The sequence below is a fragment of the Poecilia mexicana genome, unplaced genomic scaffold (genome assembly GCF_051168715.1).
Source record: "Poecilia mexicana isolate PSO_F unplaced genomic scaffold, ASM5116871v1 scaffold_13, whole genome shotgun sequence".
Classification (NCBI taxonomy): domain Eukaryota; kingdom Metazoa; phylum Chordata; class Actinopteri; order Cyprinodontiformes; family Poeciliidae; genus Poecilia; species Poecilia mexicana.
In genome coordinates this window covers 29,749,973-29,822,061 of record NW_028263382.1, presented here as the reverse complement: position 1 = coordinate 29,822,061, position 72,089 = coordinate 29,749,973, and the positions used below count along the sequence as shown (strand labels likewise).

Genomic DNA, 72,089 nt, shown 5'->3' with positions numbered 1-72,089 from the left:
AGTCATGTATGCATGAGATTAACATCTTTATCATGGCGCTGTTGTCAGCCTGATGTTGATTGATAATGTACAGCCGCCTGGGGTGCAGACCAATCATCTATTTTCAGGCTTTTTTTGACACAAATCCTGGCGGTGCTCTGATTTCGCTTTCCCCTCTGACTGACCTTCCCGCTGTACCAAAACGCAAACTGACGAGCTGTCACGGCAACCCCGAGGAAGTCATCGCATTTCGGATGCGACGCGTGGTGATCAATATGTATTTTGCAGGTGACGCTCAATCATTAGGGGTCAGATTTTTATCTTTACGTCAGTGTAAAATGCGCGGCATGCATACCTACAGCGGGAAACCAGCCGGATGCACACATGTACACTCCTGATGAAGCAGGATAAAGCCCTGTGGCGGCCTCGTTCCACACCGTTCTTGTGGATCTTTGAGGTTTATCCCCACAACTGTGTCACCCAATTGTTTATTAAATGAAGAAAAATCTTCACTAATCCGGAGCACGCTCTCTCTCTCTCTCTTTCCAAATGTGAGGTGTGTGCGTGTGTTTGTGTGTGTGCAGAAACGGGAGTTAAAGATGCGGATATGGAATTAAAGTGAACTTAAATCCTTCAAAGGTAAAATTGATATAAAAAAATCCGGAGATGCTAATAGAGAGGATGATGATGTGATACTATGCAGCCTCGTTCAGCTCTGGCCTAATTATTCTTAGCTGCGGGATGCAATTTAGTCTAGCCACGCTTTACATGTGCTAATAGGATTCCTTTCTTCAGAATAAACACTTTTTTTTTCTTACTTTTGCTGCAGGAGATTTTGGACTGCAGAAGCATTTTGGTCAACAGGGACAAAACTTGAAAGAATAATCACAAGTCATGCGTGTTAGGCCTGTCAGTTCACAAACCCAATGTGGATTTGCTGCAGCACCCCGTGTTACCTGCAGGGGGAGGCAGATTACCATGACTAGCGCTTCATCTGGCTATGGAATAGAAAAAAAAAACATCAGCTGAAGAGTAAATGTCAGGAATTAAGAGTCACAAACGAATGGATGACATTTATGGGAGTTCTATAAAATAATAATAATAATAATAATAATAATAATAATAATAATAATAATAATAATAATAATTTCAAACACATTCTGTGAGAAAATTGTGTCTAGTTTCCAACAGAAATCCACACAATTCACATCCACGCTAAATGCTGCTGCACTGTTATGATCAAATGAATAATAATAAAAAAAGTCAGCCTGAAAGCACTCAGGGAGTCATGCAGGCCTCAGTGAAGATAAACTGATCCTCTTTAACCAGCCGCACTCTATCTCCCACAGTAATCTCTGCTTCCACCCATGTCTTTCCCTCATGTGAGTCGCTCTGTGAAGCTAAAGCTTTGGCTGAGGTTCAGACCGACTCTCTATTTACACCCGCACCGGTCCGTTCTCCCATTGACACAAACAGCTGTCTCTCTGGAAATGAACTGACAACACTAATTAACAACGGCAATAAGAGACGCTGATTACGCATCGGTTTTCATATATCTATAATGCTTTCCAGGAATAATCAACTTGCATGTGTAATTTTGATTTGGATGTTTTAGCAGCTTCCGTATTTGACTGCGGGTGAAGATATACAAAAAGCTAGAAATATGTGCTTTTTTTATAGCCATAGAATAATCACAAACTTGAAATTTGAGAAGGATCCACGCTATACTTTTAAGTAGAATTGGAGAGAAAAAAAATCCTTGACCAAACAGCAAGTCAATCTGGATCCAGGTTAAAGTGTTTGAATTTTTTTTATTTTATTTTATTTTTTATGTATGTCAAAATGACGGACAATGAAAAAGTCTTGTCCAAATGTAACTCACGTTAGAAAATCTCTCATAAAGGAATTAAAAGTGTTAAAAAAAAAACCATTCATTTCATAAGTGTGTGATAAAAACTAACGTTTAGAATTCATGAATCTATTTGTTAAAATCTGAAATTAATGGATTAAAAACATGTTGAAACCATATAAAAATTATGAGTATGTTTCTTACAGAGTTTAACATCCAATAGAATAAGTGGTTTTTGGTAACTTCAGCCAATCACATTGGTTGTCCCGCCCTCAATTTGCATTTTGCCTGCTAGCTGCTTTGCTATCAAGAGGGCAGCTTGCTAACTCATGGTAAGGTTTTGTGTCAGTTCTTGACGTTCTTGTATGCTTTAATAGTATATGATATTAGGGCTGAAACGATTCCTCGAATGATTCGAGTACCTCGATTACTAAAATTCCTTGAGGAAAATGTACCTGCCTCGAAGCTTCGTTAATTTATGTTTTATTAGTTAGCGCACCGTGTTCCGGCCGGGACTTCATTTGCGTTGCGCGGAGCTCTCACTTCCGCCTCTGAGTTGTTGACAAAAGCTAAGTCTCAGCGGCATAAAGTCCAATCTTCAAGATTGGCCCGTGGGGATTTTATTGATTGATGATAATGCCCGACTTTTTATCGTTTTTGGGGAACCAATAAGCATCCTTAAAATGACTGGGGGAATGCCTGGAGTATGGCAGCATTTCTCCTCCGGGGCTGCTGGTTGAAAGCGAACGGCGGGAAGAGCGCTGAGGTGAGCGGATAGCCTGAACAGGGCGGGCGGCTGAGTAGCTGATGCTTACCGTGTAAATGTAGCTTTACCGACGAACCGCACAATACATTTCATATCCCGGTCTGAAGAAACGGGTGGCGGAGCGCATCGTACATGGCTGGTAGATGAGTTTCTGAGTGTGACCAGTGAAGGTGTCGTAAATATCCCGTATTGCTTCCCCCGTGTTCGTCCCCCGGTCTAACGGTTCGTCAGTCCGCTGGTCTATTTCCTCCCCTCCACCCCATCTTACGTTCGTTCATTCGCCCTCTCCTCCCACTCCAGGCGGCATTTCCCGTATTTTCAAACCCAAAGCGTGACAGGTTAGGTGGCAAGGTGAGTTTAATTAATCTATTAAACTCACTGAAGATGAATACATAAACTAAAAGCTGGATTGTAGACATTTTTTATAAGCATATTTGTGAGCCTGCCTCTTTGTTATTAAATTCAATATAATTTCAGATTTTTCTATAACTTTTCTTCTGGTTAACTTAGAAAGTGAGCTATTATTGTTACAGGTTAGTTTTCTAAACTACAAAAAAGCAACTGTTAGGGATGCTCAAATATGAAAAATTGGACTGATATTGATATCTGATAGTAACACCGGTATTATGACAGATTTAGCAATATTTCATTTTAGAATTTTTTTTATCCGATTACTCGATTAATCGTAAGAATAATCGATAGATTACTCGATTACTAAAATATTCGTTTACAACAGCCCTATATGATATTAATTGGTGTTTTATGCTAAAAGCTTGGGGTAAACCTTGTGGGGAATATTGATGGAAAAGACAGCCGAGCAGAGGACTGACGATAGTTTCCTTGCCTAGACTGAGTGAGTTGCACTAGTAAGTTTACATCGAACTCGTGGGTCCGTTAGCCGCCATGCTAGTTTATACTATTGTAAACCCCATTGACTTATGCTACAACTGTTAGCATGTTAACTCCGTTAGTTACAAGGCCAAATAAAATAGGGAAAATTTATAATTACACAAGCTAGAATGGCTACATGGATAACAAACTACTTTTGCACTGTTCATATACATTTTTAAAAATTTTATTCTATCAGGATTAAAAAAAACAAACAGTGAGATCAAAAAGCTCTTTTTGGTCAAGAAATCCTGACCAGGAGGCAGCAAGAAATACAACATACACAAAAATTAAATGCCAAGCTATTAAAAAACAGGTAAATGTCATTGACTCGGGACTCAAGAACTTTTAGTTTGGATGGAGAAACACTGAGACAAATTAACTCAGTTTCTTGTTGCAAGTTCCAATATTTTTTTTTCTCTTATGTATCACGTTCTATTACCTTTAACTGTGTTTTCATGTGTTAACTGGATTAAACTAATTAATTTGGTTTCATTATTGATAAAACTGAATTTGAATGAATGAGTTGTACAACAGAACTGAAAGTGAAATGTGAGCAAAATCCCATTTCAGTTTTATTTCATGACAAGAAAATGACCTTTTCCTTAGGTCAGGTTTTTGTTTGGAATTACCAAGATGTGGAGGACCACAAGCCTGAAAAGCTTGGTGAGCCATTGCCCATTTGAGCCAAACCTACTCCGATTGCCAACAGGCTGTCAATTTTGCAGAAATTGAGTTTTAAAAAAAGAAAATGCATAAAACTTAAATTTCCTGTGTTTGCCTGATTGGCTTGGTAAGACAAGACATGCTTTTTATGTGAATGAAAGATTGCAGGTTTTTTTCTTTTGAAAATGTGCATGCAAACCAGCCTGTTATGAAAAGATCACCCAAAAGCTTTGTTGTATTTAGTTTGAAAACAGCACTGTTGTGCATCATGAATTGTGCATAAACTCTGTTATCTGCAGTCATGTTTTCTCAGCAGAACAAACAGCTGTTCTGTTCATGGTGGAAATAATTTTACTGTTCATTGTTTGTTACAGCTGTGACTTTTATTTTTTTGTTTTTTTAAGATTTTACAGAAATCTTTAATTAATGATTCACAAATGTCTAAGTGCCTGTACATTCCTCTCAGGATGGATTAAATCTCTGGTTGCCACCATTTTTGTAGCACACAAAATAGTTGGGGCTGTCTTGAATTAGCGTTTTTTTTTTTGTTTTTTTTTGTCCCTGATACCGATCGAAGTCATGCAGGGACGGGCATTTTCTGGTGCTGTTTCCCCATCTGATGCCTTAACTGACATTAATACAAAGTAACACTAACACCATCATAAACAGAATTAAAGATTTAATATTTTTTTAAACAATAAATTGTCTTGTTTTAGCTTATGTTATAGAAAATACTGCTAAGCAACTGGGACATTCAGATAAAACGGTAAACAACATAGAAAATTGTGTTGTCTAAGTCTAAAATGTATTACAGCTTTTAGAGTAAAATAATTGTTTTTCATGATACTATACTCCAAATGTACATTTTATCTAACAACTGAGGGAAAAAAAGAGATGTGACTAAAAAAGGTTCTAGAAAGATCCTGGAGGAAGACACACACAGATTCAGTACCTTACTTCTCAGAGACTCTGCACTGCATGTTCTTACCTTCTGCACATATTGTTTTGTATTCAGCGTGGTTGATGTTTTACACCAGCTTTATGTTGTCATTCCTTTATTTCGGAGTCTATTTTGTGTTGAGGTCGAGGACAAACAAATTCTCTGCAGAGCTCATGGATGGGAGCTTTGCATGCCATGTATACGTACCAAGCCGCTGCAGAGGACCCATAATTTGTCTTAGTCCTATTGTAGACTACAATTGATTGCTGACCTCCTTCTCTTCAGATTTCTTCTCAACAAGCTAATTCTTCCCAAGCCAAATCCCACACGCTCATGTTATGGAGTGCTGCCAAAACTGGTTCGCTCTTGTTCATGCTACAAGCATCTAAAAAACTTCACACAAACAACCGTAACATTTTCAGGTCCATATTTTTTATATGTTCAGTGACACTAGTGAAATATAAATATATGTCCATTTGTTATTGTTAATTATTCAATCAATAAACTAAATCAGTTAAAAATGATCCCTGCAAATGGTGTTACCTCCTTATGCAACTTTTTATTTTGGCTAATTGTACTCACAACCCATAAATGTTATATTTAAATGCACCCCGAACGACGCCGCTAGTCACCCCATCTCAAGCTGTGAGTCTGGATACCGAGAACAGGAAACTCATTCCAGTCACTTGTATTTACAATCGCAATCATGAAACATATCTTATGACCATAGTTGAGAGACAGTGTGGAAGAAATGGTGAAAGGAGAACTTCAGTTTCTGGCACAGCTTCTTCTTCATCTCAACAGACCAGAGCATTAAAGCAGACAAGGCCCAAACCATAACTCACAAAACAACACAACACTTCAACTCTTGAACTTGAAGGAAAGACAGATCTCCACAACCAGAAGGGAGCAGTCCACCTTCTTCAGTTGAGTCATGGCTTCGGAGAATAAAATGCCGACTCTCAAGCTTGTCTCTACACACTTGGCTGCAAACCTTTCCCCAGAATCCTGAAGGATTGTTCACGGAACCACATCCTCCACAAAAAACACAAAGATGGAATCCAGACTCCAAAATAAGATACATTTCTCTCCATGACAAGGCCTTCCAATCATGTCGACGAACACAACAAACAGGATCTAAACTAAATAAAGACCTAACAGAGTCCAAATTGCACTGGAAATGAGCTAAACTTTGGTATATGAGGACTGAATAGTTCTCACAAATGTAAGCCACATCCACAAAACATATATGGAATGAATAACCAAACACCAATAGCCCCATAAGCAACGCTACAAGCCTGAAGACCTGGTCAGCTGTTCCCACACTCCCTAAATTCAAAGTTCAGCAATCAGTCAAAGGCTCCTTTCCAACAACCATTGTTGTTGCAATACAACAAAAGACTGTGACTCTTCAATTTGAGGCAAAGAAACTCGGCTCGGCTGTAACAGGACATAATTTTGAAATATCAACACATCCGTTGAAAAATAAACATTTCATAAATTAACCCGTCTTCAAAATTATTCACTTTGCATTTAAAAGCCCTAAAGCAACCATAGACGTTTTAGTTAGTCACATTCAAGTGAAGCAAATACTTCACCCTGTATTGGTTATACTTCGATACATTTCTTTTCAAATCTAAGTGAGCGATGAACAAAAGTAGACAACAATACATTACTTTTCAGCAAATCCTGTAAATATTCTCCAGATTCATGTTTCTCAGTATAATCAACATCTTATCACTGTGCAGCTTACGGATTTATACGATCTGTTATCCCCCATCCCGATTCTGCATGACTAATTGGAAAGGAGATCATTTCTGGATGAAAGTGTTCGTTTGTGCTCCACTTTGCATGTTTTATGTAGACTGAGCTGGGATTTGTGTCAGAGTGGCGCTAACAAAGTCTTAAAATGACCCCATAAACGCCTCCGAAAGAAAGAAAGAACAACACAATCATGAAATATTTAAGCATAAAAATCCTTTGGCTCATTAAATACTCTCATTAGTCAAACTGGTCTGGATTTCAGGATGACCTTCAGTAGACTTCAAAAAGGAATTTAAGTTGGAAAGTCCTTTTTCCAGATGTTAAACGAGGGTAAACATAAACAAGCCAGAAAGAAAATGGGTTATTTGTTGAGTTTCAGACAGGGCAGACAGAAATGTAGGGCAACAAAATTGCCTTGTTGGTGTAGAACTGCACATTGGACTGACCCGGCAGCCTTTAAACAGATGGTGCTTGAATAATAAATATTTGGGGAAGGCGCCTTTAAATTGGATTACATTAGTGTAATCTCTCCAGCTATTTTAAATCATTTGTGGAGCGTTATCTCATTACAGTTTTTAATCCCTCTAAACTTTTGATTGCTCTCTTGATTATTTGCAAACTCTCAAACACCTTCTGGCTCTCACTGTAAAAAAATCACACATTTCACGTTGAGCTTTATTACAGTTGTACATTTATATTAAATACCAAATGTGAAATTATTTAAGATAACTACCGAGTAAAAGAAATGCCAAGGGCTCATTTATTTTTTTTTTTAACTAAAGCAGTTCCAGAGCTAGAACAGAGTGATACTGGAGTGGGTTCTTATCCTATTCTGTAAGAAAAAAAAAAAAAAGAAAGAAAAAGACAGGTCATTTGATTTCAGCAGCTAAACAGCATCTTTAGATACATTTAAATAAGTACTAAAATAATGTAAAAACAAATAGGTATAATAGTAACAGGGGCATAACAGAAAACCCTGTGGTAGGTATTGTAACATTCCCACAGAACGACATAAAAACTACCAAAGAACGGCATTTCTACATGTGAAAGTGAAGGGAATGGAGTTATATCATCATTTTTATAAAAGATGTGGCTCATATGGACACACCGAAACATGAAACTGGAGTTCAGAAATGTTTCCACTTTGGAATCCAGTTTCAAAAACGGTTGTTTCTGGTTTCCCAAAAGGTCCGATCAGGACGACCTTTGTGGATACACCTAGTTTTGTCTCTGTGTGGACGGGGCCTTAATGTTAACATCAACGCTTCATTTTTGGTGTCACGTCAGTGTATTTGCCCCTCAAGAATTTGTCTCTCCATTTAGAGCTGAGTAAGTTTTTAAACTGATTACTGGGAACAGTTCACCCACTGACACAGGAAGTGAATAACACTCCATAGAAGTTAGGATACATTTGGCAGAAGGTAAATCATTTGTCCTCAAAGTAAATATGGTACAAACAGAAAAAATGAGTTTTATGAGCTGAGCGAATTTGAAAAGAGGAAAACTGTGATGGTTACAATACCAGATCACAGTATTATCAAAACTACAGTTCTAGTGTGGTTTTCCTGGTCCTTACATGTCAGTAGACATAAAAAGTGAACATATTAATGGCCGATCAAGGTTTATTGACAGACTTGGTAAGTAAAGGCTTTCCTATGGAGTATCATGCAACAAAGTAGTGACATGTAAACGATGGTTCTGAAAGGTGTCAGAATACACAATGTGTTGCAATTTGTTGTGTTTGTGTTTTTTGCAGACCGTGTGTATTTCATCCTTTAACTGGGTTGATTAACACAACAGTTAGGTTAGGCTGTGGTGTTGACTTGTCCTCCACAGATCTCAGCTCAATCAAGCATCTGAACATACAAGTTTCATACCTTTTTGCACCTTTTCATACCACACCATACCCTCAGGAATCAAACAGTCCATACGTTGACGGATCAGGGCCTGGACAAGCAGGCAACACAGCACACACTATTAGGTTAGCCCTGATCGTAATGTTATGATTTGATCAGTGTGCCCAATCATTGAATATTTGTATAACTGCTGTCATAATCATTTTACATAACTGTCTTTATTCTGTGCTAAAACTATCTAGGTGAACATGTAAATCATACTTAGGGATGTTCCACCGTTTGATTGCGGTAACGCCACTTTGATTATATTACCTCACTCTCATGGCTGTTCAGTGGCCTCCAAATGGAAATGTACAGCGGCCACTTGTCTACCTTTGATTCTTTCAATTATGATACTCAACAGTCTGGAGCCTAATGCCTCGCATCAATTTAACATCCTCCAAATCATCCCAAAGAATTGCTTTGATGCTGAAACTTGACTGGCTAAAACCTTTTCTCCACATTTACAGTATGTCTGAGTATCATAGGCTTTGGAATTGGTTGCATGGTAACAAATGGGGTAACAGGCTGTAGTTTTTTCCAAGAAAATGTTAAAACATGCCTGAAGAGTCCACAGAGTGACCTTTTCAGATTTCTGAGCAGACTAATAAAGCTTCAGAACCATACTTACTTAAAAACAGAGCCATTTTGTTGTTTCTAGTTGAAAGCTGAGCTCAGCTAATCGCACATTTTTACCACCAACACACACAAACACACTGTAAACCCTTACCTTTCTGTAACCCTCTAGAAAAGCACTTGGTAAATTGACACTCCAGTCATTTTTTTTCCTGATTTGCCCATGAGTTACAGCCTTATTTTGCAAAGCAAGAAAGATTCATTTGATTTTAATTACTATGACAGGCTGGCACTTGTCACACTTGTTTTGTAAAGGGCAGGAAATGTGTGAATTAAATAAAATATTGTTCTTCTTAAGACAAGCACTTTGAAAAGCAAGGAAACCCTGGCTTCCCACTGATACTTCAGTTTCTGATAAAACTAGCTGTTTTCAGAGCAATAAGTCTGTATTGTTGATTCAGACTTTAATGCCTGAGGCAAACGATGCTCAATGTATCCTAACAAACAAACAAGCAAATACAATAAGTTATCTAATTGCTCCCAATCAGATCTGTTTATATCTCCAATTTCAAAAAGATTTAATCACAAGGACTAGACATCTTGGATCATGACCCCTGATCACGCTTTCCCTTTCTTTATAGCATGGGCTTACAAGGGTTCTCAAACCTTTAAGCCACTTGGTTGGTGCTCTGGACTCTCCTTACAGTGTTTATTGTAAAGCGTGATTAAGCACGTAAACATGAAGGGTTGGCTTATATGGCTTCCTGACATCTGGTACGTTCTAACACAATGATCTTTGAGCAAATGGAAATGCTCCAAAGACTTTAACAGAGCAGCTGAGAAAGGGGGATGCGATGGGATGAGGATTTGAGTCGATGCAGACAGACAAAAATAATTTGTCCTAATCTGTTGACTTCTAATTTGTATCTGTGTTGTGAGTTATTTCTCTGGTTTGTGTTATTTCGTGCCCACTTGTATTTTGTGATCGTCTGTTTTTCAACCTCCCTTCGTTGCCTCAGTTCATGTTCCCCACAGCAGCAGCAGCAGCAGCAGCAGCAGCAGCAGCACATTCAGGTAATTGCACTTACCTGTTCCTCACTCTAATTGTTGTCCTGGTATTGAAGCTCTCTATTTTTAACCACACATCTCTGGATTCTCCCTCTGTTATTGCCAGGCTCTTATGTTCTCGGTCCTCCTAATATGTCTTTCTCTTGTATGGACTCATTGTTTATGGAAACTCTTTTCATAAAACACAACACAATATTTTTATTTGCCATTATGGTACTAGAATATAGCAAAATTGCAATGGTGCCCTCAGTGATAAATAATTAATATAAATATTTGCTATGACTGCAATCCAGAACATCCACCTTGTTGCCTTCAAACCATTCTCGAGTTATTGTCTTGCTGTAAAGATCTGAAGTATTTATTTTAATTGTAATATTCAGTGTCTGCCTTTTTTGAAGACTGTCTTCCAATAACGCATAATTACCTAGTCATATTTAGTCTCCTGTCAACTTTTAACAGTTCTTAAGCACAAAAACAACACAGGCCGCTGGTGGACTGCCCAAGCTCCTCTACCACTTGGCTTAGCAAGTTTTCTGCACTCATGGTGATGAATTATTTATATAAGCAGAGGCAACATTACACAGCGTGTAAAACAGGAGGCACTTCCTAGTCTATCTTTAATATGCAATTTTAGCAATTTCACAACTTTCAGAGGTGCTAACCTTAACTCAAACAGACTGCCAACATTTCAGACAGAGCAGGTTCTGTGACAGAGGTTGGAAGTTACAGGATAAAACACAGCACCTTGCTGAACTCCGTTCAGACTTCCTGTCATCTGCTGAACATCGAACAGACATTGCAGCCTGAATTAACACCAGGCATGTCTAGACATTTCATATGAAATGTTTTTTTTTTCTTTAAAATTCCTTCTCCAGACATTTCCAAAATCACCTTATTGATGCTGAAAAAGAAAACATTAATTCACTCATTATCAACTTCCACACGAAACTCGGTTGTTGTCAGTGTGATGCATTAGGACTTACAGTACGTTCCCTGACTCGTTAGCGCTTTTGAGGCTGTTCCAGCTGAAATATCCGGATTTCTTGCTGCATCTCTACAAAATAGGCCATGATTTTAATAACCTGGCAATGGAAAAGGTCATCCCAGCACAGCCAACGCCAAGGGAGTGGGGACACAAAATGAGAGTAAGCCAACAACAGGGACTGGGAACTAAGGTATTTAGATCTAAAAATGTCATTGTAAGGAACTAGATCAGATTCTCTGGACTGAATAGGCATCTACAGAACAAATACTGATGCAGAAAATTATAAAAATTTTGTAATTTATAACAAAATTTACATCTAAAGAAAAAAGTTGCATTGTGCTGTAAAATCAAGTCGACAATATAAAAAAAGTAAGGCTCAAATTATGCAACGGCATGTCCAGGCACAGTTAGAAAGTGCCTGGACATGACTGCAGTCGTGATTTCTTCTGGTAGTTTGATAAGTTGGTCAGTCTGACTCAGACTAGTAAACCAGGAGCTGTCCATCACCGGTCCCATCGAGACGTTTCTATCCGCTCATCCAGCTGGCTCCTGGGTCGTAGCAGCTCAAACTGAAAAGCCAACACGTCTTAAATGGGTCTGCCATGCTATGCCACAACAGAGCCCAAAAGCACAGCGCATCCCCCCCATCATCCTGGCTCTTTGAAGGAGATATTTGTAAAGCGGGATGGGCACGGCTGCGTTATCTTCCGGATCTGTCTTGTGTTCCCAACACGAGGCAAGCTGCGCTGACGAGAGTGACGGAGTAAGAGGTCAGATCCCGTCCGCCGTCCGGACGCGGCCTTCTACCACAGTGCATTCTGGGATGCAGGGAGGGTTTAATGTAGAGACTGTAATTAAGAAGCGGTGTGATCTGATTTCAGACTTCCACTGAGCCATCACTGGAGAGGAATTACAGGTTGCAGCTAATGATCTGTAAACATCCACCAACGCCTTCCCAGTTAATCGCAAGAGTCGCAAGTTGAGAATATAATTTGAATTCAGATTTTGATTTAAAAAGAGTCGAAGACTAATTAGGCATCATTTTGCAACCCGATAGGCAGGCCCGTTTTTTTAATCATGTTAGTTTTATTGAATTTAGCTAATAATGTACTGCAAGAAAAAAAAATAGCTGAATTAACTGGTTTCCAAACAGATATTTTATTTGTATAGTTCATTAATTATGTCAAATGAAAATGCTGTAGGCATGATGGACTGATTTTAATAGCTTTGACAAAGTAACAGCATGTTTGTTTGTTTGTTTGTTTGTTTTTTAATTAAAGGATTTTTTTGAGAATTGCCATGATGCTATTACTTAATGGAGAAATGTATAACCAACACAGTTAAGCGCAATAATATACTTTAATTACAGTTACATTTGATAGCATGTATGTATGATATTCAAACAAAATGATAATGTTGTGCGAAAACTATTTAATAGTATTTTAAATATATATGTATATATAATATATGGGATGATTGAATTACTTAAATTTTAAACCAGAAAACAATCATTCACATTACTATAAAATGTTGTGTTATCTACAGCAATATTATTTGTAAAGTTTGAACCAGAAGCAAAATTAAAGCTCTAAATTTAATAGTAGGTTCAAAAATGGACCTTAACTATGTTCTTCTTTTTATAGAGCAATAACAGTATCGTGCTCATTAATGCATGTTCTATGTTCTTGCATGTCATATCTTTAATATCTGTAGTTTGCCTGATCCCTGTGGCTGATGGTTCAATAAAAATAACAGCGAGGTGCAGAGTGGGCCTCCAATCCTGGTGTCACTCTGAAGACAAAAACTATATGATGTATGGATATTTGACTTGATGCATGCTGTTGAGAAGCTCTATAATATTTTTAATCAGTTTGCAAAATATTTTCCAAAACCAAATTCATGCAAGGCTGCAAATTAGAATTTCCAGTTATTAACACCATCAAAAGCATCTCTGCATTTAGATACGGTATCGCAGGTTCAATGCTTTTGCTGTAAGAATATTAAACAATCAGAGTGAATTTGTGGATGAATGCCTCCCTTTTATAAAACCAGTTGTCTTCTTGCTTGTGCCCAAAAGCCTTCATTTGGCACCTTTTATTATTAACCATAATACTAAATACTATTAACATAGGTTAAAAGTATTTAGCATATATATGTGACACTCTCACATATTTTAATAATTTTCACTTTTCTCTCAGAATTGCTACCAGCAATTAATGTTATTTGTGCAGAAAAATAATGAGTAATACTCCAAAAATGTGTCAGTTTTGAAAAGAATCGAGCTTAAGAACTACAACATTTTAAAGAGCAGCAATAAAACAACTGAACAGTCATTCAATTGTTTTGAGAAAAACTGTAATCAGTGAGCACCAACATTTTTACTGTGTAAATAAATCCAAGATGTTGGTAGTCACCTTAGTTTAGACCTCAATGTTCATATTCACCTTAAGCAGAGAAATGAGATGATAAATTATTAAAATCTCCAGGTGCACAAGCCATTACAGAATCAATATTTTAGAAAAGGTCTAATAATAGCCGGCCACGTTTCCATGCATTCAGCGCATGGCAGACGGAAAACACTTCAAATGCACATAGAATAAGAATTGGAGGGAGCAAACTAGCAAAAAGAATAAAACTGTGATGTGTGTAGAGGAATAAATTACCTTTGAAAAGCTGGCTGAGCGTTTCACGGAGGCAAGTTCTGAAAAACCTGGCTGCATCCGAGCTGCTGGACGTGGCAGCCTCAGATGTGGGCTCAGATGATTAGTAGTGATGTTTCTGTTGGCCTTCATCCTACTATTCATTATATCCAGCTGTCTGACAGATACAGATGAACCCCGCTGACCCCCGGACCCACCCACCCACATGTCCACCTACAGCACAGCTGCGGGACTGAGCCAAAGATGAAACGGAGGCAGCTGAGAGCGCTGGCCGGCAACCTGAACACAGTCTGAGATCCTCAGTAAGGAAATACATATAGCAACAAATAATGTTACAGCAATTATTGTGCCCCCTTAAAAAAGGGCTTGGTTAAATAAGAGGAAACTATTTCTGAAAGAGAAGCTTCTTTACTTTAGCTTTTTTGACAGAGTATGAGGACCATAGTGAGAAAAATGAATAAATTACCAGAACAGTTATAAAAACGTTGTACGATAATAAAGTCAAAATAATACAAAGTCGTAAATATAAGAATCTTCAGCACTTGGAGATTAAAATGAAGTCGAGCCTGAAGAAAACGCAAACTAAAACTGTTCAATTATTGACATAGAATGTATAAAAAGGCCCACAGCCTCCTATAATTGTCTCCAACCTTCAAAATAATCCACTGCAGTGTGTAGGTGTCACACATAAAACCTCAGTCGAATGTGTTGTAGTGTGTGTATACTTTGTGACAAAATGTGAAAAAGTTCAGTGTTTTTGCCAAGCACTGTAAGATTTTAGCTTGGCTGCAGAAACACGTTAACAAGTGGCTGTGGCTGTCAGACACATCTTTAGAAACGGCTGATCCATCATGTTTCAGGTGACAGGCTTTCAGGACATTAAAGTAACTTTCTCAGGATATTTAACCCCGCGCTGGAGCAAACTCTGAGGCTGACCTGCAGACACTTATAGGGTAAAACCGCTGTCAAAAAAGACATAAAAAACTAATGAATGTTATTGTTATCTAGATACTAATGTAGATAAAGAAGCTTAACGCCATGCGTGTTATTTTACTGCATTCAGGCCTGTCAAAATAAACAATAAATCAATTAATTGCTTGATAAATTAAAAGAAACTCAATCATTATTATTTGCTTAATTTATCGTTTTTCTCTTTTCTCTAACAAAAACTGAATGACAAAAGTCTTCAGTCTGGTGCAACGGTCCCTTTTTTTGAGAGCTAATTTTGTTTACACACACTGGATAATTCATTTTATTTGTTGTTTCTGTTGTATTATTTATTTATTTTGGATATTTCAAATGTCTTCCAGTTCCAGTGTTTAAATGTTCACTAGAATTTAAGTTTATTGATCCTTGAAAATCCTTGCATTATGATGCCATTATTACTATTGTATCACTTGAAAATGGTCTCAAAACAATATTATCATTTATCGCAATAAGTTCTGGGATAATATATTGTCCAGCAAAATTTGTTATCGTGACAGACCTGACTGCATATAATCTACATTAATTCTAATGTAGAATAAGACTGGTTCTTATAATAATAATCAATCAATTGATGATTTCCATTCTGATGATGAATATTCTTAACTTTGTTTAGAGACTTCCTTTTTGGCATTTAGATATTTTATTTTGGGTATTTAGAATATCTCCCATTTTTAGTGTGGAGTCTTCTGTATAAAGTTAAAGTTTATTCATCTTTGAAGGTAAAACTTACGTTGCTGTGCCATTATCAATGTATTGCTTGAATGTGGTCTCAAAATAACAATTTTATCGTTTATTGTAATAATTACCGGGCCAATTTATCGTCAAGCAAAATTTATTGTGACGAGCCAAATCCTGCTACAGTCAGTCTTCTGAAGACATTCTTGATTTCGATTTGGCCCAAAATGATAAGTTTGACACTCGTGGTAAAAGAGAAGAAAATCCTGGGCATATCCTTGTCTAGAGTCTGCAACATTCAATCTACTTTTTAAGTTTTTATCAAACTCATAAAACTCCTCATTAACATGTTTGGGTTGCTGTTGGACTACATAGTTTGGCTCCACAGCGAGTTGCAGCTCCGTACATCAGCAGCTGCAGTCGGCAGCGCACACCGAGAAGACTCTGCGCGGCCGTTCGACACGCCCGCAAATCACAGCGTGACTGATGTGGCACGGTGATTTGTGTAGGTAATTTCTGTCTCGCTTCTCTCTCTCACCCGTGCATTACTGTGCTAATGTGACACTTTATTGATCCCTGTGGGGAAATTTTCTCTTCACAGTCAGGTGTAAGTGCAGGGTCAGTAATAGGAGAGCAGCCCTGCAGCTAGTAAAGGTTCAATGTCGTGTTGAAGGATGTGTTGCAGACATGAGGCGTTCAGGTTCCTGGCCTTGGAGTTGAAGGACGACCGGCCAACTCATTGTTTTGCCGGAAGACTGTGGTTGCCTCCCACTACATTTCCCAATTAGTAGAAACGGGGGGTCTTGTAATTAGGCTGCTTTGTAATGAGACTTTTTAACCTTTACATCTACTGGGAAAACTGGCAAAAATATGTAACGGTTTTTCTTTTTTTTCTTTTCTTTGTTACGACCTCGGGCATTTTTTCACAAGGTATACCTTTTTTATTGCTTTTACAAATTATGAACAAGAAAATGTGATTTTTTTAACAAAATAATTGACAAAGTAAAAAGCTATTTCTACAATATGACACATTTTTTAAAAAAGAAACAAATGTCATGTTTTTAAGGGTTTTTCTATTATTTTTCTTTACCTTATGCAGTGTGGTCTAAAAAAGAACCCATAATTGAACTGGATTCGTATTGGATATTTTGTATAGTTTGTTTTTAAGTTATTTACAGCACTTTCTAGTACTGTTAAAATCAGTTTATTTCTAGAGCATCAATTTACAACAAATGTAATCTCATCTCACCTGTCGGGTCCATCCATCCACCCATCATACATGCAGAAATACATCATTAATTAAAACCAATCATATTAAGGTTCAATGACGTGTTCCAATTCAGTCCTAGAAATAAATGCAGTGAAGTCCGGTTTTTTTTACATCAAGTGAGAAAAAGTTTTATAATCCAAGGAATCCCAGCCAGTTGCATTGACTCACTGGTTTTGCAACAATCACTCGTCCTGAAAGAGCATGCGGTTATAGGGGGAAGCTGACTGCATGGAGTCGGTGATTTTGCAGCAATCCATCATGCTGAGCACGCTTGTGGCAACAGTGGAGAGGGAAACTCCCCTTTTAACGGAAAAAAAAGCTCAGGCCGTCATTAGCCGTGACCGTCTGATTTTGTAGCACAGTTTTTCTCATGTCAGAATCAAAGCTGTTAGATATGTTTTTTTGTTTTGTTTTTTTTTACTTTTCAGCTGTATTGTAAAGAATCTGTTAATTTCCTAAAAGAAAAAGCCTACCTTTAATAGAAAAAAGAAAAGAAAGTAGTATAGTTTGTACAACTAACCATAAAACCCCCCCAATTTCTTGTGAAATATCACAAAAAAGTAACATATTAAAGTCCTAAATGTGTTTGCAACGTGGCAGCTTCCTCCTCCAGGCAGCTGAAACCGTTCAGTTCCTTTAAATTGACAACGGAGAGGAGCACCCCGCCACCCGCGGCCGCTGATCACTTGTGAGAGCGAGACGAGGACGGATCGGGTGATTAAGTGGAAAGTGATGAAAAATGCCTTTTCCCCACCATCGTAGGCTGACACGGAGTAACAAACAGATCCGAAAACCCAACAGAGAGAAATTACAACTCTCAACAAAGCGTGTAGCGCAGCTTCAAACTCTCCGTTTCCAATTTTCAACAAGTGTGAGCGATACAGGAACAAATGGATTACACAACATAAAGATAACATTTCTGTCCATGTTTTGACACATACGAGGTGAGAGGACCGTAATCAACATGGATTATATCGAAGTGTAAAAGGATTTGACGGCCCTCCAAACCCTGACAGGGCAGATTCAGGGTTGGGGAGAGGCTGGCTTGTAAGGCCTCTTGAGAGTCCACAAATTATGATCAAACTAAAATCTGTGATTTCTTTCTTTTCTTCTTATATCAGTTCTGGGATTAGATGGAGAACGGTTGCTCCCTCGAGATTGGCTGTGTAATGGTGAGAGGCATATGAAAGAGATTTATGTGTAATCCTCTTTAGCCACTCCACCATTTTCTAATGCAAAGCTAAATGATAAAAAGCTTCTTCGCTAATAGGTAGCAGATTTGCTAATTGCCTTTTGTCGTTTTGTCAAAGTCCGGAGGAAAGGGGCGGAGCATGTTTGAAGCGATTCAGATTGAACAATATGGTGCATATGTTAGTCTAGCACTTCATCAAAGTGAGTTTACTGAAGACTGTTGCAATATGTGTTAGGTCAGATATAAGTTTAGAGAGAAACAGTAAAGCTAGGCAGGTTTTAGGTAATATATTGTCAGAAAATAATCAAATTTTTTACACAATTGAAGATTTACTTAAATTAAAGAACCATATTGAGTCAATCCTACACAATCTAGACAATATGGGTGTTCCTGTCAAAAAATAAAATAAAATCAGAAACTCCAGGAAATTCCCCTCAATCAACTCTGTTCTTTAAATGCCTCTATTTTCTGTTCATATCTTTTATTTCGCCACAAGTTCAGTAATAAAAAGGTTCTAAACAAACTTTCCAGCATAGATGAGGAAATGTTGGATTCAAAACAACATTTCCTCATCGATGCTTGATTGGTGACTTAGTCAAGGCACTTGAAGCACTTTTTATCGTCAGTATTTATCATGTTAAATTAATTAAATGATTGAGTTCACAAGTGTTTTAGTCGCCAGAAAGAAAATTAGAAAAGCCAAAATTCTGCATTAAGGTCAACAGCAGTCGATACTGTCCAGATGAAGTCTGAACAGTGATGGTTAAGATTTCCTGAAAACCTTTGTACAGGTTATAGGTTACAAAAAGAACAGATGTATACCAGAACCCTGAAATTGACTCCTTTCCTTTAAAAATCACAACAATTCACCAAATGCGCGATTGACGCCGTAAATACCAAAATCCTGGTACAACAACAAATGTGCCTTATGCTTCACAATGAGTATTAAATCAGCTCCTGTAGATCTTTGTGGACATTTGGCAGCAGAGTTAAGCCTTTAATTCTGCCACAGCTCAGAGCATTGATTAGTTTAGATGAATGAGGCCGCTAATGGAGGCGAAAGCTGCAGTTGGTGTGATGAAGACGTAAACAAATCATTTGTCTTCACATGTAGTGAACCCGCTGTTTTTTTTTTTGTTTTTTTTCCCCGTGTCGTTTAGCTGCAAATGCTTGCGTGATGAGGCTTTGGTGAACTAATCCCACTCCCATTGTAGTTTTTAGCTCTTAGATCCACAAACTGATTTGTTTAGATGCATTTCATAGTGTGACTTGCGTGGCTTCTCCTGCCCTCCGACCCCGGCGGCCTCACACCCGCTCTCCGCTCTCAGACCTCCTAACCGGTCGTGTCAATCTGCAACAGCTTTGCAGATAAATGTTCACTGTTTCTTAGGCCAGGTCGCTAAGCTGCCTCTCCACGCTCCAAATCCTATTATCAGCCCAGGCTGGCTTTAGCAGGGAGGTAGAATAGGGGTGGACAAACGGCTTGCTTATGACGACATCATAATACGACCACTGTCATTCGAATCGAGAGACAATCGCATTACGGCGGCCAGACAGAGCGGGAGACGCTGAGAACCGAGACGACGTGTTTCCGATCTGCGGGGACCAATGTATTGATTATTATCAGGTTTGACATAAAGCACAACTAAATTCATGTTTATTAAAACAATACATAAAAAATGGCGACTTGGAGATCCAGTCTTCATGTAGGTGAAGGTCAATAAACGTTGAAATCTGAAACCATATCAATTCACTGAATACAGAGGTATATTGGAGCATTTATTTATGTAAACTTTAAAGATCATAACTTGGAGCTAGGGTTGAAGTGATTAATTGGCTCTATTGTGATTAATAAAATCTTGAAATAATCGTAGATGAATTTAGTAATCAATTCATCGATAACTGGAGTATGCGGACTGAAAACAAACATTCAGATCTGTGTTTAAATCAACCGATTTATCGGCGCCGGTTTTCTTAATTTTGGGAAATCAGCGATCAGCCGGTACGTACCTGGGAAGCCGATCTTATCCCTCGATCTTATCTACCTCAGCAAAAGTCTAAAAATAAACTGTGTTTTTTTGTTCTCCCGTGAAAGAGGTTTGACTGATGGACCGGCCCGCCAGGTTATTTCTGTACGTTTCCAGTTAACAGGCAAACCACTTTTACCAACTCAGTGACTTTCTTGCTGTTTATTGCAACATTTCAGACAAAAGAAATTGGTATCAGCCAAAATCAGAATCAGCAATCGGCCAGAAAACTTCAACTGGTGCAATCCTAGTTTTCACACACACACACACGCACACACACACATATGTATGTGTGTGTGTTTGTGTGTATATTTACCCAGAAATAAAGATTTTGTGCAACCAGAAATCATTTTATCTCGATTTTAAATCTATATTTCCTCTCTCTCCAAAATGTTAAGTAGTTTTTTTTTTAAAGAAATGCTAAAAATATCTGTGTAACCTTCTTTTTCTGCACCATACCAAGAAAACGCTTCTCGTTTTAGACTTGTACAAGCTCTCAAAGTCAAAACTGGCTGTTCTGACCCTCACCCTAAACCAATTAGGTTCCAGACAATGGCTGTAAAACTCTCGACTCTGAATAGTTGATGCAAAAGACGTAAAAATACACTTGGAGCAAGAATAGCAGCAACTTGACGTAGAAATCCCGCCAGATCTCAATCCAATCGAGCATCCGTGTTTACAGCTGAACAATCCTCTTCCCAACACTCAAATGATCCGTAAAGTCCATTGTCATTGTCCTTGTGCCAAACGCTGCAGGACACGAGAATCCCTGCGTCTATGACTCAACAGGTCATTGCGGATTTGGAAGCACAAAAAGACAAAACAACCATTGTCAACTTATCATCCCACCAAGATTTCTCTGTTGATATCTCATACTTTGCATCATCTATCAGTTTCAGATGGTTTTGAACTCAAATCTGCACTGTAATCAAGAGTTTTATATATATATATATATATATATATATATATATATATATATATATATATATATATATATATATATAAATAAAAAGAAACTAAATCTAAGACGGGGATTGCACAGTGTCTTGGCTCAGAAGAATTACAAGAAAACACTTATTTACAGAAATACGAAGCAGTTTTAGCTGTCTGAGACTTAAGGTTAAAAATAATTTAATTATTCCGGACAACGGCTTTATCTTGACTTACAGCCACGAGTCTCATGAAGAGCACTGCTGTGGCGTTGAGTGCTTTTCTCCTTGAGGCTTGATACAAATGAGTAAAACGTAGAACGTCTCTGGCTTCTTTATCTGCAACAAATTTGTTGAACTTTGTACAGATGTATCTGCTTTTACAACCACATTATGTTTTGTTTGGTTGTGTCTGATTTCATTAAAATTATACATACAGACTTAAATAAGCATAAAACCCATCTGGCCCTATGTGGAAAAGGGACATTTATACAAATATTAAATATTAAGTTCAGAGTGTAAGTTCACATTTGAACCTGTACGTGTCTGGAGTTCTCATCATTACAGATAAAACTGATAATCAATAAGCTATTAACTTAGTTACTATTAACTTAGCAACTTATTTTAAAAAAAGTTCCTCAGTTGGGTAATTAGTTTAAGTATGTATTAAAGCACATAAAGCATGAAACAATGCTTAAAATATCAGAAATCTAGAAAAGATTTTTAAAGGAAAAATTGATAAAACAGGCCTCACAGTGCTCTATGAATGGAAGATGTGTATTTGTAAGCTCCGAAAAGCTGTATTTGTTTTTGCGACACTGTTCTTTATTTGGTATTAATTACATTAATTGCTGTGACATATAGAGTTACAAGCTGTTAATTTCTTCGCTTTGTTGTAAGTCGACACCGTTGCGCCAAATGGAGACAAAGGCTGTTTACATTTGTAATTGCTGGAAGCAAAGGAGCTAAAAATAAATAAATAAAATAAAACACAAAATAATATACTTCTATCTTTAGTTAGCAAGCTAATTCTTATAAACCACAGGAAAAACAAAACCATGTCATCTATAAATACCAAGCAGCATTTTCAACTGAAAATAAATCAAAAACATTAAAACACAAATCTGTGTAATAAATGACACAAGTACTATGCTTTAAGAAGTAACATGTTATTTTTACCATTTTAAGACAAAAATATGCTTAATCTAATTTATAATTTAACATTTTTCTCATATTCCTGAAAGAGAAATCTCTCTCTTTTTTACTATTTATTAAATGTCTCATGCTGTTTTTATTTAGTTTTTTAATTATGTAAAGCACCTTGAAATGCCTTGCTGCTGAAATGTGCTATACAAATAAAATTTGATTCACTGATTTGATTGATTTGCAGTCCTCTATTTCTAAGATTATAGACAATTTTTTTAACCCGACTGTGAATCCTGCAGGATGTTGTTCTAATCCATTGGTTTAAACTAAAACATATTTATACTTTTTAAATGGAGTAGCACACGTTTCTGTATGCATTGTATTTGACTTAGATATATATTTTTATTCTGATACAGGCATGTATCTGATGCATATCTGGTCTATAGTCCTCCTGGTTTACCCTGAACAACGGTTAGGAGTCTCAGTCAGTGAGAGCCAATCTTTTGCTTTCTAAAGCTTTGCTAGCTTACAATGCTCTGTACACACATCAACAGCTGTTATTTTTCTATGTAATTTAGCATTATATTTATTTAGTATCCCAATAAATACAATAGAAGGAAGGGTTCCCAAAGCATTCCTGGGTCAGCTGACCCCTCCCACCTAGCAGTGACTATTTCCTTGTCGCAGGAGGCTGTATTCATTCTGAAGTGGGATACTGGTCTGATTAATGATGGCAGACACCGGTAACTGAGATAAATGAGAAGGAGGATACTCAGTTGTGTTAGCTTTGGAAAAGGCTGGTGACTAGCATGCCTGGGCTGGTCAACCACTGGATTGCCTTTTTCCTCTGTTGGCTATTAGCACAAATAGGCTAGCATTAGACTTGAATAGCGTAACCTTAGTCTTGGATAGGCTGGCAACTAGCATGCCAACTCGCCTGCCTTTTTCCTCCGTGGCCCATTAGCACTGATAGCCTAGCGTTAGCCTTAGTTAAGGTAACTATACTACATTGCTGGTCGCCCAACGATTTGTATTTTCTTCTCTAAAGGAAAACTTGTAAAGAAAAACAGTTGGCATACAATATTCATAAGTGTCATACATCAGTGTCATGTGTTCTTCAGGCACAGTTTACTGTAATCAAATCTGATGACAAGCATAAATACTCAGCATCAAACAGAGCTGAAGTCGGCTTCAGACTGAGGCTCCCAATTCAGCAGATGGCAAAAGGGCAATTCCACCTTTTCTTGCTGATTTGGTTTCCAGAGTGCCAATATTAAAATGATTTATTTATTTATTTAAATAAATAAATAAATAAATGTATTTATTTTTTATTCTGTTTGACATCATTAGAAAGCTCAGAGTCCACTATTGTAGAATCCGTAAATAACTCAGAACGCCCCCAGGGACACTTGTTTCTGGTTTTATCACGGCCGGTCACATAGACTCATCCACGGGTCTGCTGTCAAATCTGAACCACATGTTTTCTGTCGTTTCTTTTTTTTTTTTTTTTTTGTATTTCAAATGAAAACGAAGCATCATTTCCTACTTTCTGCTTTACTTATTTACATGGAAACATTCTGACTTCTGCTTTGATGACACGGGTGAGTCAACTCAGATGACTCTGTGCGCTGTTTGCCCAAAGTAAATAACTGGAAAAGCATGTCAACCTGTCAAAATGTCTAAGGCAACAGGGGGAGGTGGGCTCGCCACATTTTTTCTCCTGAAGAAATAGTCGACGCAGCAGGGGGGCGCAGAGTCACTCCGAGGAGAGCCAGACGTTTATTTACGGGGGGAAAAACAGATATTTAAGCCGAAGACGTTCCATTAGTTTTTTGACAGTTTTTTACTTGCAGGCATAAATCAGGTTGTTCTAAGCGATGTTGTTGTTTTGGGTCAAATTATCTAAGTGGGATGTGCAGCTTATAAGGAAACGAGTTTTCCCGTTTGCTCCAGCACAATAACGTGAGACGTGTCTAAAGGAACGACGCGTCAGGAAATTTAGATGTGAGTGAAATGTTGCCAAACATGTCGGTGACGGTCTCAATGCAGCCGGAGCCTCCGTCCACAGTGAAGTGCACTTCTCCAGGCTGAATCCTTTCTCCTGCGTGTCGGAATAATTTCGACATTTTCTTTTTTTTTTCGGGGTCAGATTTGCTACCTGAGGAAGTTGTGTGACTTCCCATGTGAAATGGAGCATATTTGATGTCTGAACCTCGCCGGCGAAGGTGCCGCAGCTTATCGGGTCTGAGCAGGTCTCTTAGAAGCTGCTGTGCTCACCAGATCAATTTAAGGGACCGACCAGCCCTCGGGCTTGAAATGGGAATGAGCAAATTCCCCCTAAAAAAAAAAAATAGAGGGGGAAAAGAAAATCATATAGGTGAGGTTCTATAGGTCGTAATATATGCAATTTCATGCTTGAATCCCTCTTGCTGCTTGGTGTCAGAGAGAGAACAGAACAGGTTATGTTCTTTTTAATTTCTTTTAGTAATATCAAAAACAAAGCATTCTGTGAGTATAAGGTGTTTTCAGCACTGTTATTGTGTATGAATTTTTTCAAGCCAAGAGTTAGAAAACCATTTTATATATTTGTTTTTTTTTTAAAAAAAGAAAAAAAGAAATAAGGTATAGTTTTAGGATACAGACCTTTGATGAAGACTGAGTTGTTTTTTTTATCTTAGAGATAAATAATGATTCTCAAACATCCAGAATGCAAAATCTTTATCCTTTTGAAGTAAAAAAATTTTTTTTAAAAAGTTAAATTAACTTAGTTTGTGTTAGCTTAGAATTCAAAACCACAATATTTGACCATTCGGAGTGTGTGTTAGGTAGACATGTCACAGAAAGAAAGAAATTAACATGATAAATTAAAACAAACTCAATAATTTCCATTGGCATGATTTATCATTTATCTCTTGTTTTCTCTGTTTCTTCTAAAAACTATTTGATAAAAGTCTATAGTTTGCTGCTTTGGTCTCAACCAGACCTTTTTGAAGGACACTTTGGTTTACAAAGACTTCATAAATGATTTTATTTGTTGTTTTGTTTATTTATTTGGATATTTAAAATGTCTTCCAGTTCCAGTGATAAATGTTCCTTAGAGTTTAAAGTTTACTTATCTTTATTATTATTTTTGCCATTACCGATAAATTCCTTGAAAATGGTCTCAAAACAACAATATTATCGTTTATCACAATAACTTCTGGAACAATTTATCATCTAGCAAAATTAGTTATCATGACAGGTTTAGTGTTAGTTCACAAAACACACAGCAAAAATCCAGCAGCCAGTATATCCAGTGTTTATGCCATTACTTTTTTAGAAGTTTTTTTTTTTTTTTTTTTAGTTTGATCCATTTATCGGACTTATTGCTGATCTGTCTTCATTTAATGTTTAGAATGGGGCATGTCTTGATTTTAACCAATCATTGAGCATTGGAGTAAAAGTCATGAGTGCTGCAGTTTTCTGTACACTGAGTGAACATGTAAAGGAAATTTAGCTTTTTGAGGAAAACTAAATTCTTTTATGAGACATTCACAGAGAACTTTGCTCATTTTGAAGGACCACAAAGTAAAGTTTAAACTTTTGAATCCAAACAAAAAGAGAAAGGAGAGGTTTAGTAAAAAAAACTGCTCTGCCTAAATTTAATTCAAATTTGCATCCCTGTCGTAGCTATATCTAAAGCAAAGCATAAAATATGCCTAACTTAAAAGTTTAAAGACCTACGAGCTATTAATATTAAACCTTACGCAGTTACTGGAAATAAAACTGTTTCTGCTGGCTCATATACATGATTGAAATGTGTGCTGATATACAAAAAAAACAAAAACCTAGCAGCATTCTCATTATAGTTTCTTACAGGAAACAATTTGTAAATAAGCCAAAAATGATGGTTGTCCCACGACATGCCTGAAAGATAATTAATATCCTCAACTGAACAACAGAAGATAACTGCCTTGGAAATTAATCCTGTGGCGCTCTGCGAAGCTGACATTTAAAAAATTGGTTCAGTTTAAAATATTCGTCGCCAGGGGAATGAACTCCATCTCCACCAGCATAAATCCAGACACCAGCGCCGGCTGCAAGCGAACAAATATTGAGGCACAGTAACGTTTCAGAGTCTGAGACAAGTTTTCTCATCATATGAAGCAAACCGAAGAAAATTCATCTGATGAAAATCTATTTTTATTCAGTCTGAATGCATCTTGTTTGAACTGCCATTTGCCACAATATGATTTGCATATTAATAATGTATGTTCGGAGGAAAATGGTAAAGAGGGTAAAAAAAGAAAAGAAATGTCACTCGGTTCTGCAAATAGTAGTTTTCTGAATTTGTTCATTTGCAGAGAAATTTCTTAACTTGTTGAAGTTAAGAGATTAAGGATGAAGCCTTTTAATTGTCAAAATGTTTATATTCTTTTGTACAGTTTTTGCTTAATTTTTCATTCTCGTTCTTTCAGCAACTGGCCTTTTTTCAGTTACAAATTAATCAATGAATAAATTACTTTATTTCAATAATCGATTATCACGATTAATCCGATTAATCGTTTCAGCCCTAATTTAATGAACAACAGATGTCGGCGAGAAGGCAGACGGCCTCAGTGTGTCGGCGATTGATCGCACAGTCGTTGACGCTCTTGAATGATACGTCGTCGTCAATATGTGGCTCTCACATCCTGCTTTTAAGAGAGGAGTAGTGCAAAGCACTTTAATGTTTAAAAATGGCTTAAAAACTTACTTTATTGGTTTTTTTTTTATTTTCACACTTGACTTTTCTTCATTCTAAACTAACAGCACAGGTCATCAGCCTCAGAGGTGACAATAAGGTAATTATTCTGGCTCAGTTCAATCCAAAGAGTCGGCCTTCAACGGCCCGCTGAGATTACAGTCAACATGCTTAACAATTTATTCTGCTTGGCATTGTTTCTATTTTCAGCCTCGCCAATACAAAGGGGTTATTTCCAATGGAAACGGAAACGGAAGAACCAATGAAAATTTGATCCGCAGACTAAGTTGATGCTACAGCTGCAGTGAACACCTGGGGGGACAGAAAGAGACCGACATCGAGGGGATTAAGGAAACGGCAAAGCTAGTTTCAGGAGGATTTGCTGTAATGGAGACAATAGAAAAATGAGGTAAAGCAAAGAGAACAGTTTCTACTCAGTTAAATTGGTCTTCTCTGAATGTTTTTGTTTGCATGAGTCCAGGCTGGATGGATTGTCCTTTGTAAAACATTTCAAGTCAGTTCAAATTCACCTTTCGCAATATAATGAAACATGAAATAATGTCCCGTCCAGTCGTGGCTGTGACTGTATGATACAGTGTTCATAGCACCACAAGCACAAATATTATTCTTGAAAATCATTCCCATTTGAAACAGCCTTCTTCATTTCTACTTTTAATCTTATTTTTGAATTTGTTGATATTTATTGTTGAACAAACTTGGAAAAACCTGAAAAAATAACTTTTCTGATATTGTCAGTTTTGTTTTTCCATTTACTATCAATGAGTGAATTGTGACAACAATAAATCACAATTCTTATAAGAAATCACAATAAATTATCAACAATATAATTGCCCCTAAAAATAAAGACAAAAAAAAAAGACACGGTTTTCCCCTTTTTACCTCCAAATCTCCGCAACAAGATTAAAACAATAAACTTAAGTCGTCGTGCCAATTCATTTCCAACTGGAGTCCAGCCAAGACAATCATGAAATGTTGCTGAAGAGTGAAATTACTGTCTTTTCAGGCTGGCTCAGCGTCTTCCTCTCTTAAGAGTGAAAAGTTCATTAATCAGTAAGAGGCTCTGAGTAAACCCCACTGCCTCTCCTCTGCGCTGAGAGGAGCAGGTTCAGGTGTTCTCCTGATAAGGATGCCTCCTGGAGCCACCCTTCAGAGGTTAAACCGCCTGACCAGCTGAGGCCCCGCGGTCAACCAAGGTTCTGTTTGAGGGATTACATCCTCCACCTGGCCTAGAAACGGCTCTCCATCCCCGGGAAGGAGCCGGTGGACGTCACCAAAGGAATCCGAGGAATGTTTGTGCAAAAGGTTCTCAGCAACTACGGTTTTAATGCAAAACGATGCTGCTGGTTGATGAGAGGCAATTGTTTTTTCATTGAGTTGTTCTATGGTTATAAGACTAAATCAGAAAATGTCAAAAGGAAAAGCAACACAGTTTATGTAGTTGCTGCATGGACAAACTACAGCGTACAACAAATCTATTCGTGATACTCTTTCTCTGAATTTTGGCCTTCAGATCTAAACTCTAGGAAACGTCCACTACATGCATCGAGTTCATTCGTGGCTGCCAACAGGCGACGTTTATGTTTTCTTTGTAAAAGTACAGAATCTGGCATGTTGTACGTGTAAAAAGAAATACATTTTGGCTCACACCACATGTACTTGCCAAGCAAAAACAGTAATGAAGTGGAAAAAAATATTAAATTAGAAATATTTATTTCACTAAAAAGCTATTTCATGCTTCAATCTGGAGACTCAAAGTAAAGTGAAATATAAAAAAACAAAGTTCACTAGTGCCTCAATTTAACTTTGCTTTTTAAATTTTAAAAGTTAAAGTGAAATGTTTCTTTTCCCATCTGTTCTCACACTTTAAAAAAGATTTGATAGACTTCAAACTTGAGACTAAAAGTGATGTTTGAATCATATTGCATCTTAAACAATAAAATGTTATTTTATTAAAAAAAAGCTACATTTGTTTTTAACTAGCATTATTTTCAATTAATCATCAGAATAATCCATAGAGTACTCAGTTACGACAAACACAGTAACAGTGATAAACTAAAGAAATTTTGATCACGAAAGTTGTCACTTTAGCACAGTTGTCTTAAAAATAAAAAGAGAGCCAGAAGTATAAATATATTATTTTATTTCTACTAGGTACATGAAAGCAAAACCAAGCAGCAGAAAACAGCTGAAGTTTATGAATTCTGTATTTTCATCAATCTTTTTCCAAATGCAAACTTCAAAGAGTCCATCAAATTGCATTAACGGAAACCCATTTTATTGGCTCCAGTTAAGTCGGTGGAAACGAATACTCAGTCTGCTGAACTAAAACGAAGCCAGTGACTTTCATTCAAAGGTGCGGCGAATTTCAACCCGCCTCGTTGGAATGACCCGTTAAGACGTGACACACTGAACCACAAACCGAAGTCGCCTAAAGCCTCTTTATGTTTTCCGTTCCCCGCAGTTTGAACCAGGCGAGATGCAGGGACTCGCAGCATAACGTAGTTTTAATCTAAGATTGAATGTCAGCGGTATTCGTGTCCAAGTTCCCAGTTCACTGTGGGATTGACCTGAGGCACCTTCTTTAGCCTCGCACAACAGCGCCTGAAGCCTGCAGGGTTACACCTCAGCCAGATGACAGCATTAATCTGGCTATAATAACCCTCCCCTCCATCTGGCGAGACATTCAACCATCAGGAGAAAGGAGCGGGGACGGCTCCGACTCCTCAATGAATACTAATCTCTCCCTACCGCGCGGACAACAATCGCCCTGCTTCCTAGATGCATCATTTCCGTCTTTGCTCCTCCAGTTTTCCAAAGCTGTCATTTAACTTTTTTTCTTTTTTTCTTTTCTTTTTTTTTTTTTTAAGAAAACCAACCTATCACAAATCCAGAAAGCCCATCCAACAAAACTGGGGGGAAAAAACCCCCAACAGAACTGTAATCTTCAAGCGTCTTAGTGGGAAAACTCATCTGCTGCCACCGAGCCACCAATTTCCTACCTGCACCACAATGTCGCAAGAATAAAACTATTTTTTCCCCCTCCTTTTCATGGGGGAGCAGTTTTGTATTTTTTATTTTTGCCTTTTCACTGCTGAAAACTAATCTTGCTCTTTGGATAAAAGCAAACATTTCAAAACGCTGATGAAACAACCGTAGGCAGTCGTCGAGAGAGAGAGATCTAATTACGGTTTTCTCCGTTTGAAGAATTTTGATGCACTGCAGAAACTGCGTGAAAGTTAATTTCGGTTATTCAGCTCCGATTTCCTTGAGCCACGAACCCCGGCATTAGTGGCCTTCTTTTGTCTGGAACCACCACAAACAGTAAAAGTCTGGAGGCAAATCAATTGTTTCAGTGGATGATAATTAGTGTGTGTGTGTGTGTGTGTGTGTGTGTGTGTGTGTGTATTTGTGTTTGTACACCTGGTTCAGAAACTGCTTCCATCCAGAGCAAAAAGGTCCTATTTAAAAAGATAGAATGCTCCTCATTAGAGCGCACCTGTTCTAAACCGCGGTGACCCTCACCCACGGCCGGCGTGTTAATGACACGCTCCTCTGAGACGAGCCATTTATTGGCTGCAATCAGCAGGACACCATCGACCGCTGTGCGCATACAGCCAACGTTAGGATTGTTTTATTTTCCCACCAGAGCAGTGCATTCTGCAGCGCTATCGCGTCCAAAGGAAGATGGAGGAGTAAAGATGTAATTGTTAAAATATGTCCAGAATGTGTAATGTCCCCCGATGGAGGAACCAGACTGTCCAGCAGCGGCCACATCATTAGTCAACTCGGACACCGAGGTGATGGTGAAGCGCCACCTGTTAGGCTTTCCCACATGCTCATCAGTCTGTGCTTCTTTATGACTCACTGCACTGAAAATCTACGTTTTTTTCAGTTCCACGTTTCAACAAACTCGGACCCAGAGAGTGCTTGATATTGATACGTGGCAGTGAGGTGTGGGAGTTAATGAGGTGAGATTCACTCACCGAGTAAAAGTAAAGTGTGGATATTGCTAGCCAAGCAAAGGGTCTCCTAATGAACCACGCAGAAAAGATCTCTTTTTTTTTTCTTTTTTTTTTTTTTTACCACTGATGTGTGGATGCCTTAATGATCTTTCAACATATATAGGGAGGAGATCAGCAATTAGGCAATGCACAGCATGAGATTCACACAACAAAAAGGAAACAGGAATTGGGTTAAGACTATGCAAAAGGACAATCAATTTTACTGTCAAAAATACTGTCAAATCATTAAATTTTAACATTTTGTATATTGAAATTATTGTCTGTATAAACAGAAAATTGTGGTTTACTCACTTGGACTTTTATAAAACATAACAAAACCAGAACCTCTTATGTTGCTGAATAAAACAATAAAAGGTGGAAAGAATAAACTGCATGAAAACCTTAATTTCCCATGAACAGAGATGCAGACAGTCTGTGGTTGAACTTTTCTTCATGAAGTGCGTTAAACCGTTGTTACTGCCATCATGTCTTTTTGCATCATGTTACAATTTTTCTGTCATCTCCTCTGCTTTCTATCAACACATCTTCACTATTCGTAGAACACCAATAATTTTTGAATGAGAAATTGAATGTTGAGTGTTTATATTTCTAAACAAAACTGCATAAAGACTTTGTTTGGACCATTTCTCTATCCCGTTCTCATACGGCCCTGCCATCTTTATTTCCGTGTCAACTGGCTCCACTTATGGGTCTTTGGTAAGGAGCACTATGGAAAAGTCATCAATCAAAATCAATTTAAAATATAAATATTACATTGGGTCAAAAGAAACATTTTGGTCAAATCAGAAGTTTACTTTAAACTCAAATCCAGCAGATGCGTGAATATTTTTTAAGCTTAAATGCTGTTTGTTGACCTATTTTGAGTTTGATAAAAATCTGATTAAGAATTGAGACTGAGGTTACATAATGCATAAAACCTTTTAACACATTGATACAGCAACAAAGACTGGAATGTACTGCAAAGTTATTTCAACAGGTTTTGATGAATAAGTGGAAATAACCTTCTTATTTTGGGGAATAAAAAGAATCTGCAGCAGATGTTTTTTTTCTCTCTCTTATGAGTTAAGTACATGGGGGAGAAAAAAGTCAGAATTTGCAGATCTGTCCTCAAAAATGAGCAGAAAGCAGCATTTACAAGAAAAAACCTGCTCTAACTCCAACTCCAAAAACATCCATTCCTACTTCTGCCAAAATGACTTAGCATACTGATTGCTACTTATTATTTTATCTATATAATTTATTTACATTTTCATTTCAGTCCATAAAAATGAAGAGGACAGCTACTTTAATCTCCAGGTCTGTTTTTGCAGCTAGAAATATTTTCTTTAGTAATGTTTTTATGTTTTTCTATTATAGACAGTTTTCATACCACCATCGTCTTAAACCCACGGAGGCGCACAAACATCAAACTAAAATCCTGCATTCATTTATTTATACTTTATTTATCGTCTGCCCTCTTTTTGCTCCTTTGTTGCATTATTTCCCATGTTCTTTTATTCAAATTTACAATAAGCTCGTCTTCCTGTATTAAAAAGCTAATGTGCCAAAATGTCCTGAAGCGTCATTTATATTTAAAATCAGAAGTGTTTTCATTTGGCCCACCAAAATATGGAAACTGAGCTAAAGGAAAGCTGCAATATATCATTTAGTGTTTATATACCCAAGTCGAAATACAGAAGCAGCTAATTAATAAATAAACCCTTCCTGCAGAGAATAAGTAGAAGAAAGATACTGTCAATTCTGTTTACTTATTTAATGGGTGATCAGTGAATACCAGCTGTAATATGTAGGATTCCTTCACAAAGAAAAAGCAAAAACAAAAATAAGTATGGTGTGCAGTGCTGGACTATTGGCTGGGCCATCACACTGCCATAGCATGGTGCTAATATGGGTTGAACTTCAAGTGCTAGCATGTTGATTTCAATCCCACAAGGGGTCAAAAGTTAAAACATGGGCTGCAATGCAATGCAGGATTACTTTGTCTTAAAAGTTAAATATTGCTGTGAGGTTTTCAGATATAACTTGAACAAATCTGTATATTTTTAAGCAGCATAATTCGAACAATAACACTTTATGCGGTTTCACCAGACAGACATGCTCTGTGTTCATTTCCAAGCAGTGGAAACTCGTTTTTGTGGATGTGCGTCATTTTGCTGAGACATTTTTAGACGCTGCCTTAGATGTTTCTCGTTGGCCGTCTTTGGTTGCGAGAGCTGAACAACCACTTTAAGCTTACACCGACTTTGACTTTTGTCATTCAGACATCCACTTACAGTGTACACAACAAAATTACATTTTGTTTCGGCTCAAGGACGCAAGGAGTCTTGAAAGTGTTTAATTTACAGACTAAATTTAAAAATCTCCACAAATTAGCATTTAAAAACCTACATAAATGTGCACAAACATCTTACAGAGTGACCCTAAGGTATACAAAACATATACATGGTGGCACAATGTGCAGATGTAATCGGACTATCCTCACCATTAGTGGTGGTTTTCTATGGAATCTTTCCCTTGTATCTCAATAAATCGTTGCTGTTCCGAAACTGCAACTTTTTGATCCATCTCAGTCTTTCATAATTCAAACATTATTAACCTAAATTATTTTTCAAACACCTGACTTTGTATTTTCAGCTGACTGACAGTGTGCAGCAACAGAAGTGAGATGGGAGTTTGGCCCTGTTCAGACATATTCCCTTGGATTTTAGGAAAAAGACTTGAAACTGTATCAGATTTACAGCTGAAAGGTTTTCTGGGTATTCTTGGATTCTGTGAAGCAGCCCATGTATAGTGGGAAGCTGCCTCTGACTTTTACAACGTGCAAGATAACATTGAATGTTGCTGGTAGAAGCACTTATTGTATAGCAGGGTCATGACTGCCTTCACATGTGGGCTGCATGACCTCAGGGAAACATGTACTATTCATCTATTGCTGAATGTTGTGTGAATATTGATTTTATTTAACCCACATTTCCCAGACTCTTATTTCTTTTCCTTCGTCACACTGTCCAGATTACTCTTTGTGAGTGATAGCACCACAGTCCCTAAGGATATGCATCAATTGTATGCATGGAGGACAGTGAAAGTCTATTGGAAAGGCCAAACATATCGCTGCTATGCAGAATGCGGATGCAAGCCACAGTATTAGGTTATTAATTTTATAAATAAGTTGCACTCAATAGTAAGGCTGGACAATATGACTGAAAAACATAATATATGCCTGTCATATTAGTCAATATATATATAATTGTTGATAAATTTTTTTAAATATCCAAAATACTGCCAAACCGGTGGCATTTCTTCTTTTAGCCACAATTTCCTCCTAAGTTGCTGTATTCATTTTCTCCCTTCATTCCACTCTGTTGTATGTTTTTTATGTTCAAGCAGTCATGAGGTCCGTTGGCAGCGAAACATGAAACCGCTCCCACGTACTGAGGCGTACTGCGTGTGTGAATACTGCCAGTGGACAGTTGAGATGTCATAGTCGAGTGTACCGATTGTCTACATTTCACGTGATAAACTCTTTCATTTCGCACCATCTGAATGGATACTAGCAAGTTTGATGATCTAGCTAGCTGTTAGCGCGGCACAGAGAGTAGCAGTCGCGCTACATGTTCTTGCGACCGGTCGCGCTGACTCCACATTGTCAGCTTAGCGTCGCACACCAAACTGTTTAACGTGATTGCAGGGAAGCCAAGCGGTTTCTTGTGTGAGTCAGTACGTCACTGGGTATGCATTGAGTCCGCCTCGAGTACGGGCAGACCTCCGTGGAGTGGCGTTTGCTTGAGTATGTTGGGGGCTACTGTTCAACAAGCTGCTAAACTAGCAGGTTGTTGTTAGCTTAGCAGCAACAACCTGAGCAAGTAAGTTTAGCTAACGAACTTTCCTCTGCCTATATACCCCAGAATGCTGTGTGGTTCTGGATTAAAGTAAAGTGAAATTATCAACATTCTGTTGGATATCGTTTCTATTGATATTAATCACATGTCTATGACAACAGTTAGTGTAATATCACCTAACCCAGCACAATAGAGTAAGTTGGTGACTTTTACTTTTGTCCCTTTTCGGTTTTTTTTAATAAACATCGAATCGTTTTCAATAGTTTTCAGATTTGGCGTACGCGTGTTCTGACCTGAAGTTAAAAATGAGCAGTTTTACATCTGACTATGTGCCAGAATGCTAAAGGATCTGTCAGCGCTAACATATTTCCACACCCATCAGCAATCACCTGTCTCAAGTCACGTCAGCTCGGCGAACCGGGACGCAAAGATCCAATCAACACCTGTCAGCTTCCTCCACCGCAGCTGTCCTCGCTGATAACTCCATGTTCTGATCCATCCACGTCAGGATGCATTCAAACAAGCAGCAGCTGCTGGAGCATGTGTCTGTTCTCCACTGTCATCTTTGCTGTGAGCATAAGCCAATTAATTTGCCCCAGTTATATGTGACAGAACTCTGTGCGTAGCTCCGGCTCTTTCTGCCTCCGCTCTTTCTGCGCAGCTCCACGGGGGTCTTCCCCGAGAGTTCACGACACACGGGGAAGACGGCGGTCAATTAGGCCCTGCCATCAGAACACACACATACACACACACACACTGAGGTGTGTGTTGGCATCACATTCGCAACCATGCCTGAAACCAGTGGTGACTTAACAGTTTGCAACAGACATATAGAAATTCAGCTGAACGACGAGATTCAGAAGAGGTGCAGCATCAGGGGAAGAGTGATAACAGGATGTTTTCTGCTTATTTCCCTGCAGGAGTGGAGAAAGCCAAAGCACTTTGTCAGGTAAACAGAACTGAAATAATGAATTTATCAGTAAAGTGAGTGCTTTCCTCCCCCCCCAAATCAGAGTAAATCAGTTCATTTCTTGAAAGAAACGTAGAGCTAAAATACCAGATCATCATATCTTCCAGGCCTTTGGATGTATTTTTTTTTTTCAGACATGTTTATGCTGCTTCACAGAAAACAACCGAGTTAAAAAAAATGCTGGGAAATGTGGTAGTTGAAACCAAATAATGTATAAAATAATTTATAAAAAGACACATAAACTTATTTTTTCCAACTGTCTCAAAATTAAATCACGTTTCCTACTTTAGATCAGTTAAGATAACACAAATATTTCCGTTTGCTAAATGCCAGAATAATAACAGAGAAATTCTGTTTTAAAAGGAAGGTAAAACATAAGAGGAAAAAATGTAAACCAGGTTGATGAAGAATGAAGGAACTACAATGTTGTCCCCATAAGTTAAGACTAAATGTCTTGATGCAGGTAATGTAGAAAAAAATGTTTTGACCAGCTTATTGCAGCTTTACTGATGTATCTCTAAAAGTGTGTGTGTAAAAATTAAGTATTTATTCTTGTTTTAATACGTTTTCAAGCGGTAGAAGCCTGTAGTCAACGCTATGAACTAAAATATCTACCATTCATTTTCCCTGACATTTTCAACATTTTAGTAAAACAGATAAAAATGTTTAGTGCTTTCTAAAAAAAAACAAACAAAAAAAAAGCTCTGTCAGAGAATGATCCCACTGGAATAAACACCTGACCTCGCATTAAAAGTTATCTGTTGATTGCTGAAGTCAGCGATCATTCAAACTCCCTTTAAGGACGGTAATGGCGCACTGTGTTATTGTGCTATCCCCCAATTAAGCATAAGTACCTTAAAGAGTCCCATGGGGTTAAGACCTATTTTACAACCCCTCATGCTGCTCAGGCAGAGTGGTGTTGCTGATACGAGTTGACAGAAGAAAGTCTTTTTTACCATAAACAAACATTTTCTCTGATTTATAACCTATTACATTCAAAATTCTTATTTATGGGGACTTTAAAATAACAAAAAAAAGAAAGAAAGATAGTAGCTCTACATGTAACACACCTCTCACTCTTACACATTTGTCCATTGTTTGCAAGTCATGGAGTGGAAACTTAAGAGGTGGCACCCAAGTTGTCTTATTCCAGACACACTATAAGTGAACAAATATGTATCTAAAATTTCATATCATATCAAAGAATAATGCTTTGTCTATCACAAATGACAAGTAGCAAAGAATCAATAAGAAAAATGCCAACAAAGACCACACTACTATAGGCTTGAAGGTTGCACCTATTCTTTTGCTGTATAAACAGGTGAATTATGAAACGCACATATTATTTTTTCAATTTCAGTCTTTGTTTCAATAGACTTTCAGCTTATGATGAGTTTGAAAATTAGGAGGCAGCTGCCTAAATCCAACTCTCACTATCCCCTGTATCTGAAACGGTTGTCCAATTCTCCACTTATCTGGAAATCCTAATCTGTACCGCAAGTATGCCTAATCCCATTAAATTGGAAGAGAGAGAGGTTTTTTTTTTTGGGGGGGGCGTTTGTTGTTGTTTGTGTTTTTAATAAAGTTAGGATAATGGATTTGGTTTGTCTATTGGCACAAATCAGTTTTAAGCTTATCTCTTTCCTTTATCATCATAATGTCCATAAAGTTCATGAGATGATTAGTGAATGCACCCTACTTGAGCAGTAACAGGCTGTGCTAACAGCAGCACTCCGAATATGAAAGTTGTGCCAAACTAAGCTAGCTTTTTTTTAAGTTATTTTTTTATTAAGTCAGAAGTAAACACAATTGTGTTAAACTAGAGCTCTGTAACACAATGGCTTGACTCAACCTTTCATGACAGACAGACCCGTTTCAAAGATTCAAAATTTATGCATTTATATTATAGCTTCCATAGCAACATTTATTGTTTGCTACCAACAAGTATATCAGTTGATAACTTGTATAATGATATACAAATATTAAAACAAATAAAAATAGCAATACTAAGAATACCATAAATTGAAGTAGGTGTCCAAACACAGTGCAAATTGGGCTACCCAATGAGCGATGCTAATACATAGGAGTCCAGACGTGTGAGTACGGTTTCATAAGGTAGAAGTGTATGATTATCATATATAAAGCAACTGAGGAGATGAGGTCTTGGGGAAGAAAAGGGTTCTCTAGCTTTGAGATCCTTCATGTCTGCACCTGTAGTTTGAGGGTTGAAGTCTGAGGACTCTGTGTTGGGGGATAGTGGCACCATTCAGTTCTCCTAAAACCTCTGTGGTAGCAGATGTTTGGCAGATAGGACAATAGGTCCTTATTGAGCGACAGTAGTAGAAGTTGGTCCTATAACCAGTGGGTCACCAGTTCGAACCCCCGAACTGGGGGTTATGTCCAAGACACTTCACCCACCTTGCCTAATAGTGGGGCTCAGAGGACCCAGTGGCGCCGGTGCAAGGCAACTGTGCTTCTGTCAGACTGCCCCAGGGCAGTTGTGGCTACAATCCAGTAGCTCATCATCGTCAGCGGGTGAATGTGTGCGTGAACAGGTGAATGACTGAATGTAGTGTGAAACATTTTGGTGTCCCTTGGACTTGATAAAGTGTTATACAAGTACTAGCCTTGTTTCATGCTATTTGCTTCATCCAGAGGGTCTAGACTCTTGGATGTTGAGAAATGATCGATCGCTTCCTGGAAGTGTGGACTCTGTTGAAGTTTAAAAGTTCATCCGATTGCTGACGTTTGTAATGCACAAGCTGGACGCTATGAAGCTTTCCCAAAATTGTCTGCGCTGTGAACAATCACCCCCCACTGCGAAGTGCCAAGCCAAACAAAATGGCAGTTAATGTTAATTCCCTTGGAAGCGTGACCAGCACACCTTTGTTTTGCTTCCTCTACTGCCATTGCTAAAACTACAGACACACTACAATTCCAAAACATCAACATCTTTCGCAACTTCTCCCTTTGTTTGCTGATTTCACTACCAGAGGAATCCATCTCAGTGGGAAAAAGCCCAGACGTTGCTGTGGAGCGATATTTGAATCAAGTGGAATTGCATAGGCTATTTAAGTACAGACCATCAACCACTCTTACCATTTTTATGATGTTCTCCACAGACTTCATCTCTTTTTGGAGATATTTACAGTCTGTAACATTGGTGCTGCCACCACCCCGTGATCCGATTGGAATGGATGGATGAAAGAATGGATTTGTATCTTATTGAAAAATAAAAACCTTGATACTGATAACCCGTTCCTGTCTAAATGCTACATGAAAGGCAGTTGTAGGTGATGCATTTTAACTCTCCTAGAATTTATGGTTGCAAACTGAAGGAGTTAACAGGTGCCCGAGAGATAAAGCGTTAAAACCCAACACAATCATAGCAACACTCTCTCTCATGCCTTCATTAGAGAGGCAGGCCACTGAAATCTTGCCAATAAGGAAGATTTAGAAAGCACACAAACACTGTCTTCTGAACTCTGTCTGAGCTTTCACATTGCAATCTCATCACGGCAGTGGAGAGGAAGGACTATCTCCTCCTAGAATTGGTGTGTGGTTGGTATAAAAAGCAATTTAAGGGAGAAGGGATTTCATGATAGAAATCAGTTACGCCTTGTAAACTCCAAAATTGACATCATTGTGTTCAGTAAAGCGTAGGAGACTTTCAGATGCATGCAAGTTCAAGCCCAGAAAGCTACACAGTAATGTCCATGAATATTTTCTCCCCAAATACTGGAGATGAACAGCATATTGAATGTATACGTTTTTTTCTGTCTATGCAAAAAAAAATATAATTCCCACAAAGCAATATAAAGAGAAACGTACACCATCTAGTCTCTGCTAACAACTCAAACTGTTTAACCATAAATATCCTTTCACATGTCAATGTCAACCAGCCCAGAAACTGTTTATTTCCATGGGAGTAAAGAGCTTTAAGGCTGAAATTCTGATTTCCGTCCTCTGGTAGTTGCTGAGGCCTGCCAAAGCCTTGCACTGATAGTTAATTTTCATGCAGCAGCCTACAGGGAACGCTGTTTGTTCAACGTCTGGACCATGACCGACTAATTTCTTGTTTAGCTAATCATAATCAGAATTACCCTAAGCTCTGAGAGTTACTCTCTGAAAGGGGAGGGGGATACAGCTGGCTCGCAAACATCAGCTTACGCCACGGCCAAGTGGCTCATCACGAACCAGCGCTCAGTGAGCACAATCAGCCGAGGACAGGGCGGTGCTTTTTATAGCCGGGCCAAGCAAAACGTTATCTTTTCACCTTATTACTGACCTCAGGTCGATCTGAGCCGTCAGGTGGGCGGCCGTCTTTCGGCATCGGCAAACGCTTCTGGATTTAACTGTTCTTGCAGTTAATGGGAACATGAGCAGTCCAAATGAGCAACTCAAATTTATTTCACTTGATAATTACGTAACGTAAAGCCAACAAGTTGCCGGGTTTCATCGATAAAAGCCGGGTGGCCTTTCCCTCCGTTAGATCCTTTTTCAAACAGGCATGTTTCTGACAGGCTTGCACACGGCAAAAACAACAACATCCATCGTCCCAATTAAGAAGGCCATTTGATCATCAGAAACAGTTACTCTCCAGTGAGCTGCAAGCTGAGTTTATTCATTTCATTCCACTTAGCACAAATCAAAGCAAGTCAGATGTAATGCCACGCCACAGCAATTTCAATGCAGACGCCCGCTACTAATAAAGCCACAGCCTCCAACTGTGGCTTTTCTAGCTTGAGGAAAATCTCAAACTGCTTAGAAGTTACAGAGATTTGCGAAAGTATCGATGCACCTGAAACCTTCCCACATCATTTTTAATACAGTTGGCAATACAATAATTTCCCATCGCTAAGCTAAATAGTAGGGCAGGTTTGGAAATAGCCTGACGGTTCACCTTCCAGCAGGAAGAAAATTAGTTTTTACACGCTGAACTACTTTGTGCAAAAAAGAAAAGGTCAAAAACCTTTGGCGATAGATATGCCTGTTCACAAGACACGCAGCTATAATTAACATGAAGTGTTTCTGTGCAGCATAAACGTAGGGACGGCTGAATCCATATGCATGCCACAGTCTCACTCTTTTGAGACTGTGGATCATTTTTAAGCTACTTCACAATTACGTACCGCTTCGTGTTGGCTTGTCACATAAAATATTAATGCAATACGTTGAAATGTGTGGTTGTAATGCGATAAAATGTGAAAAAGATCCATGGGTATAATAAAAAAAAAACAACATTTGCAGGGCGTTGTATGAAAATGGGTTTAAATGTTCTTCCTGTAAGTGTGTTCCGGTGCTGCTCTTTGATTGGACGGTCACCGTGAACAAAGCAACTCCTGACGTAAGAAAACAGTTTGATTTCTGCTCTGAGAGGAAGCCGACATCTGTTAGGAAACTGTGCAGCTGCACAGTTGACAGGAACAAGACTGTCCAAGTCAGATGAGCTTTTAAGAGCAGAGCTTAGATGATTCTGAAAGCTAAAAAAAAAAGAGAGAGAGAGAGAGGGGGAAACCTGTGGTTCTTATTGTCTGGTTATTCCCTAAGATTAGTTTTATTTTTTAAACTCATTGCTATTCATGCGCACAAGCCACAGTACTCATAAGCCAATGCTTTATGCAGGATTTATGACCAATACTATTAAGTAAGCCTCCTTAATTTGACAGCTGGGACTTCCTATCCAGACGTTTTTAATGACTTCTTGCTCCTTAAGGTCCACACCGCAGATTTTACGTTCTTTTTCACCCTCACAGGGGACATTAACTCTCAAAAGAGAGCACAAAAGCTAACAATGTTGGACTTCTTTGAAATTCATTCGAGCATTCAACCGTGCAACAACATTATGCCCTCTTAAAATGAAGCACTCTGCTGCAAGCTTAAAAGGGAACCTCTGGTAAAACACACAGAAACAAGCAGGCTGTGCCACAGTGGGATTCATAGCAATAAAAATTACATAGACCTTATTTCATGAATTGTCAGTGAGCTCGTTTCCCTGCATTTGACTTCAGATATGTTCCTAGAGGGAGCAGGAGAAAGGAAACAAACGACTAATAAAAGTCAATTGGGAATCACTAAATTGAGTGCTAAAGTTATTTGCCAGCCCACTCTGTAAAATCATTCAAACTCACTTTAGATGCATCTGGAATTACTATAGAACATGAAAATGTCTGGGGTTTTTTTTCCATTTTTGTTACTTATTTTAAATTGTTTAATCAAGGAAAAATGTATAAAATCAAGTTTCCAAACACATGAATCTGGTGACAGGTGTGATCAACTTCCTCTTTCATTGCTGTTCTCACGTACTCTAAATTACTGCAGAAATAGAAAAGATGCTTCAGCTGTTCCACCTGGTAAAGTTGGGCTAATTGTTTTCAATTGGACACCTGGAGTTTGTAATTTAACCCAGAGTATGCAAGCTTTTGATAACTTTTAATCTCCAATGCTTTAAGAGTAAATTGGTCAAGTAGGTAGCTGACAGCTCAAAATCCCTGAAGGAGTTTGTTAAAGTTCATCAGCAACACCCAAAAATGAACTTTGGCCCAAAATGGCCTACTTCCTGTTGGGTTTAGGGCATAGCTCCAGGAGAAGTTTTTTTTTTTGTTTGTTTTGGAGGGTTTCACATACCAAATTTCAGCTCTGTACAGTTTACCAGTTATTAAAAGTCAACAGTGGAATGGATTCAAAGCTATATGTGGCTCTGCAAATAAAATAAAATTAAATTAAAAATCCCATTGCTCAGTAGTCAGAAATGGAAGGTGAGCTAAAGGAGCGTGGGTTCAGACTGCATGCTGAGCAGCAGCTGCACTCTCATAACTATGTAAGGAGATACAACCCCCCTCACCCCCTCCACCCCTCCCATCAAATGGAAACATTTAAAAAGAAGCAGAGAAACGCAGAAATGCCGTGCGAATGCTGTGAGGTGAGCGGATTAACTTGATTTAGATACCAGAGGTGAGGCAGAAATCCTGACAGGATTTGACTGGAAGAATTGGCACAAGCATTAAAAAATCGGGTAGAATTTTACTGAAAATCAGCTACAAAGTTACAATCTCAGCAGAAATAATACTTCAAACTGCTGCATTAAGTCTGTGCATGGTAGACTTTGAAGTTGATAAAAATCTACATGGATAGAGTTTAAGAGTTATTTATATGTCACACTTTGTGAATAACAACACATTTCTCTACATTTTGATGCATAAGTTGCTGATTAAAGTTTTGGCACTTTTTAAAAGAATGGGACTGTGTAGGATCTCAGCTGAGCAGCAGAGTGGGTTAAGTCATCACCTCTGGGTTGGGAAAAAGGCAACGATTCACCACTTTATAAATGACAAATTGTGATCTAACAAAAACGGAACAAGATGTCGAAGTGATGTGCCACAATTCAATCGTAGTGAAAAAGTTCTTCGAAAGGAAAAATAAGCCAAATATAACTTTTATATTTACAGCATAAACATCACAAGTCAGCGTGTTCGTCTGAATAATTGTTTAAATAGCACAAGGTATCTAGGAGTAAAAAGTGCAAAACGATCACAAGAGTGTTAATGTGTCACACAAACTAATTTCAAACTCCGAAGGCGATCACTGACATTGTCACCGCTTGATTAAACTTCAAGCCGTTTCCATCGTGGCTTCAGGGTCATCAGTCAGACTAACTCGAAGATAAGAAGAGGCTGAACCCCTTGCATCTCATATACAACAGCAACGCTTTAGAATCGATGTCAAAATCTCTCAGTCCCGATCGCCCACTGCAGTGTATACTAATGCCAATTCTTGTGCCTCTTGTGATGTCATCATCATAAATGCAAATGAGGCAAAATTAGCTTTTTCTGTCTCCTCTGGAGGGCTTTATTAAAACGTAGTTTTCGTTTCGCCATTAAGCTCCACATTGCATCACTCAGCTGTGTTATTGTCAACATGCCTGTGTCAGCTAAAATGACACATCACCGTGTGGTGCCTTTAAATCCGCCGAAAACTGAAGCGAGGAGCTCCAGTTGTGGAGGCGCATCTGAACTAACTTCATCTTTTTACAGTTAAACATTAAAACTTAGTTGTGGTGAGAAGTTTTTAAAAAAGCTTTGTTTTTTCTATGAAGCTTCTTCAAGAAGATTTTTTTTTACTTTCTCACTTAAGTCATCTCACTTAAAAAAAAAAAAAAAAAAAATTAAAAACTAATGCACGTTTCAGGAGAGCCAGATGAATTAATTGGCCTACCTGGGAAGATCCATATCAGCATCAGCATGGCTCGAAGTTTCCTCTTCATCTCCATGGTGCAACATCCACCAGCTGCTCCTGCGGCTTCTCTGAAAGCTGACTCCAGAAAGCCGCCGCGCTGCCCCGATCTGCCGCTTATAGCTGCCTTCAGGTGACAATTAACTGTCCGCTGAGCGAACCAGCAGGGCGACGTCTGCAAGTAAAGCTCCGGCTCCTCCTGCCATCCCGCCTGCAGACAGCGGCTGGCATGGCAGAGTGCTCCGTCCGCCGCTTTAACCGCTTTAACAAGGTGTGCAGTATTTTGAGTTGGCTCGTCCTCCCCCGCCGCTCCCGGTTCGGGTTGAAGCAGCTTCACTTCTGGGCTTTTGTCCCTGGAGTGAGCCCGGCTCCTTCTTGTCCTGCTCCAACTGTAAACTGTGGGAGCTTATTCACCCCACCTGAGCTGCTCAGTGTCGCCCCCTGGCAGCGGGAAATTTCATCTCTGCCTGTTGGTCGTAAAACTTACTTTGCTGTTTTATTTCTTACCTTGTAAGGTTTGATGATTTGTAAGAAGTAACCTCTCCAGGACAACTTGGATTTTACAAATGCAACCATTTTTGTCCTTTTACACAACAACATAACATAAAACGTCTTAAACTTTCTAAATACTTTTTAGTTTGATACCTAAACACACTGAAGCACCTGGAAATTATGTTTAGGCTGAAGTTAGATTTAAAGCCACTTTCTTCCTTCTGAATTTAATTAACTACATAATGTTATTAACTTGAGTACACAAAGCTGCTCCTTCTATTAGAGGTTTGCAATACTGCTTATTATCGATCCAATACCGAGTAAATACAGGGCCAGTATCGCTGCTACTGATACTTTTTATTTAAGCTTGATATATCGTTAAACTGACCTTTAGCTATTTTTATTTTTCCTTTATTATTTATTTTGTTCAAAACTAGAACAGGATTTAGACAGCTTATACATTAAAAATATAAAAATACTTTAATAACATCTTTATATGGTTTTTGTGCATTTTTCCTAAATTGACAAAAAGCTAAATATTACCATTATAGAGCGAAATAAACAAAAAAAAAATCTTTTTGTTTTGTTGGAGGTGGAGTTGAGAAACTATAATACAAAAATAAAATTTCAAAATAGAATCTGAAACTGAAGTATCAATATTATTATGCTAGTATCAATTCAATACTGATATCAACTTGCTTTTGATATTGATATTTCTGGATCACCTCTAGCTTCTCTATCAGAAAGTAAACACAACTTGCTCCAAATGTTTCCTGAGGCACCAAACAGGACTGTTGTTGTTGGAGGTTTGAACAGAGCAAACGAGAGCAAAACAACCTTTTGTCAAAATTATTTATCAAATGCTTGGATAAAGGTTAGTAATACACAGTGCATTGAAAACTGTGTTCACAGCAGTTAGATTTGCCATTTAAACAGATTAACTACATATTCTATAGCAATCTCTTTTAAAAATTGCATTAAATTTATTAGAAATTGTTAGAAGGCATTTTTCTACCACCTGTGGTCACCTGTTTATAAATTTGAGCTCAAAACCAGGCGCGTTGCCTGGTCAGTCACTAAATTACACACAATGCAATATGCTGAACTGTCTGCAGAACAAGCAGGTATTTTCTGTTTTGCTCTTTGATTTAAAGTGTTCTTTGTGTGCAGATGCTAATCTCTTAAAAGTATTATTTTCTTCTCTGTTCTTTATTTTCTGTTACTCCTCTCATATTTCTACTTAATTGAAACCATAAAATGTTTTGTAGCTGAAACAATACCCCGAGCTCTACCAGCCTGGAATAAGGTAGTTCCGAATTCAGGACACAGAATCAATGGTGTAAGAACAAAGACCCACAAACATAAGAGCTTCTGTTTCTAAGTTTGTGATCTTTCTAATTATTTAGAGGAAAAAAGTTTGGTTTTTGCTGTTTTGTTTAGCCTCACAAATACCAGCATGAGGAGCAAACAACTGGAAACAATTTGTTTCTTATTCATGTTCACTACCAACTCAATTAATAGATCCTCTCTACTTTTATCAATCTGCTTCTTGACTTATTTCATTTAAACTACATCTCATTTTTAAGGCATTTATTTCCTGTAGTTGGGTCAGTTGTTGGCTCACAGCATGAAGGTTCTAGGTTTGAATCCCAGATTAGACATTTCTGTTCTCTCTGTGTGGATTCTCACCAGGTACCACAACATTCTCCCATGTTTTCAAAATCAGGCATGGTGGGTTAATTACCAACAGACTGTCCTCAGCTGGGAGTGGCTCATTTTCTGTCTGTCTCCGTGTCGTACTGTGATGGGCTGCAGCGTACCCTGGATCTAGAGAAATTACACCTCCGGATGGGCATTAGCCGCCCTCTGCTTCCAAGCCCCTCTAAAAACCAGCAGGGTTAAAGCAAGTGTAGGAAATGGATGGATGGCTTTACATCAAAGTGATCCCTCATGCATTAAAAATAACCTAAGTGCTACCTCAAAGTTTAATCTTCAGAAGTGTTTGTGGATCAGTATGACTAATTAGGCCACCTTCTACATTCAGTTCAATACACTGGCTACAGACGCATGAATGGATGGTAAACAGAAACACGAGAGTAAAGGCCGATAAAGACTCGCTTCTTTCCTTAGCGATAAGACAATCACACATCTGCAATGTATTATGTTGTAGCATGGCTGGTGGACGTTTATATCCTGTCTCACAAAGTGCAGTCTGGTATTGATACAAATGCAAAATGCAATACTCTGACTCTAAACTGTTATCAGTCGCTGAACCAAATATGGGGAACTAAAAAGTTCCAAACAGTGCTGAGAACTTACTCAAAGTTGTATCCACTATACCCAATGCAAAAGTGTTCTCTGTATTAGACGTAAAGTCGGCTTCCTTCAGATGGAGTTAGATGAAGAATCCTCTTTTCTGACAACATTCAACACCCCCATTGGGAGGTTCAGGCAACCTTTTGGCATAAAGCGTGCACCAGAAATATTCCAGCTCATCACGGAGCAGATAGGCAGGAAAGTGCTGATGTTGTTCTGAGGAGTAAAACCAAACACATTCAGCTTCATATCAAAACTTTTTACTGTCAATAAAACATCTGATATATAAAAAACATAGATTAAAACATGTCAGGATATAAAACTGGGTCCAGAGAAAGTGCAAAATGTGCTTCAAGATTGGGTAAATAAATAATCACACACACAGCTGCTGAGAGGAAAACATCACACGTGTCAGTTAAACAGTAAAGGAAAGAGCTGCTCCATCTCATTTCCAGGTTTAAAGGAATATTCCACATTTTATCCAGTCAATAGATGTTGACGCAGCGTGCTTTAACAACGGCTTCACAAGAAAAACGAATCACTTTGTTCAAATAGGACAGCTTTTACCAATTCTCTCAGGAATTTCTAGTATTTTTTAAGCTTGGTCAATACCAATTTATTACCAACTTAAGAACGACCCTGTGTCCAACTTTAACCGTTAAAAATCACATCAAAAAGCTTTGAAAGTCTTTAACATTTAGCTCAGCTAACCTAAGGCATATATGTGATTTGTTTCTTTATCTTGTATGACTCACTGGTCGCAGGCAAGCTAACAGTTTTAAAACCTGTTGAATCATAAATTAGAGATTCATGACATCTAGACGACGTCACTGTCATACTCTCCCTAAACATGATAAATCGGATATTTTATGCAAACATTTGTTCAGTTTATAAAATTCTTCATGACAATGCTGCTCCGCCTGTAAGATAAACTAGAGTGGCTAAGGCGCCCCCTGGAGGTCAGTGCAGCATCCCTAAACGTACGACTGCTTTTAATAGAATGCTTCCTCTTTTGTGCGACTGGTTACTGGAATAGTTTGTGTGATAATAAGTTCCAGTTATAAAATGTTTGAATATTTGGTAAATATACTGTTGCTGATAAATGGATTCATTATTAATGAGAGTATGGAAACGTTTTAATGAACAGTCTGCTTTGTAGTTTGGCCTGCTTGGTTTTAGTGAGATAATGAATGAATGGCTTTATTTGTAATTAATAACTACACTGGCTTCGCACCAAGTCATGATCTGTTAAATCATCCTGATTTAATCCAGCTGTCCAGGGATTACCTGGTACCACGCATCTCTCCGTCTCTGTACTAATAAATAAACAGGATATGATAAAATTACATGTTATTTTGTTGTATTCTCGCCCCCCCCTTATTTTTGCATACTTGTGTTATTTTATTCTTCACTTGTTTTTGTCCATTTCCTTTTATTTTAATAAATGTTCTCCAATATTTGGAATTATTTTCTGTTTTATTTCATTTCATTATAATTTGTTTTTGGGACTTTTCTCTTGTTTTGTTTCGAACTTTATAACATTTGATTCTGGTCAGGATGTTTTTCTAATTTAGGGGGAACATTCCTTTAAACGGTGAATTGAAAGCAGATTAAATCCTAATCTGAACAGTTATTAGAGGCTGAAATGATCCTGAGATTAGCTGAAACGTTTCCTACAGAGGGAGGAGCAGCAGGTCCGGTTCAACAGAACCGGGTCAGAACCTTCCACAGAACATTGTCAGAGTGTGGACCTAGCTGTCAGAACATTGGTTCTGGGGGTTCTGGAAGGTTCTGGATGTTCTGGAAGGTTCTGGATGTTCTGTAAGGCTCTGGTGGTTCTGGAGTTGATCAGGAAGTCACCAAGCTGAGCTGTAGTTCTGCTCCTGTCCAGTGGGTGGCGCCGCTGCCCCTGCCCAGATGTTTGGGTTCCTACAGCAGGCTGCAGGCTCCGGAACGCGTCGCATCCACCTGCCTGGACCTAGACGAAGACAGCCGTCTGAAAACGGCCAGCTGGGGAGAGGGACAGGGACAGTCTGTCCACTGCTCTGCAGGTCACAGCGATGATGTCATACCATCTTACCTTCCTGCTGGAGCCTGATCGACCGTCGGAGCGGAGTTCCGCTTCCCCATTGGCTGCTTTGGCTTCACTTCCTGACTGCTCTGCTGCAGGGCTGTGACCTCTGACCTCGGCTGCTCCTGGTGAAGAGCATTCAGGGGGCGTGGCTCCTCCAGACTCGCTGCTGATTGGATGCGAAGCTGGCTCTGCGTTCGGCTTCAGGGACCAGAGAAGCTATGGGTTAGAGGTCGGAGTCGCTCGCTGGCCACACACTGACACACAGCACCATATTCAGTTCAGTTCATACTTCAGTTCAGCATTCAATACAATTATCCCAGAGAAGCTGATGGTGAAGCCTGGGACTCTCAACATCAATGTGCCTTTGGATCAGAGACTTTCTCACCAACCGACGTGAGGTGGTGAGAATAGGGGACAGAACTTCATCCACCCTGGTCCTCAATACAGGCACACCGCAGGGCTGTGTGCTTAGTCCAGTTCTTTTTGTTCTGTTCACCCATGCCTGTGTAGCCATCCACTCATCAAACAGGGTTCTAAAGCATGCAGATGATACCACCGTAGTGGGTCTGATAAACAATGATGAGACCCTGTGAGACACAGTGGTGTTCACTGAACAACCTGGTGCTCAACACCAGCAAGACCGAGGAGGTCATAGTGGACTACCGGAGGCCCAGGAGGACAGTGCACACACCTAAAACGATTCGAGGGGAGGAGGTGGAGTATGTGGATGGCATCAAATTCCTGGGCATCCACATCACTTTGGACCTGACCTGGTTGCTGAACAAACCTCTTTTCTGATGAGGAAGACCCAACAAAGACTCTTCTTCCTCAGAAAACTAAAAAGGGCTGGACTCCCTGCTCAGCTGGTCAAGAACTTCTACAGAGAAATGACTGAGAGCATCCTCTGCCTCAGTACGACTGTGTGGTGTGGCGACTGAATGGTCCAGGTCACAAAAGACATGGCCCGAGTGGTGAAAACTGCCCAGTGGATTGTTGGGAGTGAGTTACCAAACCTGGAGCTAATATGTACTGGCAGACGGCAAAGGAAGGCCAGTTGCACTGCCACTGACCCCTCCCATCCAGGACACAAACAGCTTGTACCGCCACCGTCTGGGAAACGATACAGATACATAAAGAGCACAACCATCTGTCCATCTTCCATCCTCTCCCTGCAGACACTCACCCATTTGCTGCACCCTAAAGACTGATTAAAACAGTATCTATTTCTGAGGATACCACTTCAATTTCATTATGTTCTAGAAACATAATGACAAATAAAAAAAATAATATGTCTTAAATTTACTGGACTCTCTGCCGACGAAGATGTCCCAGTCTGCTCTTCATCACCAGCTCTGTCCTCCTCTTCCTCAGCTGTCTCCACCGCATCCTGACGGCCGTAAAACACAAATTACACATTTAATTATTTTTTTTTAGAGCTGCTGGGAATCGCTAGCGCTCTGCTAGCAGAGGGAATTGGGAAACTCAACCTACAGCTACACAAGCAGAGGAAACACACACCTGGGGGTAAAGGTGGGGTAACCAGCTCACAAACTGGGTCGCTGGAGGAAGAAAAGTGGCCCAACCTGATTGTGAATCCTCTCCTCTGGCAGTGAAAACATTAGGAGCTCTACAGTGCCCTCCTGTGGTGCTTCAACTTACTAATAATGGCTTTCTGATACAGAAAAGTCTGGAATCAGGAGAATATCTGGTGAAGCTGGTTTGTTTCTGGGTTGAGCCGACAGCCTGGAGTCTCTTTTATTCATCAGAACAACAACAAACTGGATCCAAGTCTGACTTTTCATAAACTTATCTAAAACCTGGATTTAATCAGAGCTTGAACTAATAGTTTTTAGTCTTAGTTTACCAGAAGGATGCCGTTCTGGCTCACTTGCTTTTCCAGTCAAAACTCCAAAGTTTTTACACGTTGGAAGGTTTTATTTTGTAGCCTTCATGGAGCGCCACAGGGAGACTGTTTAGAACCACTAATATTATCAGTAAATGAATTTACTGTGAGCTACAAACAAAAACAAAGTGAACATGATAACAGAAGTCATCCCCAATACTGTTAAAACATTATTATATTATTTAATGATGTAGGAACTTTTAATAAGCGATTCTTTTTTCCCTCCTGGGGTATAAATATGACGTGACGCACATCCTGATTTTGTTCAGCCTCTAGAAAACTTTGTGTCCATCTCAGCTAAACGCCTGATCCAATCAGAGCGGTGCTGTAGGCACACCCGGTTTCCATGGCAACCACTAGCCGCCATAAACATGCTGACCGGTTGCTACGGAGGCTAAGCTCTCCTGCCTTCACCATCATGAACATGAACGGAGCTGTTGATCAGTCCTGCTTGCAGCTTTGATTTATTAATCATTAAAACATGTTAAAATCATGAGAACGCAGAAACATTCCAACATTCCAAACAAAACAGAGAAGAACAAAAAGTCGGACATCACGACTCCAGACACAAGAAAAGTGAAAAGCAAAGCGAGAATAATAAAAGATAAAAAAGCAAAAGAGCAAAGCAGCTGAGCTGAACTGAACAGAACAATATTATGAGAGAAACAGAAGCAAAAGGCACAGCGACTAAAGTCAAAGCAAGTTATTTAAAAGCAGAAAACTCAATACAAAAATAAGAGCATATGGAAGTCAAATTCGGTCACAAACCACATGAAAAGAAAAGCAAAACAACTTACATCCCAACTTAAACATCAAGCTGTGAAATATGACTTTAAAGATCGAAAACACAGAAACCACAGACGTGTTTATGAAAAATAATCCCATTTTCTTTAACTGGAAACCATTGAGATAAAAACTTGAAATAAAGCCGCCTTCAACTTTCTCAGAATTGTTGCCAAAACGGGTGACTCACACCCGGAAAGTTTTAGAAAATATCCTGAAAATTTTATGAAATATCCTGAAGGATTTACAAAATATTCTCAAAGTTTGGTCAAGTAACGTGTGTAATGTGTAATTTCTAGCAAGTAACTATAAAGTTCTAAAAAACAAAAATCCTGCTGGTTTTAATCCTGCTGCTTCTGCCTGGATTTACCCTAAAAATAAAGCCCGTTTCTACTCCCCTACTCTATCAGTACTCTGTTAAACCCAGCTCAGGGTTGAACCTGAGAGGAAACAGGTTCTGACACCAAGGAGCTTCAGAGGAGGAGAAAGATCTCAGGTTTCCATGGAGACCAGGTTATGATTGATTGATGTTATTGCAGGTAAAACTTCATCCGGGAACTCCTCTTCCTCGTCTTCCTCCAGCTGCAGATTTTCTGCTTTGCTGCTTCCTCACTGAAGCGTTCCTCTTCTTCACGACATCCTCCTCTTCACTTTCATTCTCGTCTTCATCACCATCACTTTTCTCCTCCTCCTCACTTTCTTCCTGTTTTTCCTCATTTTCTTCACTTTCTTCTTCTTCCTTCTCATCACCTTCCTCCTCTTCTTCTCTTTCCTCATCCTCCTCTTCTTCTCCTTCCTCTTCCTCCTCTTCACTTTCTTCCTCTGTCTCCTCATCCTCATCATCTCTCTTATTTCTTGCATCCTCCTCCTCTTCCTCATTCCCCTCTGTTTCCTGTGATGACTTTAAAGTGTCACTGTCATCCTCCTCTTCCTCACTCTCCTCTTTTTCCTGTGATGACTTTAAAGTGTCACTGTCATGCTCCTCTTCCTCACTCTCCTCTTTTTCCTGTGATGACTTTAAAGTGTCACTGTCATCCTCCTCTTCCTCACTCCCCTCTGTTTCCTGTGATGACTTTAAAGTTTCGTTGTCATCCTCCTCTTCCTCTTTCCCCTCTGTTTCCTGTGATGACTTTAAAGTGTCGCTGTCATCCTCCTCTTCCTCACTTTTTAAACTGCTTTGCTCCTCTTCATCACTCACTGCTCCTTTGCTCTGAGTCTCCTGACTTGACCCTTCTTCTTCCTCTTCCTCCTCCTCTTCCATATCTCCTCCTTTGCTTCCTTTTTCTTCGGTCTCTTTTTCACTCTCTGTGGCTCCACTGGTTTCTTCCTCTTCCTCCTCCTCTTCCTCAGCAGCACTCTCATCTTCCTCAGCCTGATCTCCTGGTTGAGGAGTCTCACTGTCTGTGTCCTCCTCCTCCTCCTCTTCCTCCTTTTGTCCGGTTGAAGCAGATCCAGTCTCCTCTTCCTCCTCTGAGCTGGTTCTCCACCTTTTCTCCTCCTCCTGCTCTTCCTCCTGTTCCTCCTCCTCCTCTTCTTCCTCTTCCTCCTGCTGTGGACTCTCTGATGCAGGAATGACGTTGATGCTGACGGCCGACTTGCGGTTGACCTCAGCAGACAGATATTCAAACTCTTCCGGGTCTGAATCCGGTTTTGGAGCACTGCCCCGCCTCCTGGAGGCCAGCTGCTGGACCAGAACAGCGCCCCCTGCTGCCAGGGTGGCGGCGCCGGCCAGCGCACTCCCACCTGAGCACTTCCTCTGGGCTGCAGCTTCCTTCCTGTTTCGCTCGTTTTTGGATCTTTTGGATGAATCTGGGTTTGGTTTGGAGTGGGAAGCGTTTCTCTCGTCACTGATTGGCTGACAGTTCTCTATGGTCAGCCAACCAGCTTTGGACTCTGGTCCGGCTGGACCGGACTTAGAAGCATTCCTTCTGGCTTCTGGATGCTTGTCCCAGTCCGCAGCTGGTTTTGTCCCAGTCAGCTGGGTTTTGGACCCGGCCTGTCTGACTGCTTTGTTCTTATGATCCAATGACAAGAGGTTCTGTTGGTTCTGACTGATCCTCCTCTGGTTCTGATTGTGCTGGGCAGACAGAGAGTGAGTGTCGCTGCCCTTCTGGAACTGGGTGTGTAACGCCCGGCTAGCCAAGAACTTCCTGTCCTTTCTCTGCTCTCTGATTGGTTGAGCAGTGTGTTCTCTGATGGGTCGAGCAATCTGCTCTCTGATTGGCTGAGCATGCTTACCCTTCCTCTGTCCAGCACAGACAGCATGAAGACGGAAAGAGGCGAACGTTAGAGGAGAGCATGCAGGAAACAGAACCAAACTGGGCTAACATGATCAAGGTTTCTCCCAGAAAACTGGCTAAGCCCAGCGGTTGGGCACCAGGGCAGTCATTCATCCATCGGCCCGTCGTGTTTTTGAGTTAAAAAATGTTTAAAGTTGGCAGGAAATTTGAAAATATCACTTGATAATTATGTGTTATTGAAAGACTGAACATTAATACCTGAACACCAACTATATAGCCTTAAAAAATGCAAATATTTTTAAAAAGACATAAATAAATAAGCAACGGTTAGCCTGGCGGGGGCACAAGTAAAGCCTGGTGGTCCGCCAGGCTTATAATATACTGGGGCAAACCTTGATGATGGAAACCAGTCAAGCTAGCTTACCTTTGGCAGCTAGCTTACTGTGTGCAGCTAACTTACAGTAGGCAGTTAGCTTACTGTAGTTATCTCACCTTCTGAAGCTAACTTGTTTTCTGCAGCAAGCTTACCTTCAGCAGTGGAGACAGGCTGAGTGTTTTGTCGCTGGGATCCATCTTCATCACATGAGTCTGGCAGTAAAAACAGACATGAGGATGATGAAGATGACGTTGCTCCACATCTGGAGAATCCAGAGATTTCTCACCAGGTTCAAGAAGTCAGTGGTTTCTCCCAGTCCTCTCACACTGTCGCAGTCTGTCAGGCTCTCCATATCGCCCCCTGTCTGCCCTGAGGAGCAGCACACCATCCAACACAATGAGCCTCATTTAATGTACATTACTGTAGAAAAGCCTGGATTAATAAAAGAAAAATACAAATAACCAGTGATTATTGGTGCATCCACATCCAGATATTTAAAATTATAGGTAAATGAAATAAAAAAGGGTTTTAACTTAAATAATTAAAATGAAAAACTAAAATAGAAAAAAATTATGTATTAATTGTAAAATTATATAATATATAAAATATTAACATTGACTATTACTTATTTTAAAATGTTTAGATACACTTGAATTTTGTTTTTACAAATTATAACTGTTAAGAGAAAAAAATGAAACACAGAGGCTCTAAATTAATTCAAATATATGCAAAAAAGCTGAAATACTCCACTGAAAAACAGGAGATTTAAAAAAAAAAGAAATAAAATTGAAATTTTAGGTGAATGACAATAAATTTTAAAAGGTAAAACATTAAATTTAATTTTTTTAAAAATACCTGAATATAACATGTACAGTTATAAAAAATATGAAAGCAGAAAAAATAAAAACATAAGCGATTGATTGAAGAATAAATAAATACTAATATGAATTTTATTTTAGACTTTGTGAAACACATTTAGAAAAATCCTTAGGTTTTTTTTTCTTATTTATCTAAATAAATGCAAAGACAGTTAAAACACTGAAATGTTTTAATAAACCACAAAACGGGTGAAAAAATGTAATTCTCTTTTTAAATAAACTAAAAGTTTGTGAGTCGGTTCATGAAACTAAAATTAAAAAGGATGAAATGATTTTTAAAAAGAAAATCAGATTCTATGAAACCAATCAATAAATTGATAAATGATAGTAATGATAATATATTGACTGACTGAAGTCGGTACCCTGATGGTCGCCGTCTGGGCCAAAGTGCTGGCTCCCGTTAGGAACAGGCCTGTGGCTCTGCTGGTTCTGATCCGGTTCAGACGGAGGCAGCAGAACCGGCCTGTGATTCTTGTCCAATGGGTTCTTGTCCAGTTGGCCCAAGGCAGGAAGTGGCGTCTGCAGGACGCCCGAGGTCCTGGCGGGGAGCGAGCGGGCCGCGGGTCCAAACTGCTCTGGAGATCGCTCCTGCAGGACACGGGGAGATTCCGTCAGCCCACGCTGGTTCTGGAGCGGTTTGGACCTGCCCCAGCACCAGAACCGACCCGTTCCCTGCGGCGGACCCGGGCAGAGAGGCTGCGCTGCAGCGTGGCGGTCGGTTCCCCCAGGAAGTCGAACGCACTGTCCTCCAGCGTGACGGCGGAGCAGCCGGGTCCTCTGGGCTGGGCCAGAACCACCATGTGGCAGCCTCCACACGCAGCCTAGACAGAAAGGAGCAGATGGGTCAGAGCTGGTGGTCTGACGGCAGTCTAATGGCCTGACGGCGGCGACTCACGGCCTGGACGGCGAGAGGCAGGAAGCGGGGAACCACGGCTGGGTGGAACCGGTTGGTGAAGTTCTGGTCGCCCAGGCCCAGCTTCCCGTGTCGGCCGTCGCCAAACGAGTACAGCAGCCCCGTGTCTAGGGAGAGAGCCACGGGGTCAGAGCGAGTTTGGGAGCCCACTCCGGTCAGAGGTCGAAGGTCGGAGGTCACCTGTGAGGACAGCAGTGTGGCTCTCCCCGCAGGTCACCCGAGTTGGCCGGCCCGCCTGGAAGCGCTGGACGGGGCGCGGCAGCTGCGACTCGAACACAAACGTCCCGAGGCCCAGCTGGCCGAACTGACCCAGGCCGAACGAGTAGATGTCGCCGCTGTCTGGGGTCAAAGATCACACACTCTGCTGGTTACTACACAGCAGTAAAACATGCTGGAAAGCTGTGACACAAAGAAAAATCTGATTATTTAACTGAAAAGAAAAATAATTAAAATTGTAATGAAATAACACAAATACGGTAGAATATCTAAAAAAAAAAACACTTAGATTTTATTAAGAAATAATAAAATAAGCAAGTATTTTAATATTTTAATAAAAAATCTGTTAAGGATTAATAATATGAAAATAAAATGTAAAGCCTAAATATTTTATCGATTCCATTTTTTAAATTAAAACTAAATGTAAAGCTTAATTACAAAAATACAGGAGCTCTTCCACGACACCAGCAACACCGGAAGTATGTGGCAAGGCATAAAGGCGATCACAGATTACAATTCATCCTCCCCCCCAGTGGGTGAAGTTGATGCTGACTTTCTAAATGGACTCAATAACTTCTTTGGGAGGTTTGAGGCACTGAATAGTACTCCGGCAAAGAAAACTGTTCCCCGCCAGGAAGAGGACCCACTCTGCCTGGATACAGCCGATGTGTTGAAGACTCTGAAAAGAGTCAACCCACGGAAGGCCCCAGGCCCTGACAACATACCCGGGCGGGTGTTCAGGGAATGCGCAGGTCAGCTGGCTGGTGTCCTAACAGACATTTTCAACACCTCACTGGACCAAGCAACAGTGCCAGCCTGTCTCAAAACTGCCTCCATCATTCCGGTGCCAAAGAAACCTCAAGTCACCTCTTTCAACGATTACCGGCCTGTAGCACTGACTCCAATTATGATGAAGTGCTTTGAAAGGCTGGTAAAAGAACACATCGTCTCCAGACTCCCCCCCACATTCGACCCGTTCCAGTTTGCCTACCGCCGAAACCGCTCTACTGAGGATGCTATCTCCTCCACCCTACACCTGAGCCTGGCTCACCTGGAGGAGAAGAACACTCATGTGCGGATGTTGTTCCTGGACTTCAGCTCAGCGTTCAACACAATCATCCCACAGCATCTGGCAGGAAAACTGGGACACCTGGGCTTCAGCACCCCCCTGCGCAACTGGCTGCTAGACTTCCTCACAGACAGACCTCAGTCAGTCCGGATCGGACAACACACCTCCGATGTCATCACCCTCAGCACAGGCTCCCCTCAGGGCTGCGTCCTGAGCCCTCTGCTGTTCACTCTGATGACACATGACTGCGTCCCCAGGTTCGCCACCAACCACATCGTGAAGTTCGCGGACGACACAACGGTGGTGGGCCTTATCAGAGACGACAACGACCTGGACTACAGAGAGGAGGTGGAGCAGCTGGCAGACTGGTGCAGAGACAACAGCCTGATCCTGAATGTTGACAAGACGAAGGAGATGATCGTCGACTTCAGGAAGAACCGGCCCAGCCACGCTCCACTGCTCATCAACAGCTCGGCTGTGGAGGTGGTCAGCAGCACCAAATTCCTGGGGGTGCACATCACTAACGACCTCTCCTGGTCAGTGAACACCATGTCTGTGGTCAAGAGGGCACAGAAACGTTTGTATTTCCTGCGGAGGATGAGAAGAGCACACCTGCCCCCGCCCATCCTCAAGACGTTCTACAGAAGCACCATAGAGAGCATTCTGACCAGCTGCCTCTCTGTGTGGTGTGGAGGCTGCAGCGCCACCGATTGGAAGAACGTGAAGAGAGTGGTGCGGACAGCAGAGAGGATCATCGGGGCCCCCCTTCCCTCCATTCAGGACATTTCATCCCAGCGCTGCGTGTCCCGAAGCCGAAATATCGTCAGTGACCCCTCACACCCCCACCATGGACTGTTCTCCCTGTTGCCCTCTGGAAAGAGGTTCCGTAGCATCCGGTGCAGGACCACCAGGTTCCGTAGCATCCGGTGCAGGACCACCAGGTTCCGAAACAGCTTTTTCCCACTTGCCATTAGACTGCTGAACTCTTAATCGCACTGCACTTAAAATCTGGTCTCCACCTTATACCTTGCACATGTATAGAAACTAAAGAACTTCTATTTCTACTGTCATTCCTGCACTTTATATTTTATATTTCATATTTATATTCATATTTTATATTGTATTTTATTTTATTCTGGAGTAACTTCACAACATTGAAAGCTCAAAACACTGTCCTGAGCCGAAATGCAACGAAATTTCGTTCTGTATACACCTTTGTGCATGCAAAATGATAATAAAGTCTAAGTCTAAAGTCTAAAGTCTAAAGTCTAATTATTCTTATAAATTAATACATTTTAAAAAATGTAAAGTACTAGTATTTTTCATTAATTAAAAAAAGTTCTAATAAAATGGAGGGAAAATTTATTTTAACAAATATTTTTATGCTAAAAAATATTTTTTACATAGATTTTATTCATCCATCCATCCATTTTCTAACACCCTTGACCCTAATGGGGTCAGAAGGTGCTGGTGCCCATCTCCAGCGAACGTTTTGGGCGAGAGGCGGGGTACATCCTGGACAGGTCGCCAGTCTGTCGCCGCATAAATTTTATATTAAATAAATAGAATTTAAAGGTTATTAATAAAAACAAAATGAAAGATAGCTGTCCTAAAAAAGATTATAGAATTATTAACCATTAATTAACAGAAATGCAATACAATTAAATTAAATACTTATTCCTAGTTTTTGTTCATTTTCTTTGAGTTTTCGTGCAGGTTCGTCGCTAAAGCTCTTATTCTTCGCCAGTCGGTGTGTGATGGCTAACCTGTTAGCGCCACCGTGTGGCTGCCGCCACAGGCAACCTGCAGCACCGGCTCCGTGATGCTCTCCACCCGCTGCGGGACCCGGTGTCCAGCCAGCCGCTCCGGCCGCAGCCCCAGCTTCCCGCTGTCCCGCTCCCCGAAGGTGAACAGCGCTCCGTCAGCTGCTGAACACACGCACATTAGCCGGTCTCCTGGTCCAGGTGAGACCAGTCACCAGGTGAGTCTCACCTGTCACCAGAGCGGAGTGGTAGTATCCGCAAGACACCCAGCTGACCGGCCGGCCCACGCTGACCTCCAGTGGCCGGGTCGCCTGGCCCCGCTTCCCCAGCCCGATCTGACCCTCGGAGTTCTCGCCCCACATGAACAGCTTCCCGCCCTCTGCAAACAACATCAGGGTCACGTCGTCACCATAGCGACGAGGCTACAGGACAGCCAATGAACAGCCATCTTCACGCAGAAAACACTGGCTAGCTTAATTTACAGAGAAATCGTTCAAAATAAGGAATTAATAAACACCTTTAATTATAAAATATTTACTGTAAGTGTAACAAAAAAGTAAATATTAACAAGACGAACGTTGAAAAGAAACTCAAAATTTTAACTGAAAATGTTAATTTTGGTAATATTGTGTTTCAATAGTAAAAAAATAAATAAATATACCATATAATATATGAAACACAATTATTAAAATAATTATTTTAAAAAAATTGTCCAAAGTATATTTTTAAAATTTTGAAATGTACCGTTTCTAAATTTTATCACGTCTAGATTTGAAGTCTCTTTATAAAGTAAGAAGTGTTAAAATTTAGATATGGGCCATTTAAAATGTAATATTATTGTATTATCAAACCTTTTAAAAGGACAGGCTTAAGTTTTAAAATTAATTTAAACCTTTTAAATATGGAATATCTCTTGATTAAAAACAAGAAATCCAACATACAGTTAAAACATTTTTTTCAATTTAATTTAAAAACATAATTTTTAAAATATTGTATTTGTTTTCTAATTAAAACATGTTAGAAAATATGTGAGCTGAATACATTTACAACAAACTTTAAGGAATTAGTAAAATGCTGACTATGGAAGATGAGGGAAACCCACACATCACCTGTCATGTTTTCTCACCTGTCAGGGCGGCGGAGGTGTTGGACCCGGCTGCCAGCATCTTGATTGGTCCATGCGCCTGGAAAAAGCCGATCCTCTGGAAGGCGGTCCGCTCCTCGCAGTCGCCGAGTCCCAGCTGGCCTTCGCCGTTCCCGCCGCACGCAAACACGTGTCCCCGCTCTGCAGACACACACCCAAACTGAAATAGCTGAACTCTGACCCCAGATCAGGGCTGTGGTTGGGGTCAGGAACCAACCAGTGCTGATCAAAGTGTGGTTCCGTCCGCATGCCACCAGCCGGACCTTCTCACCCTTCAGAGCTGGAAAAATGAGGAGAGAGCAGGTCATTTCCTTTCTCACTTCCTGTCAGAGGCCTTCGCCTGGAGACCCCACCTACCTTTGACACAGGTGGGCTTCTGTACTGTATGCTTGGAGCCCAGGCCCAGCTGGCCCCAGTTGTTACTACCGAACATGAAGAGCTTCCCGTTTCCTGAGGAGGAAGCAGCAGCAGCAATTCAGGATCAACCAGCAGCAATTCTACAAGAAGCAAAAACAAAAGCGTCTACCTGTGACCAAGGCACTGTGCTCATCTCCACAGGCGATCCTCTCAGGAACGTCGTTCTTTAGCCAGAACACACTGGGCATGTCGTCAGCAAACTTACTTTTTCCAAACGTGAAAACTGCTCCAGACTCTGCAGAAAACACAGAGGCACGGAGGAAAAACAAAACAAAACAACAACAGAAAACCAGATCAGATCAAGAAGAATGAAACAAGAAAAACAACCAGGAGGGACATTCACCTGCTCTTTACACTTCATCTCGACGGATGGATGGATGACATTTGAGTAAAATACGGATGCTCCCCAGTGTTTGCATTAGGAAAACTTTCCAGCTCTTGTTTTCAGCATTTAAATTGGTTCAAACTGGTGGAGTTTGACTAATAACTTTTACATTAATTCAAAAATTCTTAAGAGTTCCAACATTTCATTTTCCTTTTAGAATCAATAAAGTATTTTGTATTTAAATTGATCTCCTAGCTCAAGACCGTCATCAAGAACCGCAAGTTTTCTTATTTTAAGACTTTTAAAGCCGTTTTAAATTAGAGCAAACGTGGTTTACAGAAGAAAATGTTCTGAGCTGTAAATTTAACTAACCCGATGAGAACAAAACCCGAAGCAGAAAAGTTATTGACGAAAAAATTACGAACTTTAATGTCTGTTTTCTTTAGCCTAGGAGCTAATACAGAAGCCGGTGTGGGGTTTTAACACAGCTAATTAGCCTAGCTAACAACATGCTAGGCTAATATTCCAGAAACTCGCCCTTCTCCCTCCGTAATATAACACTGCTTATATGCATTTACCGGGTATTTCGTCTTCTGCCTCCTCTGCCATCTCTACAGAACTTTAATCCGCTTTGTTCGATGGTCGGGGAGTGTTGGTGAGCTCAGCAGCGACAACCCGGAAGTACACAAAACTTCTCCTAGGATACGAAGCGCTGGTTTTGATTTCTTAAAGGAGCAGCGCACGTTTTGAAAGTTCTAAATTTCTATCCAATTTGTTCCACTGGTACAGGTCAGTAAATCACAACATCATTTAATAGACCATATATTTTAGTGATCTGGTTAAAAAAGCAAAACGTGTAGATAATATAGATCCATTTCAATCATTTATTTTGGTCAATTCTGATAATTTTGGGTTGCAGTGTTTGAAAAACTGAAACTCTGTCAGTTAGAAAATTTCAGCTGTTTATAAGAAATAGAAGTGTCTCGTTAATATAGGAATTTTATGTTCTGGTCGTGTCATTACTTATCGCTTCTGCACCCGTTTTTACCACAATTTTTCCTTCCACTCAGCTTAAGTTACAAAAATCTGGATGAACAGAATACTCCTGCTGATAGGCAGAAAAAGTAGACTCCAGTTACCAAACCAGTGGTACACACGGTCGAAGCGGAACCAGGACTTGAACGGTATGTTGATAATTTGTTTTGGGTTTAACCAGGATTTGCTTAGAACTTATTATTTGGGATATTATAATTTAACATAACTAACTACTTGAGTTGCAATTGTTATTTCATAGATTTAGTTACCACTTGATAGTTAGTATCTGGTTCAAAATGGACTATTTGTGGAATGGACTATGTTTACCATGATGCTTTAGAACTAGAAGAAGAAGAACTAGAAGTTAGACAAAAATGAAAATTTGAAGGGTTTTTCCCAGGAAGAGCTACTATGTTAGCTGAGTTCCTACACTCTGTCATATTATGTATGATTCGTTCATCCTTTTTATTCACTAAAGTTCATCTGAATACTCCATCCAACTCCTTTTCGTCTTTGAATTAGTCGAATATATTATTTCCTTGTTAGTGTTTGCACCGGTATCCCCAGACTGCACGCATATGCGTGTGAACATTTCGCGTTACTTTGATGCAACTATCATACACAAAACATAAAGTATGATGTTTATGTGTGGAATACAAATCAAACTGTGTTTATAATTTTAATTACATGTTGGATTACATAATTTGGACTTAACAGAAGTCCAAAAAATGTACATGAATTTTCATTGTTTTTTTGTTGTTGTTTTTTTTGGTCATTTTTAAGACAAGTTGTGTTTCAGTATTGTCAACAATAAACATATAACTACCCAGTAATATTTTAAAAATTTCCTGTCAAATCAGTTCCGAGTCCTTATTAGACTGAGGGGAACCAGACTAATATATTTAGCTAAATTGTTATATTTAGCTAAATACTATTGTTGAGGAGCACAAGCAGACCTCCTGACGTACAGATAAAACATTTTTTTTTTAATGTAAGAAAAATAAAATAAAATAAATAAACTCAAAAAAGAGCACTTGGGGCATCAAGGATAAAAGGGGCAGATGCTCAAGCCCAGGATTATCGAGGGTGAATTAGTCATGACATGTTGCATAAATTATTCTGCAGATGGAATATACCAGAATATCTACATAAGAGACAGCATGTTCTCATGGAGAAATTAATATTTAGTTAATCCAGTACGCAAAAAAATAATAATAATTGTACCGAGAGTATGACGGAAGACTTCTGGCAAAAAAAAAGAAGAAAATTGCAAGTGTTGAAAACTTTACATTCTTTTCATTCAGCATTAGACCAGTTTCTAAATGTTCCTTTTTTCTAAGTTGTTTTTCCCCCTCATTAGTTTTGAGATAATTTCTATTTCTAGTTAGATTTAAAAAAAAATCTTTTATGTTATCTTTTTACTCACTTAGGGAATTATGCCATTTTAGTGCATTTTGAACTTAATCCCAAACTTTTGATATGGTGCAGAATAACATGCCATTTTCTCTGTGAGAAATATTTTTTTGCGTTTCATGCCAAGCGGTACATTATTGTAAAGCAACCTGAACACACTGTCCACTAGATCTTCTAATTCTAAACAAAAAAGTACATGTTTATGGTTGTAACAGGACAAAAAGTAAAAAGTTGACAGACTGTGAATACCTTTGCAATCTGATGTGTAAGTTGTCGACCTGGTGGGATGTTCCCAGAACAAGAGACGATTTAAAAAGAGTGATACGACGAGCTATGATGGCAGTAATTCTGGAGTTTTGGTCAGAATGATTTAACTAATATGCTCATCTGTTTCTAAAAGTGAAGTTAATGCATTTTTTTTTGTTTTTTAAAACCTACGGAAAAGTCATGAATAAATGTGCGTTGCGGAATACACGACGGTGCTATATTTCAATAATTGATTACTTAAGTGTGAAAGAGGCTCACATATAAAAACTGCACAGCTTGCATGTTCAGCCATTCCATCTCAATCCTGCCTGAGAAAAAAGCTGGAGGTCTCGTCAGGTCAGGGACGTTTCAGCAGCAGATCGCTACAGTATGAGCTTTAACGAATAAAGACATGACAGAATCTAATCTCAGCTGGCATTTAAAAATGTTTCGTGTCTGGCAGACTCACTCAGTATCTAACGGATGTGTGTCACTTTCAGGAGATATCTGAGCGAGCAGGACGTCTCCCTTAGGTTTTCCTGAATACATCCATTGTTAAAAGTCTGAACAGATGATTTTTGTTTTTTTACCCCAAAGCCAGGTGGAGAAAAGGTAGCTCCGCCTGGCCAGTAAAATCTTAGATAGTGGAACAATACCGCCCTGTTGCACCATTTCTGCACTCATCTTTTTTGTTTGTTTTTTCACTCAGAACAAACAGAACAGACTGATGATTTGCTTTGTTTTTCTTTGCAAATATTTCTTGGTTCTTTTCTGCCACCTAGTGGCGAATGTATAAAGATGCGGGGTTTTTTTTTTTTCAAGCATGTCCTACTGTAGTTTTATTTATTTGTTAAAAGGTTGACAGGTCAACAGTCTCCTACAGGAAGGGTTTCACAGGCTGGCAATCAGTCACAGTCATGATTTTACCCACTGGGAGGTTTCGGTTTACTGGCCGGAGCAGAGGAAATAAAAACTAGAGGAAATCCAACTGACAGAAAGCTTAATTAAACCTATTACTCACGAAAAACACAACATTTGTGTATTTTAGCAAGTTAACTTTTGTTGTTACGTCAGGATTTCATCGATTTAGATGTTTTAGTTTAACAATTCATATCCAGTTAATGTGAGACAGCTTCATCATCCTGAAAAACTAATAAAAATGTTACAACTAATAAAAACCTTAAAGATGTGATGTGAATTTGTATTGACCTACCTACAAATAAAATACAGTGTGAAAAGACTCTACATGGATGTAATTTTATCTCAGTATAAACACAGGTGCTCTTTGAAAGCCTCAGAGGTTTGTCGGAGAACATTAGCGAAAACAAACATGTCAGGAACACAGCTGTGGAGATGGTTAACGCTGAGTTAGGTTATAAAACAAGACATATCAATCTTTAAATATCTCGAGGAGCATTGCTTAATCCGTCTCTTGATACTGGAAAGACTAATGCACAACTGTATACCTACCAAGACATGGGTGGGCAAGGAGAACATTTATGGGAGAAACAGTCAAGAGGTGCATGGTAACTCTAGAAGGGATGCAGATATCCACCGCTAAGGTTGGAGGATCTTAGCTCCAACCTTGGAACCACACAGGTTCCATTCATTAACTTGTATGGGAAATATACTAGAAAAATATCCATCATTGAAAGAAAACCACATGAAGTTACGTTTCCGGTAAGCTATGTAGTCCATGGAGCGAGATTGGAGCCTCGATGCTAACCTCAAGCTACAACGGCCAACGAAGGCTTACATGTGCTGTAAGTCATGTACAAACATAATTGTTCAAAACGGTGATGTTTTGAACAGCCAACATTATTGCAGTTTTCACAGCAACTCAACTTTAGTTTCTCAGATTGCAACGGATGTCGCTTGATGACAGCGGACTGGTTTGTGGTGTCGTGTGCAGTCAGCATGTCAACATTTTGAAAAGGCTCTGAAAAGAGTGATCAGGTCTGCAGAAAAGATCATTGGATGCATCCATGCCCACTCTGGACGATCACGTCACAATATGTCAGCGGTGAACAAAACATTAAATGACGCCATCAACTTTTTAAACATCTGTTTTTCTCTTGTGCAAACTTTACAAAGACTCTCCTTTTCTTTGCACCTCCTAGGTGTTAAAGCACTTTTTATAGACCTTAATCAACAGTTACTTGTAAACACTCAACCATTGCCACCAGAGTTTTAAGGTGTCTATTTTAATACTATACTTTTCAAACTTCTGTTCTAGTTGTGTGCCTTTCACACACTAAAATCAGTAACAAATTCCCTTCCCTCCCAAATATAGCTGCGTAATCAACTCCATTTTGATTATGCAAAATGTAGTTTTATTTTATTTGGCAAATAAGAATCCAGTCAGCAGACTATTTGTTAGCCGACATGGTGTGAATAACAAATGAACTGTGTTTTAGCAGCAAAGTTGGAAAAAAAAAAAAAACGTGCGCACACACACACACACCACTGCATAGGGAGAGAACAGACATCTAACACCAGCCACTTGTGAGATCTGCACCTGCTCCCATTGCACACAGTTGTGTTAACAAATAGCCCTTGAAATTTACAATTTAAAAAAGCACTTCAAATCAAGCAAATACAGTTTTTAACATGCATACACACATACACGCTTCTGCAAGTTCGAGGAGCCGAAATTAGCCCCAAATAACCTCCTCACACAATCCCTTGGAGGATGTGGAGTGAATAAGTAAACCAACCAGAGATGAATTAGACGGTTGCACAAATAACCAGGAGCCAAAGAAGCTGCCACATGCAGCGGCCGGGCACAGAAGAGGTTCTTACAGGGCTCTCCAACCTTCAGCCTTAAGATCTGCTGTCCTGCAGATTTTAGATGCATATCTGTCCTCAACACATTCAGTCCTCACCAGAAATAGAATTTTCTCTTTGTTTCTCAAAGTTTTGCGTTCTTTTATACGCTTCAGCTGCTTTAAAATATCTACATGTCCAAATATGTTGGAAAAACGTGCATCATCTTATGGGTTGTTCTAATTTTTTTCACATGGTTTTAGGTAGTTTAGTACAAGTGTCAATGAAGGTGGTAAGTAAACAGCATGAGCACCTTGAGTTCTTTTTTTAGCGACATCTTCATTTCTGCCATCTTAAGTTATCAGTTATCAAAATTTTACTGATTTTGCACCAAATTGAAACACCTGAACCTCATCGGTTTATACCGTCAGAAAAAAAGGTTAAACCAAGTGATGCAATCTAAACAAAGAAACATGAATATGGTTATTCATTTAAATTCACCTACACAGTGGTTTGGAAAGTAAAAACACATAACACAATGCAGGTCAAAATGTTAAGAATAAATCAATACTGTACAAAAAATGGAAACCTACAGATGACATCATGAACCTATGCAAACAGGAAGTGCTGAGTTAACCTGTTCTGGATAGGATCTGAACAAAAAGTCTAACAACGGTGAGCTTAAACAGAAAGACAATTAACAGAAATTATTTACTAGAAATGTACTGTTTAACTGCAGAAAATGTCAAATTATTTCAAAATTTATAAGTACTAGCTTCAGAAATGAATGATTAGATGTAAAGTGTAAAATAATACTACAGAATGTGACACAAAACTACAACAGCAATATTTAAACTAAAGTATTACTATCAACTACAAAATAAGATAGATTAAACTGTGGACACATTTAAGGAACAAGTGAATAAATGCAAGCTGGAGATAGGCACCAGCACCTCCCGACCCCACTAAGGGACAAAGGTGTATAGAAAATGGATGGATGGATGGATGAATGGATGGATGGATGGATGGATGGATGGATGAATGGATGGATAGGTGGATGGATGGATGGATGGATGGATGGATGAATGGATGGATAGGTGGATGGATGGATGGATGGATGGATGGATAAATGCAATCATAATCACTTTGAAAAGTGATTATGGCTGTAGTTTAACAAAATAACAACAATAATAATAATAATAATAATAAACAATTCATGAGTCATGTAACATAAAAATATATAATTTTTAAAAAACTAAACAAGTCAGGTTTTTTTGCTCAATGTCCTCCCATGTAGACATTTGGATACTTTGTAGTATCTCTGATCAGTTTTATGCTGATGTCAATCATCTTACTGCTCCTTCAAAGATTCTTAATTCTTCAAACTCTGACTTACAAGAAATAACTGGTTCAACAACTTCAGGTCGTACAACTGAAGTCTGTGAAGACCGTGTTTCATCTTAACCCCAGAGCGCGTTGCTTCGCAGATCAGATTGAACTTTTGAACTCAAAGCGTAGCCACATTTAAAGAGGTTTGGTTTTGTTTTTGTCCAAAATTGTTTGTTTTTTTTTCTTCATAGACACTTGAATTCACTTTTCATGTGTCAACATAAAACCTTCGATTGATAGAAAAGAAAACAGAGGAGATCAAAAAATGTATCTTATTTTTCTCTTTTATTCCGGATTTAATGTAATCATGTTTTATTATTATGGCTCTATATGTGAAGGGTTCTATTTAAATAAACTTTACTTACTTTCTAACTTAACTAAAAAAAAATATATGGAGCTCTTTTCACTCTTTGCAATGTTCAACAATCACTGCGTTTGAACGTGAAGGAAATCTTCCAGGACAAATGTGCTACTTCACAGATAAGAGAGTGAGAAACGTTGCTCCCTCAAGGACAGGAAGTGTGTGTCTGCTGTGTTTATAGCTTATCAAGTCTGTGGAGAGGCAGGCAGGCTCACTTGCCCTGGTATTTTACACATGTGTGTGTGTGTGTGTACTCCTGTCTGCTGCGGCAACCCGAGCAAAAAACACTTCTCACTTTATCATCAAAGCTGAAAACCTTAAACTTGAGTTGTGCCTGCAACGTCAACATCATTAGACCTGTGCTCAGAACTAAAACCTGCCCCGAACATTTTTAATATTTTTAAGTAATTTTAAACTAAGCATATGAAATATGAAGGCAAGACCACGTGTAGGTATGAGGCATTTCAAACTGGAACTCGATATAAAGAATGAGAAGCTTTAAAACACATTTTTAAACTTGTTTCGCCATCAAAATAATGTAAAAGAAAGAAATTAATTTTGACCTGTTTTTGCTTTCAGTGTCTTTTCTTTTTGTTTGTTGCTTTTACAAAGATGCTAAGTTATTTATCTTCAGCTTTCTAGAGACCAGAAGGTTGAGAGTCAAAACTCACTTGCATTTAAATCTGTCCATAACTCCCAGTTCCTAGTTCTATTGGAAAAAAGCAACCCCAGAATAAGATGCTGCAATGTTTCACTCTGGATGTGGTGTTCATTCAGTGAACATATACGCCAAACATCCTTTTATTGCTTGTGTGGCAACCTGGGGGGTGGATTTTCTTAGTATGAACCCAAATATAAAATATTAAAGGTTACGATGACCAGCAACGCCACCTGGAATAAATCCAGGAAAATATAATGTAGTAAGGACACAGGTAAGTTCTACTGGAAATGAGGAGACAAGATTCAGAAAGTTCTACAAAATTTATTAAACTTCAAAATATCTTTAATTTCCAATAATCTGAAATTGAATGGTTAAAACAGTGAATGCATTTGACAAGATAATAAAATGTCTAAATTTCAAAGGAAACTGAGGCTTACCGATGGGGGAAGTAGTGAGGGAAGGGGCAAAATCCAGTGCAGAAAAAGGGGACCAGCCTGGACACTACAAAAACACAGCAAACAAAAGAAAAAGGTGCTCCAACAAAACACACAAGACAAGACACCGCCACCACAGAAGCCTCAATCCCTAAAAGACAGACAAGAAAATGAAACGATACAAGTAAAACAGTGATACAATAGCCCTACAATGTTGCACTTTATCCTCAGGGAAAGTGCAGATTAGTATTTTAAAACAATTTATAAGTAGGCAAAACAGCAGCGAGTGTCACTCCAGGTGCAATGCTGATGAGTCAGAAGGCTAAAAAGAATAGAGCAAATTATTAATACAACTGCTAACAAAAACATAACTTGCAGCAGCTGCTTACCTGTGACCTGATAAATGACTGCACTGCCAAATAATCAGATCCCCAATTCCGCCTAGATGCAGTGCAACTGTAAGAAAACGCTATGTGAAGGTTTTGTTTACATGGGGTAGACGTTACTTAGCCACGCTAAGCCCTTACCTTCCTGTCAGCAAATGAATGAACGGACAGATCGGTCCAAATATTGGAGGTGCAGCAAAGGAGGCTATGCAGATAAACCAATTAGTATTAATAGCCATTATTAAAGCCAACAAACGATAAAACAGCCACGCTTACCCAGAACAGTGCAAACAAAGGAAGCAGATTTGGTTGACGTCACGACGCAAGCAGCCTCATGACAGGTGAAGGCTTGCTTATATGCAGAAGCTGAAATTGGTCTTAAAGTGGCAGCGCACCATTTATGCTGCTACACTTGTATCATCAAATGTAGTTTAATCAGATCAGCACACATCCTCCCACTTTTTTTGTGAGATTTTAGCAGGGCTTGGATGTTGTTTCTGGAAGAAAAGAACTTGTTTTCCCCCAGCCTTATTCCTTAACCTCGACCCAAGGAGAATACAGATCTCAGTCAGCGTTGGAAATTCCTGCTGCTACTTCAGGGTTGCCCTCGGCAACGTATCACCGAGGGTCTTTACGATCTTTTTGTACCCATCTCCTGATTGATACCTTTATATGTCAGAATTACTTAGGTCTTCTGTAAGCTCTCTGTAAACTACATCTTTAGCTAAAGGATATGAATGAATAAATATGACAAAAATCTGTGTGCCACTTAGCTGTCTATCAAGTCCATGTTTTTTTCCTAGCCAATTGTATTCAGAAGGTGCTTCAACATCATATTAGTTAAAAAAAATAGATTTTTCCTTATTCATATTCCCCCAAACATGTTTATTTGTCTATATGTTGAACTGTACAGTTGTCAGTGTATATGTGGAAAAAACAGTTTGAAATTATTTGAGAAAAGTCAAGATTTTACACTTCAGAAACGTTTGTACTTTCCAAAGCCACAGACAATCAAATATTAATCGTTTTCCATGTCTTGAGGCTCGGCACCAATCTGTCTCTTATGCATGTTTTTAAATCAAACTCCAGAATGATGTAACTTTAGTTCATGTTGACTGACTCATATTCATATAGCTCACCCCCTACAGCATGCTGTGACTGAATCTATTACCTTTCTGCCGATAAAGAAGTTGCTTTTCATTTCAGTCACCTTGCTGCTTTATTATCTAAAGCCAGTAATAATAACCGTTTGAGAAATGACATTTTGATGCACAAAATGAAAATCTAAGTGCAAATGACCTTTAAAAAACCCCATACCTGTCTGCTAAAATACAGCAGCCTTTAAAAACGGCAGCGGCAAATTAAATTTGAGCAACTCTATCCCTGTAATAAACAATCAGACTTGTGGCAGGGAAACTCTACTTTGGGATGTTATGAATCATATCTGAGGACTTGAATTGGAAAAAGTAATTTCCATAAATGGCAAACAAATAAAGGGACCCTTTCTCCGCTTGAGTGAGCCTGAATTAAAATTTAATTTTACCTGCATATCTTCCTGCGGAGTGACTGAGTTCTTGTTCATTTAACGTGACTTTCTTCCACATGTTGTGACGGGAGTTTGAGAAATTCTGTGAAATTGGAGCTATTAGCTTGCTTTGGACGTCCACTGCTTCCTTCCTTCCCTCCTGAGATTCTATTAAAAATATGTAAAAGTCAAGCTGACATGCTCCTATCACGCAGCCTGGACACACAGCGCAATGACAGCCTAAATTATAAGTGTGTGAGGCTGGATGTCACCCACACTGAGCGATACGAGCGCCGGGTAATGGGCCTGTGGTCATTTATCACTCTCAGCTGTCATTACAGAGGATATTAGATTTGGTCCAGAATAAAGAATGTGCTGGTGACCTCATCTGAGCCAGAGACTAAGATTGTTTGATTTTGAAGGAGGAGATAAATCCAATCATTCATTTCCATCCTCTGAATGTATGTTCTAATTTGCTTTTTTTTTCTCATGATAATGTATGTAGAATTTTGTGACTCAGAAATTATTTTAGCCTTTTGTTGATGTTTCATTCAACAGACTTGTTGTTTCATGCTTGACTGTAATTTATGACAATCCACTTTCTTTTATGCTTCGTAATTTCCCCATTTCTTTGGGAACAAGGTTTTTACATATCATTCCTCCTTAGTAATTAGACGCAGCAAGAACTCTTCTAGCGTGCATAATCTTTACTCTGTATTCCACGTTCTGATTTTTATCTTATTTGCCTTGTTTGAATCTCACCAGCATTGCATTTGCTTCGTGCTCTCCACATGACGCTGAGCAGGAGTGCTATTCCAGCATAAAAGCATTCTTAAAATAAAACCTGAGCAGCTGCATGAGAATCTGTGACTCAAACTAAGCAAGTTTGTATAGA

At 39.2% G+C, this 72,089-nt stretch overlaps 2 protein-coding genes and 2 long non-coding RNA genes across 7 annotated transcripts; 1 reads left to right on the top strand and 3 right to left on the bottom strand.

Moving 5' to 3' along the window:
- Positions 1 to 47,121: 47,121 nt before the first annotated feature.
- On the bottom strand, positions 47,122 to 61,755 carry LOC106928342 (X-linked retinitis pigmentosa GTPase regulator-like). Of its 4 annotated transcripts, none has more exons than XM_088012046.1 (16): positions 61,557 to 61,755; positions 60,763 to 60,888; positions 60,594 to 60,686; positions 60,454 to 60,516; positions 60,219 to 60,377; positions 59,322 to 59,471; positions 59,096 to 59,257; positions 56,225 to 56,383; positions 56,027 to 56,151; positions 55,797 to 55,952; positions 55,482 to 55,719; positions 54,540 to 54,622; positions 54,406 to 54,465; positions 50,255 to 50,338; positions 48,958 to 49,149; positions 47,122 to 48,887 (listed from the first exon to the last, which is right to left on the bottom strand). In XM_088012046.1, the coding sequence occupies exons 1-16, from the start codon at positions 61,585 to 61,587 to the stop codon at positions 48,807 to 48,809; spliced, it is 1,962 nt and encodes a 653-aa protein (XP_087868172.1). In that variant the 5' UTR covers positions 61,588 to 61,755; the 3' UTR covers positions 47,122 to 48,806. The 4 variants fall into 4 exon arrangements, with proteins under 4 accessions (XP_087868172.1, XP_087868174.1, XP_087868173.1 ...); XM_088012048.1 differs by having other exon boundaries at positions 55,494 to 55,719; positions 61,557 to 61,754; XM_088012047.1 differs by having other exon boundaries at positions 59,096 to 59,254; positions 61,557 to 61,753.
- On the bottom strand, positions 51,303 to 54,026 carry LOC148155898 (uncharacterized). The gene is made up of 2 exons (XM_088012100.1): positions 54,015 to 54,026; positions 51,303 to 53,960 (listed from the first exon to the last, which is right to left on the bottom strand). The coding sequence occupies exons 1-2, from the start codon at positions 54,024 to 54,026 to the stop codon at positions 52,185 to 52,187; spliced, it is 1,788 nt and encodes a 595-aa protein (XP_087868226.1). The 3' UTR covers positions 51,303 to 52,184.
- LOC148155897 (uncharacterized) lies at positions 57,852 to 58,581 on the top strand. The gene is made up of 2 exons (XR_015765125.1): positions 57,852 to 58,240; positions 58,271 to 58,581. It is a non-coding gene; the product is annotated as an uncharacterized LOC148155897 (long non-coding RNA).
- Positions 61,756 to 69,150: 7,395 nt separating the features above from the next.
- LOC106909077 (uncharacterized) lies at positions 69,151 to 70,026 on the bottom strand. The gene is made up of 4 exons (XR_015764979.1): positions 69,946 to 70,026; positions 69,811 to 69,874; positions 69,673 to 69,739; positions 69,151 to 69,605 (listed from the first exon to the last, which is right to left on the bottom strand). It is a non-coding gene; the product is annotated as an uncharacterized LOC106909077 (long non-coding RNA).
- Positions 70,027 to 72,089: the final 2,063 nt, after the last annotated feature.

Excerpts from the sequence above, each read along its gene's own strand:
- LOC106928342 (XM_088012046.1), bottom strand. The coding sequence starts at position 61,587 with ATGGCAGAGGAGGCAGAAGACGAAATACCCG. Across the intron at positions 60,517-60,593 it reads GAAGCCCACCTGTGTCAAAG|CTCTGAAGGGTGAGAAGGTC; the intron begins GTAGGTGGGGTC and ends TCATTTTTCCAG. Across the intron at positions 48,888-48,957 it reads GATCAGGCTCCAGCAGGAAG|CTGGCCGTTTTCAGACGGCT; the intron begins GTAAGATGGTAT and ends CCCTCTCCCCAG.